At 39.1% G+C, this 72,089-nt stretch overlaps 1 long non-coding RNA gene across 1 annotated transcript; it reads left to right on the top strand.

The window, feature by feature from the left end:
- Positions 1-24,159: 24,159 nt before the first annotated feature.
- Positions 24,160-46,054, top strand: LOC131273663 (uncharacterized). The gene is made up of 4 exons (XR_009180929.2): positions 24,160-24,324; positions 37,062-37,083; positions 37,812-37,907; positions 45,978-46,054. It is a non-coding gene; the product is annotated as an uncharacterized lncRNA (long non-coding RNA).
- Positions 46,055-72,089: the final 26,035 nt, after the last annotated feature.

The raw sequence follows: 72,089 nt of genomic DNA, 5'->3' as shown, positions 1-72,089 counted from the left end.
GAATGTGGTAGATTGAATTATGAACTCCAGAAAAACAAATGTTCTTAATCTTCATCCACATCTCTTGAGGATGAACCCATTTTAAAAGGCCCTCTTAAAGATGGTGTGGTGAACTGAACCAAGGTGGGTCTTAGTCCACATTGCTGGAGGCCTCATAAATAGAAGAAACCAGAAGCCAGAAGGCAGAAAGGCTCCAGGAAGAGGCCAGAAGCAGAAACCAGAAGAGCAGAGAAAGGAGAGGATATAGCCACAGCCATGTGACAGGAGGCAAAGATACAAACTGAGGAACCCCAACCATTGCTGGCAGACAGCATCAGAACACTGTGGACTGGGAGAAAGCAAGCCTTGTTCATACCTTGATTTTGGATTTCTTCTAGCATCAAAGCTGAACCACTAAATTCCTGCTCTTAAGACAAAACTAGTTTGTGGTAGCTCTGGGAAGACAGACAAGAAGCATGAACATAAAATAGTCAGGCATACAGATTTTCTTTTCTTCCTACAGCTAGTTCTGTGTTTGTTCTAGGAAAATTGCCCATTGGCTTAATTTGGTGTAGGTTTATTTTGGTTGGTTGAGGAGTTCTACAATTCAGTGTTTCCTACAGCAAGCTCTATGAAACTAGCAGTTAGAACATGACAAAAATGAGGATGGGGCATTTCTGCAGTCTGGTCATACTTGGGTGAAGGAAACCACTCTGCTGTACCGCTGAGTCTTTACTATGCTAAAGAATTTACTATGTGAATTCCAAGAGACCAATAGTTGATGTAGCATTTCCTTGCGACGGTTTGCTCGGTCGGTGGAGGTGGGGTCTGGCTGCGGACGAGGGGTCGGTCCAGCTCAGGACGAGGGGTCGGTCCCGCTTGGGACGAGGGGTCAGTCCGGCAGCAGACGAGGGGTCGGTCTCACAGGGGTTGCACGGTTCGGCTAACGGGGTCGCCCAGCGAAGCCGGCAACGAAGGGGTCGCCTGGAGAAGCAGGCGACAAACTGGGAACAAGGGAGGCCAGGCCCTTGTCGGGGGCTCTCAGGACTGGAGGGCGCACGGCAGAAGAACTACCACGGAGACAAGGTAAACACGCAAGTCCACTTTATTGAGGGAGAGGCAACAGTTTTATAGGGGCTGGGGAAGGCTGATTGGTCGAAGCCACGCCCTGTTCTGATTGGTTGTCGGAGAAAGGACAGTGGGAGGTACTGGATGGGGGAGGGGTGGTGGTTAGGGATTGGCTGTTGCTGTTGCTGGGGGAAGTGGCAGGGTTTAGTGATTGGTGGCTGCTGTTGCTGGGGGAAGTGGCAGGGTTTAGGGATTGGTGGCTGCTGTTGCTGGGGTGGAGGGCAGACTGGAGTTTCCCGCCCACACCTGGCTGTTGCTGCTGTGGGGGGGGGGGAGGGAAAAGGGCAGACTGGATTTTTCCGCCCTGTGCCTGTGCAGGGAGAAAGAAGAATAAGGGTGTTGCCTCAAAGGCATCGTGTGGTGCTATCCGGGAGGAGGGGCGGCCGCAGAAGCATGGCTGCCGAGAAGGGGAGACCCGAGGGCACTCTGCGCCCATGCCAAGCTCCCTTCGGGGGTGGCAGTGAGTCTGACCAGCCACCCTATTATGGGGGCATCGGAATTAGGCCTACCGCAGCTGCTCCCCTGCCAGGCCAGCAAACCACACTTCAGCCCGAGAGGTGACCGCATTTCCTAAACTCACTTGTCCTCCAAGCAGAGTATTTCCTTGGACTAGTGTCTCCCAGGACATAAATTGAGGCAGGATGGCTCACCCCAGATGTGTGTATGGCACCCACTCCTCCGATGTGAAGCACCAAGAGAGAGGAGTGGGAGTCTCCCATCCAGCAGCTGCCTCAGGCCGATTGATGTTGCTTTCCAGGTGACAAGAAAATGAACTGCCAGGGACTCTCTGGTACTCTTGACATTTCTAAGAAGAGATGATTCAAAAACAATCAAGATGAAAGGGACGGCTTGGCCCAGAACATACCTAGATCAGGGGCCTCATGAACTGCACAGGGGCTAGGCAGGAAGTGAAAAGCACTGGGCACAAACTTCTGTGCCTTTTTTTCAGCTGGAGGTGGAGATGGGTGGTCACCAGACAGTGGCTGGTGTTTTCTGGAGGATGACCCCTTTTTTACTCCACTCCCTTCCCCAAGGGCCTAATCCTTTCTTGGCTAAATGCTTTCCCCTGCTGGCAGAAGATATATAGAGCCACAGACTTTGCATCAAGGCAATTTTTTTTAGGAAGTATCAGATCAAAGCCAGGACCTCGAACATGCAATGCAGGTGCTCAACCATTGAGCTACACCTGCTCCCCAAGGCAAATTTGCATATTTTGCTTGGTTGTTCCATGCCATGTCAAAACATTCCTGGGGTAGTGCCCCCCTGTGGCACAGAATTGGTAAAAAGGCTGTTTGGAAATCTTTGGAAATGAGTAGAAATTGTGAAAGCACATCACAGTCTCTGTGAGCAGCAGAGCTAAGGACATGTATATTACTAGAAGGAAGCAAAAAAAGTAACATGGGACTATATAACATAGTGAAACCTTATGTGAAATATGGATATGGGTAATATTGCATATATAAAACTGTTTTTGCAAAATGTAAATTCAAAAAATCTAGAGAGACTGAAAGAGAATAACAGCTATGTATGGCAGGGAATTCTTAGATATTGAGGGGTGATGCATTTTGTTTGTTGTTTATTATTATTATTGGAATAGTCAAAATGTTCTAATATTGATTGAATTGATAAATGCTCAACTGTGGAATTATGTCAATACCATTGATTGTATACTTTGGATGGAGTTATACTTTTTTAACATGCTGCAATAAAATGGATATGTTTAAAAAAAGAAGACATTATGAAAAAGAAACAGCAGAAAGCAAGAAAGTGTAGATAAAAATCTTAACTTAAGAGAAGTGTTGGAAGATAAAACCAAATAAAACTCAAAGACTATAAATACTAAGACAAAGGAATAGAAAAAAAAATAAGAAACTTAGAGAATAAATTCAGAATGTCCAATATCCATTAATATATTTTTGAGAAAGAAGAGAGTAGATAGAGGGGGAAAGGTTATGAAATAAATAATATGAGAACATCCTGGAGCTAAAATAATAATGCTTGCATACATAGTCTGATTGAAGCACACAGGGTAAAGAAAAGATTCTAAAAGTTTCCAGAGAAAAAAATAGGCAATGAACAAATGATTAAAATTCATCCGATAAATTTTTTTCATCCGTAAACCTGACTGCTAGAAAACAATGAAGCAATAGCTTTAAAATTCTGAAAGAAAATAATTTTCAAATGTTTTGGTCAATTAAGTAGAATAAAGGCCTTTCTGGTTTGCAAATGCTCATTTCTTTTACCTTCCTTAGGTAGGTACCATGTACTGTTTCTTAGGGAATTAACTTGAGCATATAAACCAGAAAGAAAACAAGATTCAAGAAACAGAGTCCCATTCTGAGAGTGAAAGTCACAGGACAATAGTTTTGGAACAGCCCTAGAGATGAACCACTACAGACTTAACCCCAAAGATGTATTGTTTCCAGTGGGTGATCTCCAGATCAAAGGGATGAGAGCTCTGAAAATGTGAGGGTAGGAAAAGGGGTATTGATACAGTATTTAAGTAAATTAATTTGAATTTGAAGCTAAGAATATTCTCCACTAAATGGAGCAGTAGTTGTGACATTAGACCCATAGAGAAGTTGAATACTTACACACTATACATGGCTCTGCAGTAAATCATGTAGAGCTGGTCATATCAATGGGCATGCTGATTTTTGACAGGGAAGATTGAGAATAAAAAGAAGTAAAAGTAAGGGAAGAATGAATTCATTTTAATGCTTTCATCTTACAAAGTGGGAAGTTAAGAGATACTCTATATGGTTAACGGAATAACAATGGTGATTTAATTATGTTTATAAAGAACTGAGGGAAGGGTCCACCGGCAGGCGGAAATATGGCTGGCGCAAGTAGCTGAAACCAGGGTCTGAGGTTGTTACGCGCCTCCCCTGCAGGCATCAAGTATGAGGCAGATAATCCGCCTCCTTGAAAGCCCGCTGCAAAGTGCCAGCCATGTTGCCGGTACCGGGCCCTTCGCTTCAGTCTCTCATTAACCCTGCTAGCCGCCCATTGAAAAAAAACCGTCCCCGTAAATTTCACCTTTCCCTAGCAACCGCCCAGGGTAGCCAATCAGAGGCCTCCGGTGGCTGGGCCAATGAGCTGCTTACACGTCACCCGGTACCCTATAAAAGTGCGTGCGCTTCTGCAATAAAGCAGACCTGCGCCATCAGCCAGTCTCCATGAGTATCCCTCCATCGGTCCTACCTGCTGCGAGGCCCTGCCGGCAGCGAGGCCCGCCGGCTCTCACCTTCAAAGAACCAAAGGTAACCTGTAGGGAGACAGGATGTTGACATGATTATTTATATGTGGATAAAAGGGGAAGGGGAGGTGAAGGGTTATATAAATGAATTCAGTCCTAATCTAGCACAGCAAAAATTAATAGACAATGTCTAAATGTAATATATCAAAAAATCTTGGTATACATTTAATTTTTAGAAATAGAGATAACTACCAGAAGAAATAGAACAGAAACCATGAAAAGTAGGTCATCTACATGTGTAGGGAGGAGTGAGGCTGGGAATTGTGATTTTTCTATGATAAATTCTTCTGATTTTATCTTTTTTAACCATATGAATTTATTACTTCATTAAAACTTAATGTTGTCAATGTAAATAATAATAAACAGGTAGAAATAATTTTAGTAACTTACACTTAACCTCAACATATTAAAATACTAACATTTCTACACATGGTATTAGCCACGTTTCAAGGGTTCAACAGTCACTAGTGGCTATATTATAGGACAACACAAGTCTACAGCATGACCTAAGTGATAAAATGTAGCTAAAACTGAGGTGGTTCTAATCTATTTTTCTGAAATGAGAAACTGAGCTGAACTTGGAGCAGAGAAATTTTAGATGCCAGAATGCAATTAATATTTAACGGAGAGCCTTTGGAACAGTTTTCCAGAGATCTTTATAGGTTAGGGGCAGGGTGTACGGCTTCCTTCCCGTGGAACTTCAGCATCGTTGGGTTCATGTTTGGTGTATTTCTCAGTGGGGTTCCAGTTCATTGTCCTTGGAAACTAGTTTCCCCAACTGGCTTTTTGTTTCGATGTTATTCTGAGAGACAAGAGGGCAGAACAAGCCCAACAAACCATCCTCATTAGGCTCCTTCTTCTGAATTGATGCAATGCAGGCAGCACAATTATCAGAATTTCAGGTACATTGATTTTCCTACATAATCCAGTCAAATAGGACATGTACTTAATAATTTAAAGCATTGAGGAATGCTACTGTTAGGGGGAGAATATGCATGATGTGGAGTTCTCATAAACGCAATGACTTGGAACACTTTCATCTTTAATGTAGGGTTGGCATGTACCTCCCATATGCAATCACTAGCACTAGAAATGAAGATAAACATAAATAAAAATATAAAACAGTCATGGCCCTGACCTTCTGATATTTGAAAAATAGTTGGAATGAAGGCCCTTGGAATGAAGGAAATTATGAAACTGTAAATGGCCTGTTCAGTGGTAGTCACCATCCATATTTGGTGACTAATCACAGGAAATGTAGTTTATCTGAATTGAACTGCACAGTGAGTGTAAAATACACCCTGGATTTCAAAGACCTAATAAGAGGGGAAAAAAGTACATAAGTTATTTTGTCATAACTTTTAAAACATTGATAACATTTGATACAATGTTTCATGTATTGAAATAATTATTTTCCTTTTATTTTAATGTGTATAGTAGAAAATTTATAAGTGCATGTGTGGTCACATTATATATTTATTGGTTAGCATGATCTAAATTCATGGGCCCTCCAACTTGACCAGCTTGTCCAACCTGTCTTTATCCAAATCCATAGTAAAAGATAAGTGGTTGAATAAATCAATGGGAAATTTTCATTTCACCATCTTGGAGGGTTGGCCAAGTTAGGATATGAGTAAGGCAAATGAATAAATATGCCATTTCTTCATCTAGGTATTGAAAGTATAAATTCTGACCACTGCTCCTAAACCATGGGCCCAGTGCTCCTAAGTTGAAACACTGAGCCTAGAAATGAGTTGAACTAATAAATTTTTCCATTACCTGGACCTTGCTTCCTCAAATTTTTAGATGGAAAATGTGTTTATTAAAATGTCTTCATGTAAGCAACTCTGAAAATTCTAATATACTAATTGAGCTAGTTTTCTATTAACCTAACTTTAGAAGTTTACTCTGTACTTAGTTCCCTGAAGGATCTCAACCAGACCTTCTCAGTTTTGCTTACAGGAATAAGATAATGTCTCAAAGCAAAACCACACACAATGGTGTCAATCTGTAGCTTTTCTCAGAGACAATAAGCTTGATATCCTTGAGTGACTGGCTGAGAAAGAGCCATGAAGGCCTTGCACCTGCACAACAATATCTAAACTGTGTTTTTTAGCCACTGAAACCAAGAAAAGTTGAATGTGCTTGAGACAAAGCAGGCCTGACAAATTGCACCTACCCACCTTATAAGACCCCTGGCATCATGCGCTTTTCTTCTACCCTTTCCCTCCGATTTGCCTATAAAAACTGTAGTCCCCATTCTCAATTTGCACTGGTTTTGGGAAGATTCCTCCAGGCCCTTGCTTGTTCACTTGCAATAAATCACCTCAGTCAACTTCTCACTGAAACATATTTCTCCTTTGTCATGCTGGATCAGGCAGGCCCTTCTATTGGAAATGTGCCATGCTGATGGTACAAAATCTGCCTTTTGTGGAAATATGAGATTAAATGGAAATTACATAAAAGTGGACTCACCTCTAGTCCACTAGAATCTCCTCTGACCTCCAGGTGCTTGCAAAGTTAGCTTAGGTCTGGAGTGAGGCTGACTGATAAGGGGTTTTTATATAAAGGGTTCCTTTATATAAAAAATCAGATTTTTAAAAAAAGGTTAGATTTTATTTACTTACTTAATTTATTTATCCCCCCCTTTGCAGCTTGCTTGCTGTCTGCTCTCTGTGTCCATTCACTGCATGCTCTTCAGTGTCTGATTGACTCCCTTTGTTGTGTTATCTTGCTGTGCCTGCTCTCCGCGGGTGCGGTCAGTCGGCTCTCCCAGGCGCAGGCCAGCTTGCCTTCACAAGGAATTCTTATGGTAGATGGGAGCCCAATCGATTGAGCCACAGCCGCTTCCCTCCAATCAGATTTTGATATTAATATAGCAGAAATAAGATCCCCCCTCAGATGGCTCCCTCATCTATCTGCTCTTTTTTTTCTTGTTGCTGGTGCTCATTGTGTGCTCATTGTTTTTGCTCATTGTCTTTTTTTTTTTTTGCTCACCTGTTTTGTTTTTTTTTCTTTAGGAAGCACTGGAAACAAAATCCAGGACCTCCAATATGGGAGGTGGGCCCTCAACTGCTTGAGCCATATTTGCTCCCTGCTCATTTCTTGATTTGCTCATGTCTGCTCATTGTTTGCTCATTGTCTTGCTCATTGTCTGCTTGGTGTCTGCTTGTTGTTTCTTTGCCTTCTTTAGGAGGCACTGGCAGCTGAACCCAGGACCTACCATGGGAGAGGTGGGTGCTCAACTGCTCGAGCCACTTCTCACAAATAAGATTTTTTCCTGAAGGCATGAATAGGTAACTACACACATTTTGCCCTACATGGAAAAACAAATTGAATATGAAGAACATTTTTAGATGTTTTTCACTTGACTGTTTACAAAAACAACATTGTTTATGGTTAATGTTCATAAATGTTCTTTTTTCTCTTGGCTTTTGGACAAAATTAAGCCTATATATTTTTTCATGCTCTATTATTTTATTTAACATGAAAACTTTATTTTATTTAACATAAATTGAGTCCAACTTTTTTCCCCAGTGGTGATTTTTAAAATTTTTCATTCTTCCTTTATTTGTATTTATGTTTTATTTTTATTTTATAATTGGCTTTTTGTTTTTTAAAGATACATAGATCACAAAAAATGTTACATTAAAAATATGAGGCTTCCATATACCCCACTCACCACCCCTCAACTTCTCCCACATCAACAACCTCTTTCGTCACTGTGGCACATTCATTGCATTTGGTGAATACGTTTTGGAGCACTGCTGCCCCACATGAATTATAGTTTACCCTGTAGTTCACACTCTCTCCCAGTACATTCTGTGGGTTATGGCAGGATATATAATGTCCAGCATCTGTCCCTGCAGTATCGTATTCCATTGCTAGTATATCATATATATTCATAAATATTTTTAGCTTCATCTGTAAAAAAATACAATGAAAGTTAGTACACACATTTTTTGCAACTGGGATTTCTTCATAAGATCTAAAACTTTGATTTTTATTAATTATCTTGTTCTCACAGGAAAATTTGTACACACTTCTAATAGAACCTAGTGCTATAGAGTTGTGTGTTCAATTTTCCATAATAAGATGATCACTCAAGAGCTGGGACTGTGGCCATGAATTTTATTTTTTATTTTTAAAGAAGCTTTAGATTACATAAATATTACATAAAAAATATATGAGTTTCCCATATGCATCCCCTTCCCTCCCACATTTTCCCACAGTAACATCCTTCATTAGTGTTGTACATATGTTACAATTGATGAACACATTTTGAAGCATTGCTACTAACAGTGGACTATTGCTTACATTATAGTTTACACTCTCCTCCACACAATTTTATAGGTTATGACAAAATATGTAATGGCTTGTATCTGTTATTGGAAGATCATGCAGAACAAATCTAATGTCCTGAAAATATCCTATATCCTTCCCTCCTTCTCCCCTTGGAACATATGGTAACCACTAAGTTTCAATTTTTGAAGAATGAGATTTATAGTTACTTGCAATAATATTGAGGGCTTGACATACTGGTCTGTTTTCTTTTACTAGGCACTGCCTATGTTCTTGAGAAATTCTTATTCCTCAAAGTGAGAAGAGAGCAGCACTCCCCATGATGGGAGTTTAATATTTTCTTGTTTATTGTCTGGGTCTCCACCCACTGAGATAAGAAATATGACAAGATGAACACCTGCATATTCATAGAGGCATGTCTCAGGTGTGCTCTGTCCTGCATATGCCCCACACCTGATGACCTACACCAGTGACATTCCTGTGCCATATTTGCCAAAGAAACATTGCCATCATTGTAGTTTTAACCACAGACCTGCAAATCCCTAGAGTTCATCAGCTCCTTCCTCCAACCCACCCCCCAGTTCCATGGATAGTCCATCCCATACCCCAACTTACTTCTCCCTCACTGATATGACCTAAACAAATTGAGCAGACTCACAGAGCTAGGGCTGGAAGACAGATTAACAGGGAACAAAAAGGGAGTAGAGGGTGGTGAGCTAATGCCCATATGGGCAAAAATAAGGTGGAACGGCGTGGTTGAGTAGTGGATGGGCATGAGCATGGTAGAGTGATGTGATTGGGTTGAGTGGTGCTGGTCTGTGGCCTTAAGTTTGACCATTAAGTATAAAGAGTATCCAGCCAATCACTACATTGAAATGAAGTAAATTAAAATTCAATTTCATGAATTTTATTTTAATTTAAACTCAATCACTTAACCTTAATTAAATTTAAATGATAAAGTCAACCTGGTCTCTTCTGCTTTCTCTTGGCTTTTCATTATCCCAACCCAATCCCTGGCAAACTATTGGACAAATAAAACATATCATAACGAACTAGATAAAAATTGTTTTTAAAATCATTTATAAAGCACTAGAAATTCTTCTGAGTCTTAATAACTTGTGGGGAAAAGGAAATGTCAGGACTACATGCAAATTATTTTTGTTACATATATCTAATGTACACGTTAAAATTCATGAGAGGAAGAAAGAGTTTCTAAGAAGAAGAGATCCAGGGATGGCACTAACTGAAGACAGTACAATGTTATTGAATGATGCTCAAAGTGTTTTTGAATGAGAACTTCAACTTTATAATGACAGAACCTTATTTCACCCTGGATTGAATCTCATTTTTCCATAAATTGTCCGTTGTCATTGAGTTTATTTACTTTTTAATATCTCATTTTTCCATTTATACAAATTATAGCTGTGCATTTGCAAAAACCTCTAAACTTAAGATGATCAATTAAAGGAAATTATAAAACACATAAATATAATGTCATCAGACAGGATGAAAATCTATTTGTCTTTAATGTTTATTATTCTAATCCATTATAAGTGCAAGCATATTTGCAATTATGTAAAGTGAAAAATAGAATGAACTAGCCCATCGTGTTTCTGGATTATAAGAAAAGTGACATCCTTATAAAATATTTCCTATTAACATGTGCTGAAAATGATTTCTGAAATAAACAATTTATATACTATTAGCATTAGGCTTCATTACAAAACACATTATTTATTAGAAATTTAAATATTTTTATTTTCATTGCTAATTCTCACCAAAATGTTTTTTTAAGTTTTATCTTCAGTGTACAAATCATCTGAAACATTTTCTAGTTTTTAACAAACATTTGAAAATAAATCTCTGCAATTATGGAGAAACATATATTTGAAGATATAATTCTGTCCAGTGGGTAAACTTTTAGAGAATTCTTCCTAAGCTTTATTAATTTTCTTTTACTAAATATGGGAAAGCATTTTATTCCTTTGTTTAGGAACTATAGATAAATATTTGTTTCAATCTGGTTACTACATAATTTCCAGCTTTTACCCAAGAGACATGCCAATAGCCATTGTCTGAATAATATTAAGATTCTCTCAGGTAGAAAAATTCTATTCTGTGAGAGAATGAAATCAAAATAATACTGGTTAAAGAATTGAAAGCAGGGACTAGAAGACTTACTTGCACACCAATGCCCATAACGGCATTATTCACAATTGCTAAAATGTGGAAGCAGCCCAAGTGACCATCAACATGAACGCAAAAGCAAAACGTGGTATAAGCTAATATTGGACTATTATTCATCTGTGAAGGAATAAAGTTCTGATGCATGTGACAACATGGAAGAAACTTCAAGTTATGTTGTATGAAATCATGAGCCAGATACAACAGGATGAGTATTGTATGAAATCGCTTATATGAAATAAGCAGAATATGCAATTTCATAAATTCAGAAACTAGAATACAGGTTGCCAGGGCTCTTGGTGGTTGTGGTGATTGGGAGTTAATATTCAATTGGAATGGATAGTCTGTTACAGGTGACCAAAAAGATTCAGTAATATATGGTGGTGCTTGAGGCACAACTTTGTAACTGTAATTAACACTACAGAATTGTGTGTGTGTGTGTGTATATATATAATATACTTTAAAATTTTTTTAAAGATACCTAGATTACATAAATGTTACATTAAAATACAGGGCATTCCCATATGCTCTGCTCCCTACCCTCCCACAATTTCCCACATTAACAACATCCTTCATGAGTGTGGTACATTTGTTACAATTGATGAATACATTTGGAGTAATTGCCACTGAGTGTGGATTATAGTTTACATTGTAGTTTACACTCTTCTGGACCATTTTGTTAGTTATGACAAGATATATAATGGCCTGTAACCATCATTGCAGTGTCATTCAGGACAATTTCCAAGTCCCAAAAATTCCTATAACATTGGGAATGTTTTTTTGGCAAAGATGGCAGGGGAGGCTTAAACTGCTTTAGAGTGTTGGATGTGGGGGGCGTGCTGGACAGGGCATACCTGGGACAGGCTTCCAGGGAGAGTGTGAGTATTCCTCTTGTCATAGTGTGTTGTATCATTGGGTTAAGACTCACACAATGAGCAAGACTTGTATATTTGAAAGTGGATAAAATGGGAAATTTTAGGTTGTATGTAAGTTACCAGAGAAAGCCTATAGGAAAGTGCAATGCAAACAGTGACCTCTAATGTAAACTATAGATGATAGTTTAGTTACAATAATATTGTATAATTATAAGAAAATTGTTTCATCCATTAAAGCAAAGAGAACACACTAATGCAAACTATTAATAGGAAAAACTGTGTGTGAGGGTATATATGGGAACTCTGTTCTTTCTGCATGATTTTTCTCTAAACCTTCAACTGCTTTTTTAACATATATATATGCATATATATATACATATATATATGTATATATATATATGTTAAAGAGGGGTGGTAGAGTGTGAGTAAAGAGGAAAGAGAAAAAACATACCAACAAAAGCCTACATCTGGCCAAAACTGATCTCCCTTCATAATATCAGTGAAATGGAGGGAATCCACAGAGGGAAGATGAATATCCAAAATCAAATAATTGTCTCAAACATTACTCAGAATTCTTAAAAGGGCACTGGAGATAGCAAGAGAAGAATCTAGTCATTCATTGAGCCATTCCTGGCCAATTATCAGCTCTGCCAAGAACTATATACATAATTTGGCTACAAGACTCTCACTTTTAGGAGTCATAGACATAGATTTGATTATTAATACCCAGTTTGAAGTAATTATTTATATATCACATTATAATACAGGATACACTTTAGCAGGGATTAGCAAACTTTTTCCATGAAGGCTCAGATAGAAAAATTTTCAGGCCTTGTGATTTTATGTTCTCTTTCACAAATGCTCAGCCCTGCTATTATAGTTGAAAGTAATTATAGACAATATGGAAAAGAATGGGTAAGGATATGTTCCAAAAAGCATTTATTTACAAAAACAGGGAGCAGGTGGATTTGGCCCATGGGCCTAGTTTGCTCACCTCTGCTCCAGAATCAAGGTATACAATAGGAGTTTCTGCAATGGAAAGGTTATATAGCTGTGCTGTTTAAGGTGACCTCAGACCACCAGCCATATGTAGCTCCTAAGTACCTGAAATGTGAGTAATGCCACACTAGAAATAATACTTTGGATATATTGGATGATATATAGTACATAATTAAAATTAACGTTACCCATTTTTCTCTTTTTAAATTTTTTATTTGTCTAACACAAAATTTAAAACCTAATATGTGCTTGTATTATATCTCTATTGGAAAGTGCTATAAGTCATGTGTAAAATTTTGTGCTTCCTTTGAATCCTTAAGTTTCCCAGTGCTTCCCTGGGTTAATTGCTCAGCTTATCAGTGAAATATGGAGACCAAATGAATTGAGATCTTCTTGTATCTCATGTCAAAGTCCAATGATAATTCAAGTATTTCATTCTAAGTCCCATTAGATATTAATACATCTCTAAATTTCAATTATGTGGCCTTTGTACTTGTGTGCTCATTGCTCAGGAACAGAAATAACATGTGTGACAGTTTGAATTTGGCAAATCCCAAAAAGAGATTATGTCCTTGAACTAATCCAGTCCTGTGGGTTTGCCCCCCCCCTTTTTAAAAATACATTTTTAAATATTTTATTTAAAGGATACTTACTTCACATAAAATGTTACATTAAAAAAATATAAGGGATTCCCATATGCCCCACTCCCCATACCTCCAATTTTTCCCCACATTAACAACTTCTTTCATTAGTGTGGTACATTCATTACAATTGTTGAACACATTTTGGAGCATTCCCATGAAGCATGGATTATAGTTTACATGGTGGTTTACACTCTCTTCCACTCAATTCTGTAGATCATGGCAGGATATATAATGGCCTGTATCTGTCACTGCAATTTTTTTTTCTTTGTTTTTTTAATCTTACATTAAAAAAATATGAGGTCCCCATATAGCCCCACCCCCTCACCCCACTCCTCCCCCCATAACAACAACCCCCTCCATCATCATGAGACAATTATTGCATTTGGTGAATACTTCTCTGAGAACCGCTGCACCTCATGGTCAATGGTCCACACCATAGCCCACAATCTCCCACAGTCCACTGTGGGCCATGGGAGGATATACAATGTTCAGTAACTGTCCCTGCAGCACCACCCAGGTCAAATCCAACCCCCAAAAAGGCCCCCACATCACATCTCTTCCTCCCACTCCCTACCCCCGGCAGCCACCATGGACACTTTCTCCACACCAATGCCACAATTTCTTAGATTACTAATCACAATACTTCATGAATAGAATATCAGTCAGTCCACTCTAATCCATACTCTATTCCTCCATCCTGTGGACCTTAGAATGGTTGTGTCCAATCCACATCTATATCAAGAGGGGGCTTGGATTCCACATGGATGCTGGATGCAATTCTCCTGCTTTCAGTTGTAGGCACTCTTGGCTCCCTGGTGTGGTGGTTGACCTTCTTCACCTCCATGTTAGCTGAGTGTAGGAGTTGCAAGTCTGTTGAGGCTCAGGGCCTGGCTATCACATGGTCAGTCCAGAGATTCAGGTCCCCTGGGTATACATTAAAACTAGCACCAACTACAGACCCCTTAAAACTAACAGGAGAGGCTTGTGGACAAAGTTAACCTCGGAGTCCAGCTCCTCACACAGAAACCCAAACTCCAAAGTAGGGCCAACTGACATGGCACTGAACTCCATCTGCCATGACCATAGAACCTGTGGGTCTCTGTAGCCCTCAGAAGATCCAATACCCGGGGTTGTATCTACTTTATCTGTCTCTGGGACTCTGCTGAGGTGTGCATAAGGGCAACCCCTCTGAAAACCTCCTGGCTCTTTTTGGAGACTCATAGCCATATGAACTCATTTATCCTTTCCATTTCCCCCTTTTGTTCAGGTCAAATAGCATTTTTAACTCCTGGTATTATATGTAGACTGCTGGTCCGGGTTGACCCTTTTATTCAAGGTCATTTTCTAGTTAAAACATCAGCTGGTACTTGGTAGTAATCCCTTGGCATTTTCTAGTTAAAACATCAAGGTCATTTTCTAGTTAAAACATCAGCTGGTACTTGGTAGTAATCCCTTGTCAGGCTCATCCCTGGGAGTCATGTCCCATGCTGGGGAGAAGGCAACACATTTACATGTTGAGTTTGTCTTCAAGACTGGCCACATTTGAGCAACATGGAGGCTCTCAGGAGGTAACTCTTAGGCACCCTGCAGCTCTAGGCCTTGTTCTTATTTCAGGTGCACCAGCTCACAAGCATAGTCATTAGTAGCAAGGGTTCATTGTTGGACCTTCCTTCTTTTTTGGTCTTTGCCATTGCACATGGGGGATTGTTGCTGTTCCTTTAGGGACTGTGATAGAGCACCACTGGCTAGGAACTCAGCACTCCCTCAGTTGTTGTTTTTAATTGTTTTTAATTTAATTGGATATGAAAATATCCAAATATTTTTTATGTACCCTGGATATATGCCCTGGAGAACTCCCTGCCAACCATGTGTCCCTTGTCAATAACATCCCCCACCAGTTTTCCTTCCCTGCCATTGTTGAACCTCTCTGTGATCCAAAACTTCTTAAAAAATGAGGCCCAATATATTGCCAGGTTCCATTAATAGTAAAATGGAATATAGTGATGAGTTTAATGGTTAGATATGGAATACATATTAATTTGGAAAAATTAAGGTAAAAATAAATTGGGGTATCAAAAAATTTAAAAATGCAAAAGCTTTGTTTTTGATGTTTTGTCTTCCATCACTGCAATAAGTGTTGCCCTGTATGCAAATTGGCAAGGCAACTTCTTCCATCTTTTCCTCAGTGTCTATGTCCTTTCTTTTACTTTTTTCTTTTCCTAATTATTAAGCTTATCTTCACAAAAGTTTTAGCTCACAGTAATTCATATATACATTATACAGTACTCCCACACATCCAACATAAACCCTTTTCCCTTCCATAGCAATAATCTTTATACATATTCATACTATATTTACTGAAACTGATGTACAGATATTGAGACAATAACTTTCAAACAAGGTAACATTTGGGTTTACATTGTGGTTTATATTTTAGACTATACAATTTTCTAAATTTTTAGTTATCTTTTGTTTTACATTATGATTTACATTTTAACCTATCAGCCCCAATATATTTTTGGTGTAATTTTATATGTCTTATATCCATCCTTGTGTAATCTTGTGGAACACTTCTATTGCCCACACAGTTACACTGATTCCATCTATTCAATACCTCTTTCCCCCTCTCCTTAGGGCCCACAGTGACAGTCAATCTTCATTGCTTGAAGGGCCATGTTCAGAGCTACTTGTAACAATGTTGAGGGCTTGACATGCTCAACTGCCCTAATAGCCTGGGAGCCACCATTTCTCTCAAGAGATACAATTTCCTCTATTTGAGAACATTAGTCCTCTCCAGGATGTGGGTATACCTTTACTCTCATTATACAGGTCTCTATCCAATGATACAACCCAATATGACAAAATGAGCACTCAAACACTCCCTAGGAGCCTGTCCTGTGTCAGATTATCTCCTTTCAGCATCTTAAACAGGTTACCTTCCTTATTCTATTTTTGAAAATGTTTTCTCAGCATTATACTCTCAACCAAATACCTGACAATCTCCTATGTTCGTATGTTGCCCCACCCTCCCCCAATTTCTTGGACAATATTACCCATCCTTCCATCCCTAGCCACCCTCTAGCCTGCAAAGCCCCACCCAAAGGTAACCCTATGCCTGCGTTTTATCCATTCCTTGTACAAATACTTACCTCCAGCTTATCATAGATTTTACCCATGTAGGTGTCAGTTTACATTCTTCCTCTACCCCCCGATTTCCTGTAAGCCTATCTTCCAGTCTGTAGCTCTCTGAGGCAGCTTGCTTATTTCATATCATTGAGGTCATATAGTATTTGTCCATCAATGCCTGGGTTGCTTCACTCAACAGAAGGTTCTGAAGGTTCATCCATGTTATCACGTGAGTTTGTAGTGTATTTGTTCTTAAAGCTGAGTAGTATTCCATTGTATGTATATACCACATTTTATTGATCCATTCATCTATCAATGGGCATTTGGGTTGATTTCAACATTTGGCAATAGTGAACAATGCTGCTATGAACATTGGTGTGCATATATCGGTTTGTGTCCTTGTTTTCAGTTCTTCTGCATTCCCACCAGCAGTGGATGAGTGTTCCCATTCCTCCACATCCTCTCCAGCACTTGTAGTCTTCTGTTTTTTTCATAGCTGCCAATCTTATTGGAGTAAGATGATTTCTCATTGTAGTTTTGATCTGCATTTCCTTAATAGCTAGAGATTTGGAGCATTTTTTCATGTGCTTTTTAGCCATTTCTATTTCTTCTTTGGAGAAGTGTCTGCTTAAATCTTTTTCCCATTTTTTAAATGGGTTGTCTTTTTATTTTTGAGATATAGGAGTTCTTTATATATGCAGGTTATAAGTCTCCTATCAGATATATGTTTACCAAATATTTTCTCCCATTGTGTAGGCTCTCTTTTCACTTTCCTGACAAACTCCCTTGAGGTGCAGAAGGCTTTAATTTTGAGGAAGTCCCAGTTATCTATTTGTTCTTTTGCTGCACATGCTTTAGTGTGAAGTTCATGAAGCCATATCCTATTACAAGGTCCTGTAGATGCTTCCCTACACTGCTTTCCAAAGTCTTTATGGTCTTGGCTCTTATATTTAGGTCTTTGATCCATCTTGAGTTGATTTTTGTATAAGGTGTGAGTTGGTTATCCTCTTTCATTCTCTTACATATGGATATCCAGTTCTCAAGGCACCAATTCTTGAATAAGCCATTCTCTCCCAGTTGAGAGGGTTTGGTGGCTTTATTGAATATTATATGACTATATATATGAGGATCTATATCAGAACTCTCAATTCAGTTCCATGGGTCTGTGTGTCTCATCTTGTGCCAATACCATGCTGTTTTCACTACTATAGCTTTGTAGTATGTTTTGAAGTCAGGTACTGTGATTCCTGTATTCATTTTTCTTTTTCAATATGTCTTTGGCTATTCAGGGTCTCTTTTCCTTCCAAATAAATCTCACACTTTTTCCAGTTTATTAATGCTGTGTTGATTTTTATTTGGATTGAATTAAATCTGTATCAGTTTTTGTTGGACAGACATCCTAATGATATTTAGTCTCCTATCCATGAACAGTGGATTTTCTTCTATTTATTTGAGTCTTCTTTGACTTCCTTTAAAAGTGTTGTGTAATTTTCTGTATGTAAGTCTTTTACATCTTTACTTAAATTTATTCCTAGGTATTTGATACTTTAATTTACTAGTGTAATATGTATATATATTAATGTAATTTTTTTTCTTGATTTCTTCCACAGATTGCTCTTTAATACTGTACAGAAATGCTACTGATTGACCTTATAACCTGTGACTTTACTGAACTCCTTTAAAAGTTCTAGAAGCTTTGTTGTAGATTACTCAGGGCTTTCCATGTAGAGGATCATATCATCTGCAAATAGTGAAATTTTGACTTCTTCATTTCCAATTTGCATGCCTTTTCTGTCTTTTTCTTCCCTCAGTGCTTGAGCAAGTATTTCTAACACAATGTTAAATAGGAGTGCTGATAGTGGGCATCCTTTTCTCATTCCTGATCTTAGAGGGATGGATTTTAGAATTTCACCATTGTAAATGATGTTAGCTGTGTGTTTTTCATACATACCCTTGATAGTGTTCAGAGAGTTTTGTTCTGTTCCTATGTTTTGCAGTGTTTTCATCTGGAAAGAGTGCTGTATTTTATCAAAAGCACTTTCTTTGTCTATAGATATGATCATGTGATTTTTTTTCTTTGGATCTGTTTATGTGGTGTATTACATTGATTTTCTTTTGTTGAACCACCCTTGCATACTAGGGATGAACCCCAATTGGTCATGGGGCATAATTCATTTGTTTTGTTGTTGAATATGATTAGCAAGTATTTTGTTGAGGATTTTAGCATCTGGGTTCATTAGAGAGATTTGTAATTTTCCTTCCTTATATCATCTTTGTTTGGCTTTGGTATTAGGGTAATTTTGGCATCATAGGATGAGTTAGGCAATGTTCCTTCTATTTAGATTTTTTGGAAGAGTTCAAGCAAGATTGGTGTTTGTTTTTACCAGATTGTTTCATAGAATTCACCAATGAATCTGTCCAGCCCAGGGGTCCTCTTACCTGGGAAGCTTTTAATGACTGCTTCTGTCTCTTTATTTGTGATTGGTTTCTTGAGACTATCAATTTCTTCTTTCATCAATGTAGGCTGCTTATGTATTTCTAGGAATTTGTCTATTTCATCTAAATTGTCCTTCCTGTTAGCATATAGTTTTTCAAAGTATCCTCTTAAGATAGTTTTTTTTTTTTTTTCCTGTGGGGTCAGTGGTGATAACCACTTTCTGATTTCTTATTTTGTGTATTTGCATCTTCTCTCTTTTTTCTTTATTAGTCTAGTTAAGGGTTTGTCAATTTTATTGATCTTCTCCAAGAATGGGCTCTTTGTTTTGCTTATTTTTTCTAGTGCTTTCTTTTTTCTATGTCATTTAATTCTGCTCTGATCTTTGTTCCTTCTTTCTTTCTTCTGTCTTTGGGGTTAGTTTTTGTTTTGTTTTGTTTTGTTTTGTTTTGTTTTTGACTAATTTCTCAAAGTGTGCAGTTAGGTCTTCTATTTTAGCTCTTCTTTTTTGATGTATGAATTTATGGCTATGAACTTCCCTCTCAGTACAATTTTTTTCTACATCGCATAAGTTTGGAAAAGTTGTGTTGTCATTTTCATTAGTTTCAAGGTAGTTAGTGATTTCTGTTGAGATTTCCTCCTTGACCCACTGTTTCTTTAAGAGTGTATTGCTTAACTTCCATATCTTGGTGCCTAATCTTGGACTCTGGCCCTTGCAGATTTCCAGCTTCATTCCACTATGGTCAGAGAAATTATTTTGTATGATTTCAATCTTTCCGAATTCACTGAGAAATTCTCTGTGGCCTAGCATGTGGTCTATCTTGGAGAATGATCCATGTGCTCTTAAGAAGAATGTATATCCTGCTGTATTTGGGTGTAATGTTCTGTATATGTCTATACGGTCCAGATCCCCTAATATACTACTCAAAGACTTTATTTCTTTTTCTTTTTTTTTTAAAGATTTATTTATTTATTTAATTCCTCCCCCTCCCCCGATTGTCTGTTCTCTGTGTCTATTTGCTGCGTCTTGTTTCTTTCTCCGCTTCTGTTGTCATCAGCGGCACAGGAAGTGTGGGCGGCGCCATTCCTGGGCAGGCTGCACTTTCTTTTGCGCTGGGCGGCTCTCCTTATGGGCGCACTCCTTGCGTGTGGGGCTCCCCTATGTGGGGGACACCCCTGCGTGGCACAGCACTCCTTGTACACATCAGCACTGCACGGGGGCCAGCTCCACATGGGTCAAGGAGGCCCGGGGCTTGAACCGTGGACCTCCCATGTGGTAGATGGACACCCTAACCACTGGGTCAAGTCCATTTCCCAAGACTTCATTTCTTTATTGATTCTCTGTTGAGATGTTCTGTCTAATGGTGATAATGGTGTGTTCAATTCCCCCAATATAATTATAGAGGCATCTATTTCTCACATAGTTTTTCCAGTGTTTGCCTCATGTATTTTCAGGTGCAATGATTAGATGCATAAATGTTTGATTGTTCCTACTTCCTGAAATATTATTCTTTTTACTAATATGTAGTGTTCATCTTTGCCCCTCAAAAATGGTCTTATATTTAAAGTCTATTTTGTTCAATATTAGTACAGTTACTCCTGCTCTGTTTTTGGTTATTGTTTGCTTGTAAGATTGTTTTCCAGCTGTTCACTTTCAACCTCCTTGAATTCCTGGGTCTAATATGGGCTTCTTGTAGACAGCATATAGATGGATCATATTTCCTTTTCCCTTCTGCCAATCTTTGTCTCTCAACAGGGGAGTTTATTCCATTAACATTCAGTGTTATTACTCTCAAGGAGTTACTTACATTAGCCATATTTTCTTTTGAATTGTGTATGTCATATGTTGTTTTTATTTCTCTTTTTGTCTTTTTATTTGTTCCTACATTCTCTACCAACTTTGTCTCTCCTATTTATTTCTTTTCTCATGCAGAACTTCCTTTAATATTTCTTGAAGGCCAAGATTCTTATTGCCATACTCTTAGTTTCTGTTTATCAGTGAATATTTTGAATCTCTGTCATTTCTGAATGACAGCTTTCCTGGATAGAGTATTCTTGGCCAGAAATTTCTTTTCTTTTAGTACGTTGACTATGTCATACCACTGCCTTCTTCCTCCATGGTTTCAGATGAGAAATAAGCACTTAATCTTATTGAGCTGTCCTTGTATGTCATGGTTCTCTCTTCTCTTGCTGCCTTCAGTATTTTCTCTTTGTCTTAAGCTTTGGATAATCTGACAAGTATATGTCTTGGGGTAGACCAGTTGGGATTTATACTGTTTTAGGTGTGTTGTTGTTCCTGGACATGTATTTTCATCTCTTTCAATAGCTTTGGGAAGTTTTCAGCTATCATTTCCTCCAACACCCCTTCTGTCCTCTTTTTCTTCTCTTCTCCTTCTGGGATACCTATAATGCATATAATTGTGCATTTTGTATTGTCGTTCAATTGCCTAAGTCCCTCCTGTATTTTTTATATCTTTTTCTCTATCAATTTTACAATCAGTTTGATTTCAGATGTACTGTCTTACACATCACTAATTCTTTCCTCTACTTCTTCTAATCTGCTGTCATTTGCTGAGAGTGTACTTTTGATTTCTTGAATGGTGTCCTTCATCACCATCATATCCGTTATTTTTTTGCATATGTTTACAATTTCTTCTGAATCCTCTCCAAGTGTTTTCTTAATATCCTTAATCTCTTCCTTCACTTCATTATGTTGGTCTGTCATATTTGATTGAAAAGCTTTGATTAGTTTTTCAATGTTCTGTTCCTCTTCCTGGTTTTTATTTTGTTCACTGGACTGGGCCTGGTCTTCCTGATTATTAGTTTGGTTTGTACTTGTGTTCTGGTCATCATTTTATCTTGGTGGTTTCATCTAGTCGATTAGCTTCTCCTTCTAGTGCTGGGTTTTTTTAGGTGTTTTTTTTGTGTGTTAATTTTTCTCTTTGATACTTTGTTCTTCTTATTCTATTACCTTGTTGTTGTATAAGTTACCCTGAAGGAAAAAGATTATGGCCAGGGAAAGCAAAAGAGGTAAGAAAAGAAAAAGTATAATTGTAGTATTTATAGTAAATGTTAGCAGAAGAATCTTATTAAGACTTAGGAGAATAAATATCAAACTCATTTAAGCAGTGTATATTTATAGGAATAAGAAAGAGGACTACCTACAATGAAATGGGAAACAAATATGGAGAAGAATATACTAAGAATTAAAATGTTAGCATGATCAGGGCAGCGGACTTGGCCCAGTCATTAGGGCATCCATCTATAACATGGGAGGTCTGCAGTTCAAACCCTGGGCCTCCCTGACTTGTGTGGAGCTGGCCCGTGCACAGTGCTGATGCGCACAAGGAGTGCTGTGCCACGCAGGGGTATCTACCACATAGGAGAGCCCCACACACAAGGAGTGCACCCCATAAGGAAAGCCGACCAGTGTGAAAGAAAGTGCAGCCTTCCCAGGAATGGTGAAGCACACAAGAAGAGCTGACACAACAAGATGATGCAACAAAAAGAAACATAGATTCCTGTGCTGCTGACAACAACAGAGGCGGATAAAGAAGATGCAGCAAATAGACACAGAGAACAGACAATCGGAGTGGTGTGGGGAGTGGAGAGAAATAAAAAAATAAATCTTTATTAAAAAAAGGTTAGCATGATCAGGCAAAAGGGAAAGAGAAAATAAAGAACAACAAGATAAAGAGTCAATAAAAAATTGAACACAAAGTAAAAGAGTTAGAAATAAGAAGCAGAAAAACTGGGGGCTAAAAAAAGGGAGGGAATATAAGAGCAACAACCAAAGTTTGGAATGTAGAAAGATGTAGGAGGGAAAAGAGATAGTGTTGGTAGCCAAAATCAGCACAGAAAAGAGAACATTGAGGATGAGGAAGCACAGCAAATAATAAACAAGCTGGCAGCACCTAACCGAAAAAAGTGGGAAAAAATGAAAAGAAAAAAGAGAGACAGAAAGAAAAAAGGATGGGGGGATTAAGAGGAAGGAAAGACAAAATAACAAGAAAAAAAAAAAACACAAGCCCTCAAGCAAGGAGTCAACCAAAGAAATTAAAAAACCAGACTTCCCTCTTAAGCTCTTATCTGGGCAAAATAAAAGACCCAAGGGAAGCTAATACAAGGATATTATCTATATTTCCCCTGTCTCAAAATATCTGCTAATATCCCAGTGGGTCACTACTCTAAGAGGAGCTGTGAACTGAACCCGAGATCTTGCACATTAAAGGCTGAAACTCCTCCACTGAGCCAAACCCAGGGCTGAAACCCGCACTTTTACCTTGAGCTGTCACCCTTCTTGTTGCACTTTCTCTGGATCCATGATCAGCAGTCTCCTGCTTTGTGGGTTCCCAAAACAGCTCACTCAGGCAGGATTTCGTCCCCACTCATCCTTTTTTTTTTTTGTAGGAGTGATGATACAGGTGCTCTTACTGTGATGCCATCTTGCCCTGCCCCACTAATGTACGTTCTTGATTTCTTTTTATATTTCCAATTATACGTGGGTTCATAGGTTAATAGGTCTAACTCTATTTTCTGAAAGCTTTGAATTTTTTTGTTAACAAATGAAAAACTCTTACATTCTTTATAGTTGTTTTTCTATTGCTTTATTGATCTACAAGTGATGTATATTAAAATACACCGGTGTGGATTTGTTTAGTTTTACATATATCTAAATCCATAAAGACATTTCAGCAAGTAAGATACTAACCATACCAAAGATCCCCACATCTTTCGTTCAGAGCCTTAATAGTCCATCCTGCCATTCACCACACATCCCCTGCCAAGTCCCTGGACAACCGTCAATCTGAGATCTGTCATTATAGGCTAAAATTTATTTTGTAGAATTTTATATAAATGGAATGTGGAGTAGATAGTGTTTTGTTTTGCTTGCCTGGGCTCTTACAATCATTTTTAAATCTATCCATGATTTGTGTATTGATAGTTTGTTACTGCTATTGCTGAGTTTTATTCCATTTATGGATATAACAATCTGTTAATGCATTCACTTGTAAAAGGCATGGAAAGAGAGTATTCTACTCAATGGTGCCAAATTCACAGTTTCCAACAAGAAAATCAACCAAGCATAAAACATGAAGTAATCAATTTTCCATCTTCCTTGAAGCAGTGGAATCCACTAGAGGTTTTTGGGGGACATGGTTATCTCTTAGAGACTGATTAAAATTCCAGTGAATGTTTCTTGTTGCCTCTTTCATTGTACAGTTTCTGAGGTTCTCATTATATCAAGTATTGCTGTTCCAGCTAGTTGACATTCTACCAGAAAATTTCCTATCTGGACCTCGTTTTCATGGATTTCCATGGAAGACTGTCACCACTGCTGTCTTCTTGGGAATTATTTTCATTGCCATATTCTTATGGATGAACATTGCAGAGGTGAGTAGATTAACCTGTAGGTATACTGTGAGTCATGAAAAAAGTAGATGTATTTAGTCATGGGCCTTTTGTTTCATTTTAGATTACCAATATGAATGCAAATTAATACTTGAATTTGAAACTAACCTGGTGATATAGTGCGGCGGCTTGCTCGGTCGGTAGAGGTGGGGTCTGGCTGCGGACGAGGGGTCGGTCCAGCTCTGGATGAGGGGTCGGTCCCGCTTGGGACGAGGGGTCGGTCCCACTTGGGACGAGGGGTCGGTCCGGCAGCAGATGAGGGATCGGTCTCACAAGGGGTTGCGCGGTTCGGCTGACGGGTTCGCCTGGCGAAGCCGGCGACAAAGGGGTCGCCCGGAGAAGCAGGCGACGAACTGGGGACAAGGGAGGCCAGGCCCTTGTCGGGGGCTCTCAGGACTGGAGGGCGCACGGCAGAAGAACTACCGCGGAGACAAGGTAAACACGCAAGTCCACTTTATTGAGGGAGAGGCAACAGTTTTATAGGGGCTGGGGAAGGCTGATTGGTCGAAGCCACGCCCTGTTCTGATTGGTTGCCGGCGAAAGGTCAGTGGGCGGTACTGGACGGGGGAGGGGTGGTGGTTAGGGATTGGCTGTCACTGTTGCTGGGGGAAGGGGCAGGGTTTAGGGATTGGTGGCTGCTGTTGCTGGGGTGGAGGGCAGACTTGAGTTTCCCGCCCACGCCTGGCTGTTGCTGCTGTCGGGGGAGGGGAAAAGGGCAGACTGGATTTTTCCGCCCACGCCTGGCTGTTGCTGCTGTCGGGGGAGGGGAAAAGGGCAGACTGGAATTTTCCGCCCTGCGCCTGTGCAGGGAGAAGGAAGAAGAAGGGTACTGCCCCACAGGCATCGTGTGGCGCCACCCGGGAGGAGGGGCGGCCGCGGAAGCATGGCTGCCGAGAAGGGGAGACCCTTCTCCCCTTCTGCGCCCATGCCGAGCTCCCTTCAGGGGTGGCGGTGAGTCCGACCAGCCACCCTATTATGGGGGCAGCGGCTTGGCCTGCCACGGCCGCTCCCCCACCAGGCCAGCAAACCACACTTCAGCCCGAGGGGTGACCGCATTTCCCCCTTCTTTTCAAATAAGAACCAGGATGGCAGCAGCAACAAGTAGCTGAGGCCCAAGAGGCAGTAAGCAATGAGGGAAGCAGGGCTGAAGAGGGAGGTGAGTATGACGGGGATATAAATGTAAAATTTAGGGGGTGGTATCTTGCCGTTGCAAGCAAGGGTGGCCAATGTCCAATTCTTGTTGATCTCGGCGGCTATAAGATCCATCTGTTGTTAAAAGTCCAGGATGACAGCGCGTTGCAGGTACTTGATCTCTCTTTGGCAGCGAAGACATTGTAGGAGAGGATTACTTTTTCCTGCCAGAGGCTTACTGTCCAATTAAAAGGCTGATGGCTGGGGTTGGTGAGTGCAATGGGGAGTGTGAGGAAAAGTTTAAATATAGTTTAAATTTTTGAGGTAAAATTTTGAGGTAAACAACTCAGTGAATATGACAACTGTATAATTTCAAAGTGAACACTTCAATTTAAAAATACTTCCTATTGAAAGTGAAATATTAGTTATTAGGGAGGCACTTTCATTTATTGTTAATAGAACTCTGATCTCATAACCATCCTAGAAAGAAATTTCATGTTATATAATGTAATGTCTTAAAAAATGTTTATATCCTTTTATTCAGTATGAAATTTACTTTACTTTCTTATTTTAATTGCAGTTTTGAGAGTCCTTATAAATTGTGAGATAATCATAAATGTTTCCCTCTAGTCATATAAAAGGATCTGTTTTTGATCCCCAGAAGAAGAATTCATTTTATTTATTTATTTATTTTCAATTTAATTTTTTTAATTCATTTTTTAAAAAATATTACATTCAAAAAATATGAGTCCCCCATTCACCCCCCACCACCCCCACCCCACCACTCCCCCTAAAGCAACACTCTCCCCCATCATCATGACACATCCATTGTATTTGGTGAATACATCTCTGGGCATCGCTGCACCTAATGGTCAATGGTCCACATCATTGACCACACTCTCCCACGTTCCATCCAGTGGGCCATGGGAGGATCTACAATGTCTGGTAATTGCCCCTGCAGCACCACCCAGAACAACTCCAAGTCGCAAAAATGCCTCCACATCTCATCTCTTCCTCCCATTCCCCACACCCAGCAGCCACCATGGCCACTTTTTCCAAACTAATGCCACATTTTCTCGATTACTAACCACAATAGTTCATGAATAGAATATCAGTAAGTCCACTCTAATCCTTACTGTATTCCTCCATCCTGTGGACCCTGGATTGGTTTTGTCCATTCCACATCTGTGTCAAGAGGGGGCTTAGAATCCACATGGATACTGGATGCAACCTTCCTGCTTTCAGTAGTAGGCACTCTTGGCTCCATGGTGTGGTGGTTGACATTCTTCAACTCCATGTTAGCTGAGTGGGATAAGTCCAATAAACCAGAGTGTAGGAGCTGAAGTCTGTTGAGGCTCAGGGCCTGGCTATCATATGGCCAGTTCATAGAGTCAGATCCCCTAGATATATCTTAAACCCCAGCACCAACTACAATTCTGGTAAAGTAACAGGAAAGGCTTGTGAAAAGAGATCACATCTGCGTTCAGCTCCATCACGCAGAAACAACATCTCCAAAGAAGGGCCAACTGACATGGCAGTGAACTCCATCTGCCATGACCATAAAACCTGTGGATCTCTTTAGCCCTCAGAAGAACCAATACCTGGGGTTGTATCTACTTTATCTGTCTCTGAGACTCTGCTCAGGTGTGCATAAGGGCAATCCTTCTGATAACCTCCAGACTCTTTTTTAGAGACTCATAGCCATATAAAATCATTTATCCTTTCCATTTCCCCCTTGATTTAGGTCAAAAAGCATTTTTAACTCCTGTTATTACATGTAGACAGGGATATTCTGCTGGTCCATGTTGAAACTTTTATTCAAGGTCATTTTCTAGTTCCATCATCAGCTGGTACTTGGTAGTGATCCCTCGGCACCAGGGAGGCTCATCCCCGGGTATCATGTCCCATGCTGGGGGGAAGGCAGTGCATTTACATGCTGAGTTTGACTTCAAGACTAGCCATATTTGAGTAACATGGAGGCTCTCAGGAGGGAACTCTTAGGCACAGTGCTGCTCTAGGCCTTGTTCTTATTTCAGGTGTATAGGCTCACAAGCATAGTCATTAGTATCAGGGGCTCACAATTGGACCCTCATTCCTTCCTGGTCCTTGCTGTTGCACCAGGGGGACTGCTGCTGCTCCCCTAGGGACCATGACAGAGCCCCCCCAGCCAAGAACCCAGCACCCCCCCCAGCTGTTGTTTTTAATTGTTTCCACTATGAGTATATCCAAACATTTCCATGCACCCCAGACACATGCCCTGTATAACTCCCTGTCAACCATATGTCCCCTGTCAATAACATCCCATACCAGTATTCCTCCGCTGCCATTGTTGAACCACTCTGTGATCCAAAACTTACTGAAAAGTGAAACCCACTATAATGCCAGGTTCCCTTAATAGTAAAATGGAATATAGCGATGAGTTTAAAGGTTAGGTATAGAATACATATTAATTTGGAGAAATTCTACATCCTATCATTTTCTTTTCTTTTTTCCTAATTATTAAGCTTATCTTCACAAGAGTTTTAGATCACAGTAATTCATATATACAATATTCAGTACTCCCACAGATCCAATATAAAACCTTTTCCCTTCCACAGCAATAATCTTTTAACATAATTCATACCATATTTACTGAAACTGATGTACAGATATTGAGACAATAGCTTTCAAACAAGGTAACTTTTGGGTTTACATTTTGGTTTATACTTTAGGCTATACAATTTTCTAAATTTTTAGTTATCCTATGTTTTACATTATGATTTACATTATTAGTCTGTCAGCCCCTATATGTTTTTGGTCTAATGTTACATGTTTTATATCCATCCCTGCATACTCTTGTGAAACACTTCTATTGGCCTCACAGTTACATTGGTTCCATCTATTCAATATCTATTTCCCCCTCCCCTTAGGGCCCACAGTGACAGTCCATCTTCATTTCTTGAAGGGTCATGTTCAGAGATACTTGCAACAGTGTTGAGGGCTTGACATGTTCAACTGCCCTCTCCTGGGAGCCCCCATTTCTCTTGAGAGATACAGTTCCCTCTATTTGATGGCATTAGTCCTCCCCAGGATGTGGGTATACCTTCACTCTCATTATATGGGTCTATACCCAGTAATATAACCCACTCTGGCAAAATGAGCATTCACATATTCCCTAGGAGTCTGTCCTACATCAGATTATCCCCTTTGAGTATCTTAAACAGGTAACTTTCTTAATTATATTTTGAAAAGGTTTTTTCAGCATTATACTCTCAACCAACACCTGACAATCTCCTATGTTCGTATGTTGCCCCACCCTCCCCCCAATTTCTTGGGCAATATTACCCATCCGCCCAACCCTAGCCCCCCTCAAGCCCAAAAAGCCCCACCCAAAGTTAACCTTCTGCCCCCATTTTATCCCTTCCTTGTACACATACTTACCTCCAGCTTATCATAGATTTCACCCATGTAGATGACAGCTAACATCCTTCCTCTACCACCCGATTTCCTGTAAGCCTATCATCCAGTCTCTAGCTCTCTGAGGCAGCTTGGTTTACTTATTTCATATCATTGAGGTCATGTAGTATTTGTCCTTCCATGCCTGGGTTGCCTTACTCAACATAAGGTTCTCAAGATTCATCCATGTTATCACGTGTGTTTGTAGTGTATTTGTTCTTAAAGCTGAGTAGTATTGAGTAGGATTCCATTGTATTTATATACCACATTTTATTTATCCATTCATCTGTTGATGGGCATTTGGGTTGATTCCAACTTTTGGCGATAGTGAACAATGCTGCTATGAACATTGGTGTGCATATATTGGTTTGTGTCCTTGTTTTCAGTTCTACTGGGTCAGTTCTACTGGGACCCAGCAGTGGAATTGCTGGGTCATATGGCAAATCTATGGTTAGTTTTTTGAGAAACCGCCAAACTGTCCTCCAGAATGGTTGGATCCTTCTGCATTCCCACCAGCAGTGGATGAGTGTTCCCATTTCTCCACATCCCCTCCAGCATTTGTATTCTTCTGTTTTTTTTCATAACTGCCAATCTTATGGGAGTAAGATGGTATCTCATTGTAGTTTTGATTTGCATTTCCCTAATAGCTAGAGATTCGGAGCATTTTTTCATGTGCTTTTTAGCCATTTGTATTTCTTCTTTGGAGAAATGTCTGTTTAAATCTTTTTTTCCATTTTTTAAATGGGTTGCTTATCTTTTTATTTTCAAGATATAGGAGTTCTTTATATATGCAGATTAGAAGTCTCTTATCCAATATATGGTTGCCAAATATTTTCTCCCTTTGCATAGGCTCCCTTTTTACTTTCTTGACAAACACCTTTGAGGTGCAGAAGGCTTTAATTTTGAGGAAGTCCCATTTATCTATTTGTTCTTTTGCTGCTTGTGCTTTTGGTGTGATGTTCATGAAGCCATTTCCTATAACAAGGTCTTGAAGATGTTTCCCTACACTGCTTTCCAAAGTCCTTATGGTCTTGGTGCTTATATTTAGGTCTTTGATCCATCTTGAGTTGATCTTTGTATAAGGTGTGAGATGGTAATCCTCTTTCATTCTTTTACATATGGATATCCAGTTCTCCAGGCACCAGTTGTTGAATAGGCCATTTTCTCTCAGTTGAGAGGGTTTGGTGGCTTTATCGAATATTATATGGCTATATATATGAGGTTCTATATTAGAACTTTCAATTCGATTCCATTGGTCTGTGTGTCTCTCCTTATCCCAATACCTTGCTGTTTTCACTACTGTAGCTTTGTAGTATGTTTTGAAGTCAGGTTGTGTGATTCTTCCCATTTCATTTTCCTTTTTCAATATGTCTTTGACTATTTGGGGTCTCTTTCCTTTCCAAACAAATTTCATAGTTAGTTTTTCTAGTTCCTTAAAGAATGCTGTGTTGATTTTTATTGGGATTGCATTGAATGTGTAGATCAGTTTTGATAGGATAGACATCTTAATAATATTTAGTCTTCCTATCCATGAACAGGGAATATTTATTCTTCCATTTATTTAGGTCTTCTTTGATTTCCTTGAACAGTCTTGTGTAGTTCTCTGTGTATAAGTTCTTTACCTCTTTAGTTAAATTTATTCCTAAATATTTGATTTTTTAATTTACTATTGTAAATGGTATTTGTTTCTTGATTTCCTCCTGAGCTTGCTCATTATTGGTGTACAGAAATGCTACTGATTTTTGTGCATTGATCTTATAACCTGCTACTTTACTAAATTCATTTGTGAGTTCTAGAAGCTTTGTTGTAGACCTCTCAGGGTTTTCTATGTATGGGATCATGTCATCTGCAAATAATGAAATTTTGACTTATTTCCAATTTGAATGCCTTTTATATCTGGTTCTTACCTCAGTGCTCAAGCAAGTACTTCTAAGACAATGTTAAATAGAAGGGTAGAGAGTGGACATCCTTGTCTTGTTCCTGAATTTAGAGGGAAGGACTTTAGGATTTCCCCAATTGTAAATGATGTTGGCTGTGGGTTTTTCATATATACTCTTTCTCGTGTTCAAAAAATTTCCTTGTATTTTGATCTTTTGGAGTGTTTTTATCAAGAAAGTGTGCTGTATTTTGTCAAATGCTTTTTCCGCATCTATAGATATAAGCATGTGATTTTTTTCCTTTAGTCTGTTTATATGGTGTATTACATTGATTGATTTTCTTATGTTGTACCATCCTTGCATACCTGGAATGAATTCCACTTGTTCGTCATGTGTAATTCATTTAATGTGGTGTTGAATACGATTAGCAAGTATTTTGTTAAGTATTTTTGCATCTAGGTTCATTAGAGAAATTGGTCTGTAATTTTCCTTTCTTGTGGTGTCTTTGTTTGGTTTTGTTACTAGGGTAATGTTGGCATCATAGAATGTGTTAGGCAATGTTCCTTCTGTTTCAGTTTTTTGGAAAAGTTTCAGCAGGATTGGTGTTAATTCTTTCCAGAATGTTTTGTAGGTGTGTGAAGCCGTCTGGCCCTGGGTTCTTCTTAGTTGGGAGGTTTTCAATGACTGATTCTATCTCTTTACTTGTGATTGGTTTCTTGATATCATCAATTTCTTCTTTCATCAATGTAGGCTGCTTATGTGTTTCTAGGAATTTGTCCATTTCCTCTGAATTGTCATTTTTGTTGGAATATAGTTTTTTAAAGTATCGTCTTATGATAGTCTTTATTTCTGTGCAGTCAGTGGTGATATCTCCTTTCTCATTTCTTATTTTGTGTATTTGCATCTTCTCCCTTTTTTTCTTTGTTAGTCTTGCTAAGGGTTTGTCAATTTTATTTATCTTCTCATAAAACCAGCTCTTGGTCTTGTTTATCTTTTCAAGTTCTTTCTTATTTTCTATTTCATTTAGTTCTGCTCTTATATTTATTATTTCTTTCTTTCTTCTTCCTGTGTGATTACTTTGTTGTTTTTTACTAATTCCTCCAAATGTGCAGTTAATTCTTAAATTTTTGCTCTTTCCTCTTTTTTGATGTATTAATTTATGGCTATAAATTTCCCTCTCAGTACTGCTTTTGCTGCATCCCATAAGATTAATTATATTGTGTTATCAATATCATTGTTTCAAGGTATAATTGATTTCTTTTGAGATTTCCTCTTTGACCCACTGTTTTTCTAAGAGTGTGCTATTTAATTTCCATATCTTGGTGTGAAATCTGGGCCTCTGGCCCTTGCAGATTTCCAGCTTCATTCCACTGTGGTCAGAGATATTATTTTTTAAGATTTCAGTCTTTCTGAATTCATTAAGCCTTTCTTTGTGGCCTAGCATATGGTCTATCTTGGAAAATGATCCATGTGCAATTGAGAAAAATGTATATCCTGCTGTGTTTGGGTGTAATGATCTGTATATGTCTATTAGGTCCAGCTCCTATAATATACTGTTCAAATACTTTGTTTCTTTAGTGATTCTCTTCTAAGATGTTCTGTCCAGAGTTGACAGTGGTGTATTAAAATCTCCCACTATAATTATAGATGTATCTATTCTTTCACTTAGTTTTCCCAGTGTTTGCCTCACATATTTGGAGGCGCCCTTGTTAGGAGCATAAATATTTATGTTTGTTCTTCTTGAGAGATTGTCCCTTTCACTAATATGTAGTATCCTTCTTTATCTCTCACAATTGTTTCGCGTTTAAAGTCTATTTTGTATGATATTAAAATAGGTACTCCTGCCTTTTTTTTGGTTATTGTTTGCTTGTAAGATTTTTTCCAACCATTCACTTTCAGCCTCCATGAATCTCTGGGTCTAAGATGTGTTTCTTGTAGATGGCATATAGATGGGCCATATTTCCTTATCCAGTGTCCCAGTCTGAATCTTTTGACAGGTGAGTGTAATCCGTTGACATTCAGTGTTATTACTTTCAAGGAATTATTTATGTTAGCCATATTTTGATTGGACTTGTGTTTGTCATATTTTGTTTGTATTTTCTTCTCTTTTTGTCTTTTTTGTTGCTCTTACACTCTCCTCCAACTCTGCCTGTCCTGTTTTTTCCTTTCTTCCTGCAGAACTTCAGTATTTCTTGAAGGGGAGGTTTTTTGTTGGCATATTCTTTCAATTTCTGTTTATCTGTGAATATTTTGAACTCTCCATCATTTTTGAATGCTAGTTTCACTGGATAGAGTATTCTTGGATGGAAATTTTTTTCTTTTATTACCTTGACTATATTGTGCCACTGTCTTCTTGCCTCCATGGTTTCAGATGAGAAATCAGCACTTAATCTTATGGAGCCTCCCTTGTATGTGATGGTTTTCTTTTCTCTTGCTGCTTTTAGAATTTTCTCTTTGTCTTCAGCTTTGGATAATTTGAAAAGCATATGTCTTCGGGTAGGCCTGTTGGGGTTTATGATGTTTGGGGTGCATTGTGCTTCCTGGATATGTACATCTATCTCTCTCAGTAGATTTGGGAAGTTTTCAGCCATTATTTCCTGCAACACCCCTTCTGACCCCTTTCCCTCCTCTTCTCCTTCTGGGATGCCTACAATATGTATGTTTGTGTATCTTGCATTGTCTTTCAGTTCCCTAAGTCCTAGCTGGATTTTTTCTATCTTTTTATCAATCAATTCTACTGTTTTATTTCTGATGTACTGTCTTCCATGTCACTAATTCTCTCCTCTGCCTCTTCTAATCTGCTGCTATTTCCTGTGAGTGTATTTTTGACTTCTTGAACTGTGATCTTCATTCCCTTCATATCTGTTATCTTTTTGCATATGTCTGCAATTTCCTCTCCAAGTGTTTTCTTCATATTGTTAAATTCTTCCTTTACTTCATTAAGTTTGTCTCTAATACATGTTCTGAGATCTTTAATTACTTGTCTGAAGTTCTGCTCCCCTTCCTGGTTTTTAGTTTGTTCATTGGATTCAGTCATGTTTTCCTGATTACTGGTTTGGTTTGTAGTTTTTTGTTGCTCTCTGGTCATCATTTTATCTTGATGGGTTTAATCAGTTCCTTAGCTTCTTTGTCTACTCTTGGGGATTAATTAGTTGTTTTCATGTAAGTGTTATATCTTCTCCTTGTCACTTTGTTCTTCTTATTCTAATTTTTTGTTGCTGGCTGAGTTCACTTTGAAGAAAAATATTAGGGCCAGGGAAAGGCAATTGTGTGAAAAAGGAAAATGTGTAAAGTAGTATTGGTAATAAATGTTAACAGAGCAACAAAAGGAGATCTCGGAGAATGGATATTAGATTCATGTAAGTTGTGTAGAGTTATAGCAGTAAGTAGAGTACCTATAATGAGATAGTTGACTGAATATGGGAGGAATATAGTATGAATTTAAAAGACAGTGTTTTCATGAGAGAGGGAAAGAGAAAAGAAAGACAGTAGTATCAAGAGTGGAAAAAAGACAGAAAACAAAACAAAGGTATTAGAATTTAAAAGTTAGACAATTTTGAGACCAAAGAAAGAGAGGTGGAACATAGGAGAGACAGTAGATAATGGAGGATATCAAGATGTGGGGGAAAGGGCATAGTGTAGGTGGCCAAAATATATTCACACAGAAACGAGGAAATGGAGGATGAGGAAACCCAGCAAATGTGAGGTGTTCCCTGAAGCACCTATTGTATAATTAAGATAAAATAAGAAGAAAAAGAGGGAAAAGAAAAAAAGAGAAGAAAAAAAGGGGGGTGGGCAAAGAAAAGGCAGGGAAACAAGCAAGAAAAAGAAAAGAAAAAATGAAAAAAAAACCCTAAATAAATGAATAAAAGAACTTGGGGGATACAATGGGAGAAAAGACTAGGAGATAATGCAATATTAGCAACCAAAACAGTAAAAAAAGAAAAAAAAGAAAAAAAGAAAAAAGAGAAAAAGGAAAGAAAAGAAAAGAAAAGAAAAAAAAACGCAAATGCCGAGGGCTAGGACAATCAAGGACCTCAGATGGCCCTCAGGGCATGGTGGATTCAGGGATGGGAAGTCTGTGAGTCTCTTGGGTGTGGGCCAGCAAGGTTTAGGGGACACAGACCTGGGAACCTCGAATCTGGTTAACAGGGAGCCTGGGAGCACCACAGTGCAACACAGCCTTCAGGGATCCCCGCAGCTGGGTGCCAGCCCTATTGGGGGGGGGGGTTGGCCACATCCACAAACTCTGACCTCTGTGTCAGAAACCCAAAATTCCCCCTCTCACAACAGTCTCTTCTGTTGCTGTCTCACCAAGTCGACTTCAGGACATCTCCTGCCCTGCAAGCCCCTGAAACAGCCTGCTGGGGGTGCCTCTGAATTGCAAACAATTTAAGGACTGCTGCAGATAGGCAGCCAGCCCTAGCAGGTGGGTCTCTAGCCAGAAGCTCTGATCTCCATGTCAGAAACCCAAAATTCCACGCCTTGCAAAAATCTCCTCTGTCACTGTTTCACCAAATCAGCTTCCAGACACCTCCCGCCCTGCAAGCCCCTGAAACAGCCTGCTGATGATGCCTCTATATTGCAAATAATTTAAGGACCACCACAGATCGGCAGCCAGCCCTAGGGAGCAGGGCCATAGCCGGAAGTGCTGATCTCTGTGTCAGAAACCCAAAATTCCACATCTCGCAAAAAATTCCTCTGTCGCTGTCTCACCAAAGCGGTTTCCAAACACCTCCTGCCCTGAAAGCCCCCAGATAGCCTGCTCAGGGCTTAGGAATTCCCCAGCACAGCAGAGCCTCCAGGAATCGCCACTGCCTTGCTGCCCACCCCAGGGGGAAGCATCCTGCGTGCAGCCCCTATCTCCATGAAAGAGACCCTAATTTCTACCTTTTACACGAATCTTCTCTGTAACCATCCACCAAATCGCTGTCCAGACACCTCCTGCCCTGCAAAACCCCGAAACAGGCTGGTCCTGAAAAATTTCCAATGCTGCCCTACCGCTTCTTTGCAGGAGAGACTATAAGGTGCACTCACTCAGACACCATCTTGCCCAGCCTTCCAAGAATTAGTTTTATATACCAAAACATTTGTAACATTATTTCACAAATACAACAGGATGAAACCTGAAGTTCTGCTTCATCTGAGATCAACACTTAGGCACATTTAATTGATATTCATAGTTCCCGCTTAGGTAGTAAAGTGATTTCTGATTCTAGGCCAAAGAAATATCTTCTTTCCACCTGCTTTTTGTACATGTCCTAATCTCCCCCTTACTTCCCCTGGGGAATTCTTCACATGAAGAATTCATGATTTTCCAAGTTGGACATCTCTGGATGCATTTTTCATTAACATTCTCATGTTTCCATGCTACAATAAGATTCCATTATTACAAGTTTTTGGGGATGGCCTTAGCACCTAATTATCACTTATAATATTGGAATGGGGAAATATGTTGTAGGTGATAAAAAGCAGCTACAACACCTAGTATTTCAATAGGTTCCTGCCTGGATTTTATTATACTATAATTCAGTGATGTCATGTGGAAATGAGTGGGGTTTTGAAAGAACATTCTGCCCTCTGCAGCAGATGTTAGCAGGTGTTTCTGTTGATGCTTGTGCATTTTCTCCAGCAGTCCCCACTCTCTTCCTGATTTGACCCTTGCTGAATTTGTCTGGGACAATCATCTGACCCGGCTTATTGCAATTGTCAATTCTACCAAATATCCAACTCTTAGTAAGTTATCTTAGATGTTTTTTAAGAGGTGTTTCTCAGTCCAAAGATTTTGCCTCTAATTTTGTTTGCTCATGGGCTTTTAAAACAATTTCTGATTCTGAAACTTGTGTTTCCATTTAGGGATTGACAAATAAGTAATTTGAGGATAAGGATATCATATTTATTATAAAAGTGTCTGTCATTCCCATTATTAAAAACAAGTAGATTTGTACATGTTTAAGAAAGGTGTAGACAGACTTTAATTCCAAAATAAGGTATTTTATGTATTTTATTTGCCTTAGTGCTTGTACCAGAAACTAATATTAAAGTATTGCCACTTAAATTAAAAGTCATTTTTTTAAAAGCTTATCTATTTTTTCACAGGTATCTCCAGATAGTTATTTCCTTAGAGAATACTGACTAATACAGGATTCATTATTCTAAACCAATCCAATATTAAAATATCTCTTGGTTATGATTTTGAAGGCTTATCAGGATTTAGAAAATTTTTATCAATAAAATGTTTTGACATTCAATTTAATTTTGTTTACTTTCTTTTAGGTGGAGCATAGATTTTATGCAGGTAATATTTTAGTTTATATTGTCAATGTAGTGTTCTCTCAATGTTGGTGCTTGATGTGGGTTCTAATTCTGAAGCTGAAGATTCAGTGATTTCTGATGCCTGGTGTCCTTATAACTTGGAAAAATTTAGAATTAATGGCTGGTCAGCCTGAATGAAGGAGTAGATACTGATACTACCAGCTAAGAAAGGAGACCGAGAGGAGGAACAGACAGTGGGATTAGGGAGAAGGGGAGTTCAATTTACTATAGAAATTTTTAGAGAGCATTGATGATACTCTGAGGTTTGGGGTCAGTGATATCTGGCACAACATGGCTCTACAGAAAAACTGAAAATGGGGCACTGTTGGTGTGTATCCAGAAACGTAAGGCTTAGAGAAGACTCCAAATATTGATGGGCAAATTAAGTGCCTAATAGGCATGTAAGCCAGATGTTGTGAAGGTTTAGTGGAAGGAGCCATTAATTCCAGAGGAGAATGAGTAGAAATAAGTGTGTTGTAAAATGGGGAGAATGAATTCCATACTTGCATCTTAGGTGGGGTAATTAAGAAATTGTCTCTTGAGATCCATGGTCTCAATACATTATATATTAGGGTTGGATGAGAAAATTCAGTACCAGTCAGGGAAGTCTGAAATCCTATGGAATGTTGTAGATACCAGATCATGTGCCTTTGCTGCTAATTATTAGGGTAGTTCTATTTTATTCATTTCTCCTTATTTTCTTATGGGCAGGTCCATGTCAAGAAGACAAAATAGCTGCGACTTTGAAGTATTGCATGGAGGAAAACAAAATACTCATTTAAAGAAGTATCAGAGCATAAAGAGAAGGTATGAATAATTTTTAATTTTTCCAGGTTTCATCTTGAGTTCTTTCCATGTGTCTTCTGATTCCATTATTATTGTATAATTTCTTTCATTGGAGTGTGTTAGATCACAATTTTCTATAAACAGTCTAAATCTGAAGCTAGTATCATATGTGTATATGTTCCTTAGTTTTGTTGGGGCTTAGCCACTTGGATCTAGGTTTGAATAACACTGTAATTTATATTTTGAACTCTGAAATCCTTATAACATTTTTGTGTGGCTCAATGAAGTAAAGAACCATGTTGAAGAAGTCAACAAACTAAATAAGACTCTCTCAGATAAAGTGAATAAGTTTAAGGGAAAAATGTCATTTCTATCCTGGATGACATCTTAAAAATAGAAGTAAAACTAATGATTGATCATTACTGACCTCAATATGCTTTGTGTAGGATAGCAATAAAACACTCAGCAGAATGAACAAAATCCTGATATATATAATTCAAAGTATATAAGTTCCACTGGAATTGGAGGAAGGTCAGGATAGCAGGGATTAATACTAGGTAAAGGTTTTGTTTCTAACTGTTGCCATGATTTGGCTTTTGACTTCTTTTTTACATTGGGTACATTATTTCTCTTTTTCAATTTTTAGGCAAATCCTGAATTATCAACATTACAATGTGAACTGAGTGGCCCAGTGCCCAATAATTATGACCTGGAAGTAGGTTGTTTTTTGTTTTTTTTTTAAGATTTAAAGTTTTTCTTGTGTTGTCTTCTCTCCTCTAAGATTCACCAGGATTTGATCCTGGAGACCTCTAATGTGGAAAGAAGTTCCCTGTCAATTGCACCACCTCAGTTCCTGGTTTATGCTGGGCTTCACCTTGACTCTCCCCTTGTCTCTGTTTTGATGCATCATCGTCTTGCTGCATGACTCACTTGCACAGGGCACTGGCTCACCATGAAGGCCCTCGCACAGACACTAGCTTGCTGAGTGGGCATGCTTTCTCTTCTTCTTTTTCACCAGTAGGCCCCAGGGATCAAACCCAGTCCTCCCATATGGTAGGTGGAAGCTCTATTACGTAAGCTACATCCAATTTCCTCGGTTGCTTTTTGAGAAGAAATTCTCACTTAATAAAAATGCTCTGACATTGGAAAGTAAACAGTGGATTCCTGGTTTCTGGATTCAGGCCCCACTCCTCACCCTCCCAACCAAGTTCCCAAGTCCATTTCCACACATGTAGCACACAAATGTTCTATCCTCTACAGAATCTATAAAAGAACTGCAAAATGACTGTGTTTCATTGTAGTCTGGGAAAGGTGGGCTGGACAGGAAAATAAAATGCTGAGATGAAAACAGAAGAGCTCTAGGAAATGTATGACAGAAAAAGATGGATATGCAAATGGAAGATACTCCTGAGTTCACTGCTTCAAACAGTGCTGTATGAATGAACGTGTGGACCAGGGTAGAGAACTGTGTCATTTTTGAGGAAAAGTAATGCCATATATTTCCATAGTTACACAATGAAATTGTCTGTCTTTCATCCTTGATTCTATAATTTATACTTTTCTTTCCATCCTAACTACTTTCATGGATTCTTGTCTATGATTTATTTTGAGGAACAGTGTTCAGGTACCATGAATTTCTGTTGCTCACTGCCTCTGTCATTTTGGTAATGCATAGTCTTTCTATGCTCCACCAAACTAATTCACCTTGCTTTCTCTATGACCAAGTTACTGTAGCAGTTTGATATTATTGATGAATCCCAAAAAGAAATGTTGGATTATGTTTGTAAACTGCTCTTTTCCTCTGAGCATATTAGATTATATTGGATTCATAGGTTTATTTGATTAAGTAATTTTATAAACCTCTTGTCCCAGTAGGGCATTGAGTCCCCACCCACTGAAGGGTGGGGATTCACAGATAAAAGGCATGGTAAAGGACAGAGTTAAGGGTTCTTAAGGTTAGAGTTTAGATGTTGGCATTTGATGCTGAAGTTGGAGCCCTAGGAAGTGATGAACACTGAACGCAGACAGAAGCAAGACCCTGGAAGAGAGGAACCTAGGAAGTGTGAACCTTCAAAGCCATTAGCAGCCATCTTGCACCAACACATGAAAATAAACTTTGGTGAGGGAAGCACACATGCTTTACCACCTGGTATCTGTAAGCTCGTACCCCAAATAAATGCCTTTTATAAAAACCAAACAATTTCTGGCATGTTGCATCAGCACCTCTTTGGCTGACTAATCCAGTCACCTAATTGAGATTTATCTTCCCCTTGCTGTACTGGCTGTCAACAAACTTGAGGTACTATAGCTTGTGCATGAATTCAAAGAACACTTACCCAAGTGTGCCTAGTTCTAGAAAGCCAATTAAATAATATAGGCCCTATAGGCTTTCAATATTCAGAAAGGATGTAGACTGAATGTGTATTCAAAGTTACATCCAGACTGAATGTGGGCGATATGTTAATTCAAGCTTACCTGGAATGTGGGGGATATGTTAATTCAATACCTATCTGGTACTCAAACAAACACTTGAAACTCTAGGAAACTAACAAAGAAAAGTCCTTTTTGCATAAAAGCACCATTTGAATCCTTGTTCCTACATCCTCTGCATAAAAGGGACCCAGAAATCCTATTCAGGGCTCAGGTTTTTGGAAGGAATCTACCGGGCCTGGAGGTCATAATAAATCTTCCTTCTCAGAATATTCCTGAGTCTTAGCCTTCAATACACAATCATTGAATCCTTTCTGTTCCCACAACAAAGTGACTGATGTGAGATGCTTCTAGTAGAATAAAATCTTCAAAACACTGTAAAGAATCTTTTTAGCTATTGGAGGTGCCATGTGTTTCAGACTTAGTAGATGGCAAATACAGAACAAACATTACATAATGTCAAAGGTGAGACAGCAGGAGTTATAAACATACAAAGACATCTTGGCAGAGTATATTAGGTAATTCACAGTGTTGTGCTACCATCACCACCATACCTCATTCCAAATAGGAACCCTGTACATGTGATGTCTTAACTTTCCATTCCTTACCCCACCCAGTCCCCTGGTAACCTGACCCTATGAGTCTGTGCATTCTAATTGTTTCTGCACATAAACTGTTGTAGAATTTGAGAGAGGTTTAATTATTTGTGTACAGAGAGGCTAGGACTCATGAAAGATTTTGTGAAGGAAAAATGGTTTATTGATGGCTGGCTGGACTCGGGAGCTTCCTGTTGCAAACCCAAGCCCTGAACAAGACTTTTGAGTTTTTTTTAATACAGAAAGGAAAGGTTAAATGTTCTTTTGTTTCAGGTTTCAATAGGCTTGAATTAATATATATATTTTTCACATTTTAGGTAAGCTTTTAGCATGGACTTCAGACATTTTAGATAAGCTTTTAGCATATTTGGTTTGCATTTTTCCTGAATACTTAAAGTTTATAGACTTTGCATTGTTAAATTGTTTCTTGGGACCGGAGTCGTTGCCATGGTTACCAAGGGCAGGACTGCAGCCTCTTATCGTTTCACACTCACAAATCACAGACAGCTTAGCTTATCCCTGAAGAGACAAAGAGCTTCCCACTCATAGCCCACATCATTTCTCCCCTTTGCCAAAGTTTAACTTGCTAAGTTTTGGCCTAATTATTGTTGGAGCTATGAGGTAGATAGCTGTTTGTTGTTTTGATTGATTATTTATCAATTTTTTTAGTGTAGCATCCAGGACTGTGTTTTTAGAAGTTTAGAAGTTTTTATTCTGGACAACAGAATCCTGGGGCGGGGGCCCCCCTGCAGTCATCCTGGGGCCACCAGTGCTCACATGGATTTCCAGTCAGGTTCCAGATCCATCTATTAATTTTGTTTTACCCTTAAAGAGTTTACACCTTTAATCTTAAAGGGGTGCTCAAGGGAGATGATTTCTTTTCTGTAACTGCTTCCTGCTGGCCATGGGCTGTAATCATTGCCTAACAAGGTGTAAAACTCTTATTTTATTTTAACTGGAGGAAGATGGATCTGGCCTTCTGTACAAAGTTGGTTGAGGTTTTCATATGGTTAATAAGATGTTCACTCTGAAAGAAACAAACTTAATTAAAAATTTGAAATACTTGGTTTTAAAAGAGGCCATTGGATCACACATGTAGACAAGGTTAGGTGCTTATAAAGATTGCACTCCTTCTTAAAAGCTGGTGGGAACAGTATATATATATAAAGTTATTTATTTTTAGAGAGAAATAGCAATAGATACTTAGCTTTGTTTGAAGACACATTTCAAGCTGTTTAATGATTGGCACTCATGTGCTCTGTCAGATGCTCCTGGTGAACTGGCACCCTTTGGGTAATTGGTTTCATTCAGGATTAGTACACCAGGTTGGAAATTTTTTTAGTTTTTAGCTTTGGGAGTGATTAGAACTACAGAATAAAGGTGTTTTTTTTTTATATTTTGGTTTTAATTGTACAATTTTTGGTAATTTTGACTTGTTCAATAGGTGACTTATTATTAGCAAGCAAGCCTCATTTTTGCTACAGAGTAGAGTACAGTAGAATAGTAAGTTGACCGAGTTTGGCTGAGACTGCCACCTTATTCTATATATGTGTTTATTAACTGTTTAGAAAATGAATTTACTAGGAATCTAACATGTTTAATATACTTTTGCACTTGATTCAAAATAGAAACAATAACGTTATAATTATTAGGCATATATTTAGTACAGGATAAAAGTACAGCACTTAATATTAACTAATGTATTACTTAATGCATAAAGATTCAGAGTTGTAATTATTAGTTTTAAGTTTCAGGTTTGTAATACTTAACATGTTATCTCTGCATGAGAGCAGGCCATAATACCAATTGTGTTTAAGTTTTACTTAGAATATCCTGGCATCATGGTTCCACTTAGCATGTTCTTCACGCAGTGATCAAGTCGCAGCATCATTGATCCTAGAGAGATTTTCCAGTATTCTACTAGCCTGGTGCATAGTGCTCTCTGGCATTATGGAATATTGCCAGTTTGGAGGCGATATCCATTGTACACTTGGCTTTACCGAGTTATCATTGGCTGCTGCAGGGGCTTGAAATTGCAACGTGGTTTCCATCAACTTCAGGAGCAGAACCAGAGGCTGATATAGCAAATATTTTTAATTGAGGGGTCAGTGACCAGCCTAGTCAGTAACTCACATGGAGAGGCAATTTGTATTCTATTCAAGGCCTGGTTTGAATGCACAAAAGAGTTTGACAATGTTAAAGTTTGTTCTTTGTTTTTATATATATTTTAAACAATTTAATGCAACACATCATATATCAAAAGACTGTTTACTTACACAATTTTACCATGAAGAAAACAGTAGGTACTTTACTTTAGTAATAGAGGGAAAAAACCCTATTTTCCATTGTTAAAATGAAAACAGAAGATTCCCAATAGAATTAAGATAACTTTTTATTACCATTTACTTAAATATGCACCTTGCAGTGGCCTTCAGATGGGTTTTATTATCACAAAGTTATTTTTTTGCAATTAATACCAATCTAAGTTTTTAGTTAACAATGACTTTTAGAACTAGAATTATTTAAATATTTTCAGTTTGGAAGATGTTTTACAAAGTTTTTATAGTCGACTACAACCACATCGACTAGTTACCTTATATTTAAATAAACTTAGTAAATTATAATTACTAACTAAAGTAATTTACTTTATTTCTTTACGAGAGAATATCTACAATCTTTTTTTAGCTTAATTTTATTAATGTGAACTTAAATTTTCATTAATCTAAAGATTTTGTATATAATATTAATTTAGTTTATAAGTTAACTATGGGAGATTACACTCAAGCTAAATAAAATTGAAACTATTATAGTTTATGCAAGGAATGTTCTCTTTTTATCTTTACAGGAAGTTAAAAATTTTCTTTTGCTTAAGTTATAAAAATGAATAATTTTTAAAAGCATGCTGACTACCAGGTTTCAAAACACATTACACAATTACTTAATTTGTTTACTCATAGTCCAGGAAAGACCTCTCCATGGTTTTTATGGACTTTTTTTTTTACTTACTGAAATTTGTGAACAGATTCACTAATTACCTTTATTTTTGTTGGAAAGAAATTTTCTTCTGGAAGAAAATAAGGCTCACCCGATTGAGGAGAAGAAAAGAATTTATTCTCAATTTGCAAGAACGGGCACAGAACCAGAAAATATCCTGGCACCCTGAACAAAGAAAAATGACACAATTTATGCTCCTAAGCCTAGCACACAAGCTCTTCCTCTGTTTCTCCATAGATTGGATACTTCAGAAGTTACAGCTTATCTGAGAAGATCTAACTTTCCCACGCAAAAGTTTGTGATTTAACTGATTCCTCCATCACATTCCAACCATTTTAGTTTTTACCTGCTCCCCTTTGTCAAATAAGGAATGGAATTTAGTGCTGAATTGGTATTGACATAGCTCATTCTTGGGCATCTTTTATTGCCTATAGGACTGGCTTAAGCTGGTTTCCTTTTTTGCTGTTTAACCTGGGAGTGGGAGACTGAGGCAGCAGGCTACCAGGGTACATTAATCAATATTTTCTTCCTTTACGTGAAAACAAAACTAATCTTTTTTTTTTTTTTTTTATGGCTGACAAAAGGTTTGAATTGGGAAATTATAGGGCAACCGGATTCTTAATTCCTTAGCCTAGTAGATAGGTTTAATGTGCCACACTTATTTGCCTTCAAAGCTCTTGCAAAGAGGAGGCCCTTTCCCAATAGTTTTTATAATCAGATTTTTATATGACTTTTTCATTCTGCTTAGTCTAATTTGGGCTCCAAGAATATTTATTCTTATATATAACTATATTTAATTGTTAACAATTTGAATAAAGGTTTTTTTTAAGAATTCTCACTTGTTAATTTGATACTATCATCCTGATATATGAAGACATACACTGAGCGAACGGTAGACACAAAATAGAGTTAGACACAGAAACACAACTCATTGATGTTACTTATAATTTGCATTATTTTATATACTGTTTAGCTTAATTTGGTGTCCAGAAATATATATTACTTATATAACTGCGTATTTAACCTCAATAATTTGAGCAAATAGGCAGACATGAATAGTTTGACACAAAAACATAACTTTAGTTACTTAAAACTTCCATTTTTACAAAATAAGTGTGACTGCAAAACATTTAAAAGACTCCTGAAACTTTTCTTAATTTGCACTTATGACTGTGCAGTTTTACACTATGACCATGAAGTTTTCCACAAGAATTTTGTTTCTTAACTAATGGCTTGTAACTAAAATGTTCCCAGTGCTTTAGCACCTTTTTTTTTTTTGGTTAAGACTTTATATTTTACCTTGAATTTAGCAGAATTTTGATAAGCAACAAGACTAATTCTATGTATATTCACTGAGGCGATTGGAAGTCTCAGGGAGACAAACTGGATTCTCTCATAAATTGCCACTCCAAGGAACACTGACAGTCAAGGCAGGAGACTCCCTTTATTCTCTCCAGTCCTTGGAGATAATAAACTCCAGTGGTCCTTTAACCCAAAGGCTAAGAATTCCACCAGGCAGCAATCCAGTCCACACTTAGATTCATGAGAGGAAGCAGGGTTACTAATACCAGTAGGACAGGAGCTGTTATGAAACAACCACAGCAAAGGCAAGGGGTGAGGCTAGGCTCGAGGCAACCATAAACAAAGGTAAGGTTAGTTTAGAATTTACACTTAAATAATAGTTTCAGGCTAAATTCACCCAGCTATAATTTCAGTTATTATCTTTCCACTGTTTCATAATATAAATGCATTTATAAATGATCTTAACTCAGTTACAGTTTTTATTAATTTTTTTAACCTTAAGGTGAATTGGATACCTTTATTAATTAAGCTACAAGAATTTTATTAATAAAAATTATTTGAAGTTCTGCCTTTTCTTAGGAATGGAACAAATTCTCATCTGCAAGTTATGCATTTAATTCACCAGCAAGAGATCATTGGCATTTAAAGATTCATTTTAAACTACCATTTTACCTTTTTACCATGAATTCTTAGGCGCCAGCAACTGACAAAAGCCAAACATAGATTTTAAAATGGCATTTCATTCTTTTTTTCTCTTTTCCCTCTGTAGTTTCACAACACTGAAGTACCCAGCCAGACCATTGAAAAAGCTGTCAAGTGATTAGCAGTCTATTGTTTCAAGCCTCCTTTCTTCAGACGATTTTACAGTTTTAAAACATTCCAAAGTATTTCTACAGTCTTACAGAGAGAGAGATTTTGGCCTTGACATCCTAGGGAGGGAACTTTACTGCACTTATTTTGATTCTGCTTTTCAATCCCTTCACTTCTGCCCTTCCAGGCAGTTGGGTGCACAACAATCAAATAGGAATGCAGCTTATGAATAGAAGGTGTGGACTCACTGGAAAGGGGCAAGCCGATCCCCCCTTTCCAGCTTCCTGCCAAAATGAGCAGACAGACCCTACTCAAATTTGGCACCACTCCCAGGGACCCAACCACACTGACTGGGGCAGCCCCAACAAACTTGGGTGTGTGGTGTGGACACAGATGGCCTCCAAGGCTCGGCAAAGGGGCAGACCAGAGAGAAGACAGCAGAGCATGCACAAACATCTAGACTCTGCAAACATCCAGACTCCTCAGTTTTGCCCTATAATCATTTCACCTGCTTGCCAATGGCAAGGGAGAGTTCCAGCTCAACTAAATTCTACTTTACATAACCACACAATTCCAAGACTAGCATTGAACTGACACAGACAGAAGCACAAAGGTCACTAATCTGGCCCACAATTTCTATGTATATATTTTCAGTATGACTGCCCCTGCAGCCATCACAAACCTTAGAGAGAACACTTAACATTAACACTTGCTATAAAGTGAATTCATTCACAATTCAGCACCATAACAAAAGATTCCAGCTAGACCTTTTTCACTGTTTAACTTTACACCCAGACCAAGCTTCACTAGAAAAGCTGATCCATTTTCCTGTAATCAAGTTTTTTAAAAATCCAGACCAATTTCCAGGACTTTAGCACTCGAACCTATAAACATCCCTTCCTATTATAATCAAGCCTCCACTCCTTCAGTGGATATAAGACCAGTATCAGATTCTAACATGCAGTTAGACAAACCCAAAACACCAGGCTTTTTCCCAGTTTTTCTCATTTTCCCAGACCTAGAGAGAATGGCTTCCCCCCAATTTTGGGGGGGCTACTAGGGTTCTCTCAGGAAGTGATCAGCCTCCCCTTCCTAGCAATTAGAGCTAGGGCTTTCCAGACTGTGCTCTCAGGGAGTCTACCTTCTTCCATGTTCAGAGTTCTTTTTTGTTCCCAGAATTTTTCTCTTCAGACCTTCCATTGCCCTTGATTTTCATCAGGAAGTTTCCAGTGGAGCCCACATCTTTTCTGGATTAAATTTAATCCAGGGGTGCCCAGATTTGGGGTTCACCTGAGTCCTCCCAGCTTCCTCAGGGAATTGGAAGGGGTGGCAAAATGCTACCATCTCTGGCCTTCACTTGCAATCCTGGGAGAGCCTCCAAAAATGTTGTAGAATTTGAGAGAGGTTCAATTATTTGCATATAGAGAGGCCAGGACTCAGGAATGATTTTGAAAAGGAAAAATGGTTTATTGATGGCCTGCCAGACTTGGGAGCTTCCTGTTGCAAACCTGAGCCCCAAACAAGACTTTCAAGTTTCTTTTATACAGAGAGGAAAGGTTAAATGATCCTTTAGTTTCAGTTCTCAATAGGCTTGAATTAGCATATATATCTTCCACATCTTAGGTAAGCTTTTAGCATGGACTTCAGACATTCTAGATAAGCTTTTAGCATATTTTGTTTGCATTTCCCCTGAATACTTAAAGTTTATAGACTTTGCATTGTTAAACTGTTTCCTGGAACTGGAGTTGTTGCCATGGTCACCAAGTGCAGGACTGCAGCCTCTTACCATCTCACACCCAAAAGTCACAGACAGCTTAGGTTATCTCTGAAGAGACAAAGAGCCTCCCACCCATAGTCCACATCAAAACTACGAGCCATTTCCCCTAAGTGTATGGGAGACCCTGCCTCACCATTGAGTTTCAGATTGAGTTGAGCCCTGACCTGTCCTCAGGTGGTTGGTTGACTTGTTAGGAAAGACCTGGTTTTGCAAGCAGAGCTCTGCAATGCCTTCCTCAGGGGTCAAGGGCAGGCCTCTCTTGGTCCTCAGGGGTCCACTGGAACCCATGCCTCTGGTGAGAGGCCTGAGTGTGTTAAAGAGTCTAAGATGGTGGAGGAAGGGGTGGAGGGCAATCAGTCTACTGCACAGAATATGCAAGTTGAAGTCAACCTCAGCCAGGCCTCCTGCTTTCTCTGATGCAGGACCTGGCACAGCACCCATGAGGAACATCAGCTCTGGAAGACCACTCCCTACAGAGTCCATGGAGGAGGGTAGGGCAATTGCTGTGGGATTTTGAACAGTAACTGTCTCAAGAAACCTTTATCAATTCTGTAATACCCTGTCCTGGACTCGCCTCTTCTTCTGCGATATCTTAACTGTCTCATCAATTGTCAAAAGCAACAAGCATGGCTTCTCATGGCCGAGCTTCTCACCTTTGGGGGCTTCCTGAGCCATAAGTGCTTGTAGGCTAGGGAGGGCTGAAGGGCTTTGCTGTATTTCTGGGAAGAACACGAGGACAACGCTTAACTCAGCTGCTGTAAATTTCATGATATAGTTGATTCCACAATTTCCTTTACCTTGGAAGTCTGCCAGGCTCCTGATGTGGTTTTTGCTGGTGCTTCTGCTGCTGCTATTTTTACCCCTTTCCTGTTTGGAGTTAGGTATAATCTAGGCAACTTGAAAACATGAGAAATCAACCCAACTTTATCTTGTGTGCCTCATTCAACTGTGAATTTGCCTACTCAGGGTGGATTCCTTGTAAATAGTATAATTCACCTGGTTTCATCTCTGTTCAGAAATACGCTGTTGAAGAATCCCTCCATTTGTACAATAGGTAGAAATATTTTGAATTATCAGAAATTATGTATTGGTAACAGAAAAGCTATACTAGAGTGAAACACTAAAGACTGAAAGTCAGTCATTACCTGCAGGGCTAATTCCCAGCCAAGGCCTTAGCTTGAATTATGTTCACATCAACATGTTTTCTTGATGCCACTGCAGGTGCAGTAACAGGTAAGATCTGTGATCATACCTCATGGCACTTTTATACCTTGAAATAAAAATACATTTATTTAAATTCTGCTATTTAGAATTCCTAACTTATTTTCCCATAGGTCAAAATTAATCTGCATCTCATAGTATATTCAAAAAACAGTATCACTTATGATTTAAAATATTGTATGTGAGCCTAATTGTTTCTGTCAGAAAATACTTTTCAAGGTCCCCTGCCGGACACTGGGAACACCATCTCTCCAGAGGTCTTGGGTAGCATTTCCAGAGAGTAGAAGACAATTTTCTCAGGAAGCAGAGGGGTTGAGGGGAAGCTGGCAAGCAGAGCTGGTTTTGAACCTGGCCCCACCTTGTACAACTGTGTGGCTCTGGAGTAATGATCTAATTCAGGGGATCTTAACCTTTTGTTCCATGGACCCCTTTGCCAGTCAGGTGAAAACCACAGACCCTTCTTAGAATGTTGAGACAGAGAGTTTTATGAAACTCAACATTAGCATGTCTTTAAATTAAATTTTAGGTTTATTCAAAATTAAATGAAGCTCCCTGGCCCCCTGAAATCTGGTGAAGAACCCCTGACCTAGTTGCTCTGTGAAAAGATGGTCAGATTAGTGTGCCAAGTGGTGAGAAACAGAGATGAAACAGGAAAGGCTCTGAAAAGCAGCTATTACTGTCTCTGGGAAAGCATAGCGTTTTCGTTTCCTCTCATTCTGAATGTTCTTAACATGCAAATAGTGAGCTTCTGTGGTAGAGTGAAGGGGGTGGGGCGGGGGTCCTGGAAAAGGATGCCTTGCTCTCTGGAATAGGCTCTTTCTTCTTTGGAATCCCCAGTCCATCCCACAGAACAGCCCCCACCTGGGCTTTTCTCACCTTGTAGACACGGGCTGCGACATGTATGTGGACAGCAGTTTGCCCTGTGGTACCGCCCTGAGCTGTCGGAGGGAACGAGTGGGGCTGAGTTTTCTAGCCCTGGTGCTTGTCTTTTGACACCTGGTGGATGGGAAGTGCCAGGCATTGATGCCTGCTTTCTCGGGTTTCACCTTTGGGGTGCTGTGGTTTGGTCTGTCATAATGCAACTTAACTCCTTCTGTCTACAGGTCAGTATGGCTGCAAGAGGGCCCTCTTCTTTCCCAGGACTGCCCTTCATGAGTTGCCACATGAGAGGCCATCAGCCACTGATGCTGGGATATGGGTGACCCACTCCACCCTAGTGTCCTCTCAGGCCTCTGCTTCCTACTGGATATGCAGCTCTACCTCCACCTGGACCTACAGCTCCACTATCCCTTTTTTGACCTGCAGCTCCATTTCGATCACACATGCAGCTCCACCTCCACCTAGACCTGCAGCTCTACCTTTCCTTTTTCAACCGGGAGCTACATTTCCACCTGCACCTGCAATTACACCTCCACCTAGACCTGCAGCTCCACCTTCCCTTTTTTAACATTTAGCTCCACCTTCACTTTTTTGATCTGCAGCTCCATTTCCACCTGGACCTGCAGCTCCACCATCACCTGCACCTGCAGCTCCACCTTCCCTTTTTCGACCTGCACTTCCAACTCCACCTCCAACTCTTCCAAAGGTATGAAGACCTTTCTTTAGGTTGCTAAATGCTGCCACAAAAAATATACCAGAAATGAGTTAGCTTTTACAATAGGGATTTATACACTTATGAGCTTACAGTTCTGAGGCTGTGAAAGTCTACAGATCAAGTCCTCAGAAGCTGCTTTCTCCCCCGGCTGCAGGGGGCATTCAAGCACAGGAGGGCGTCCACTCGTCTCCCCTCTCCTCAGGGCCTCACTGATTTCAGCTTCTGGCTAAATTGGCTTCCTCTTTGCTTCTGGCTCCAAGGATCTTTTCTCTCAGCTTCTCAGTTCCTCTGTCTCTGCAGTCTTTTTCTATGTCCAAGGCTTTTTATTTCTCAGTTTATAAAGGACTCTAGTAAGAGGTTTAGGACACCCTGGGTCACATAATCCAATGAAAGGCCCTTAACTGAAGTAATTTAATCAAAAGATCCCCAGTACCATAGATTTATACACACAGAAATGGATTAGCCGTAATTGCTTGAGTTTCTGGGTTCCACAAAAATGTCAAACTGCCACAGCCTGAAACTTAGGAACTGACTTGTAAAGCATGTCCACTCTTCCCTCATCGATTCCTTATAGAATTGCCACTGTGAGAGCATCAGCCTGGCTGTGGACTCAGTAATCTTCCCCATGTTTCTAAGACCCCTGATAGGTTGCAGCATCTCCCCATACTGAGCAAGATATCAATTCTGCAGCTGTGTGTCACACATTGGCCTCATGCCAGACTCTGTTGATGACAAGGGACTAGACACACCCCTAATGCAAGGCCAGTGTGAGGTCCAGGCAGAGCTGCTGCCTGGATGTGGAAATGGCACAATAGCCGGCAAAGGAAGTGTCTACATCAGAATTTCTATGTTATTATCAAGACCTCAGCTAGTAATTGTTGACATAAGGGATACTTTTTTTCTCTTAGAATTCAGAAGTTTCTGAGTCTGTGTGAAAAAGAATGCCCTGCAGGTTTGGGAAATTTAATTCTGTTCTGATGGGATATAGCATCTGTTGGAGCTTTTTGCACCTGATGGACCTAAAGGAGAAGAGAAAATATAGTTCAGAGGGGCTGCCACCTTGGCCTTCAGCAGATTCAGACCCTTCACAAGGCCCTTCCGATTTGATCATGATTTTTGATTAGCAAGTTTGGATAGCCGGGGCCTACCTCAGAGGATGCCCATTATTCTAACCTATCCTGGACAAAGGTGGCAATATAGGTGACCTGAAGGTTGTAATCATCCTCAGGACTGTAGGGACAGTTAGTTGAAGGGATACTAACAGGTTCCTCCCCCAAGAGTCAAGAAAGCTCAGTTTTGGGCAGCCACGGAAGACGCTCTTGATGTCCCTCCTGATCCCCTACCAAGGGCACTTTGGAGCCAGGTTGTGACGACAGTGGGTCTTTGGCCCTGTTTTGACTAGAAAGACAGGCCTTGGAAAATCCTCTCCTGTAACCCCCTTCCCATAATTTGCTATGCAGACAAAGGCAGCTTGAGACAATGAAAGAAACCATAAAGGCTGAGAGCTGGGAGCAAAGTTCTGCCTGCTTTAAATACCCAGGAGAGAGAGGTCTGCCCCCTGGGAAACAGAGGGTATACTCAACTATAATTAGAAAAACTATAAAACAACTAACAGGCACAAGCTCAGGACAGGACACAGGCCAAAAAAGGTAGCAAGGACCCTTATACTTGCATTTACCTTATACAGACTTTCCTCATAGGAGGGCTGAAGCACAAAAAAACTCAGTCCTTTCAAGCTGGCTACAAAATCAAGAAACAGATTATTTCTAGGAATAAATTACAGAGGTATCCTTTAAAATATTAAAATGTACTATGTACAACAAGAGTATAAGTCAAACAAGGAAATAGGAAATGATGGCCAAGGAACAAGGATCAAAACCCAGAAAATAGCAAAGAAGAGGCTTAGAATGTGAATATACCAAATAATACTTTGAAAAAATGATCTTAGAAATGGTCAAAGAGATAAAGAAAAGTACAGAGAAAGAACTAAAGGGTATCAGGGAAACAATGAATGAGAAATATGAGAACATTAGTAAAGTGATGGAAACTTCCAAAAGGAACCAAGCAGAACTACTGGAGTTAAAGACAGCAATAACTAAATGAAAATCTCTGAGGGAGCTTTCAAGAACAGATTGGAGCTGGCATAAGAAAGAATCAGCAAACCTGAAGGCATGACAATTGAAATGAGTGAGGTTTAGGAGAAGTAAGGGAAAAGAATTATAAAAAGTGAAAACAGTCTAAGAACCCTATGGGACACCTTCAAGAGTGTAAATATATGCATCTTGTGAGTCCCAGAAGAAGAAGCAAGAGAGAATGTGGCAGAAGGAATATTCAAAGAAATAATGTCAGAAAACTTCCCTTATTTAGCAAAAGACATAGCATTCGAGAAGCCCAGAGAACACCAAACAGGATAAACGTGAACTAAAATACATCCTGTCATATTTTGACCCAACTATTGAATGCAGAGGACAAGGAGAGAGTTCTCATAGCTGCAAAAGAAAAGCAACACATTATGTACAAGTGATTCCCAATTAGAACAAGTGCTGCTATTTCATTAGAATTGATGGAGGCAAGAAGGCAGCATTGAAAGAAGACAATTATCAGTCAAGAATTTTATATCTGGTGAGACTTTCTTTCAATCATGAGGGAGAGATTAAGACAATCCCACATTAAGAAAGAAAAGGCTAAGGGAGTTCACCACTAGACATGCATTACAAGCAATGCTAAAGGGAATTCATAACACTGAAAAGAAAGTACCTGAAACAGTATTTCAAAGCAGCATAAATAAACAATGAGACTTCTCTCCCAGAAAAAAAAAAAAAAAGCTAGAGGACAGGCGGAGACTGTATGGAGGGCTGCTCTGGGGCTGAGGACACCAGCCTAAGGCAAAACACCACCCAGAAAAGAGAGGGATGAAGGAAAGGAGTCTTGCCTGGCTTGAAAGTATAAATAAATAATGAAACTTCTCTCCCAGAATAGCTAGAGGACAGTTGGAGACTGTCAGGAAGGCTTCTCTGGGGCACAGGAAAACAGCAGATTAGAAACCATGGAAGACAAAATGAACAACAAAGAGGATAGAATAGCTGAAATTAAAAAGAGAAAACAGAGAGAGAAAAGAATGAAAACAAAATTGAGCAGGGGCACAAGGAGTTGAATGATAACATGAAGTCATAAACAGACCTGCTATGGGATTTCCAGAAGGAGAAGAGAAGGGAAAAGGAACAGAAAATGTATGTGAGGAAATAATGGCCCCAAATTTCCCAGCTCTGATGAAGAACATGAATATATGTGTCCAGGAGGCAGAGCATACTCCAAGTAAAATACATCCAAATAGACCTAACCCAAGAGAAATGACACTCAGAATGCCGAATGCCAAGGAAATCAGCACGGGAAACTAGAAACATCACATACAAGGGAACTCCAATAAGAATTAGTGCAGATATCTCCTCAGAAACCTGGAAGTGAGAAGGCAACAACTAAGGTACCAAAAGAGAAAAAAACAGACAGGCATTAATTCTTATCTAGCAAAACTATCCTTCAAATATGATGGAGAATTTAAAATATTCACAGATAAACAGAACCTAAGAGAGTTTATACACAAGAATCCAGTTCTGCAAGAAACAGGAATGGGACTTCACCAGCCAGAAGAAAAAAAAGAGAAGAGAGAGATGTTTGGAAGAGAGTGTAGAAATGAAGAATATCAGAAAGGGAAACCAAATGGGTAAAAAGGTAGTCAGAAATAAGATAGAACACATGAAAGCCAAAAGATAAAATGGTCCAAGTAAGTAATGCCTTTACAGTAATAATATTGAATGCTAATGGATTCAACTTCCCAATCAAAACACACAGGCTGAAAAATGGATAAGGAAACATGAGCCACCCATATACTGTCTGCAGGAGACCCACCTTAGAACCAAGATGGAAAGAGACTGAAAATGAAAGATTGGAAAAAGATATTTCATGCAAATAGTAACTAAAAGAGAGTAGGGGTAGAACTACTGATATCAGATAAAAAACAGACTTTAAATGCAAAAAAATTATGAGATGAAGAAGGCCATTATATATTAATAAAACAGAGAACCCACCAGGAAGAAATAACTGTCATAAATACCTATGCTTCTAACCAGGGTGCCTCAAAATACATAAGGCTAACTCTCGCAAAACTGAAAGGAAAACAGACATCTTTACAATAATAGCTGGAGATTTCAACAGGCCACTCACAACAATAGGTACAACAACCAGACAGAAGATCAAAAAGGAAACAGAGAATTTGAACAATATAATAAATGAGCTAGACTTAATGGACATACACTGAACATTGCAACCCATATCAGTGTGTTATGCATTCTTCTCAAGTTTTCATGGATCCTACTCCAGGGTAGACCACATTCTATGTCACAAGGCAGGTCTCAATAAATATTTTAAAAAGATCGAAATTATAAAAAGCACATGAACAGAACATAATTGACTGAAACTGGAAATCTGTATTAGATGGGAAAGGGGAAATTTTGCAAATGTGTGGAGGCTGAAAAACACACTCCTAAACAATCAGTGGGTCACAAAAGAAATTATAAGTGAAATTAGTAAATATATTGAGATGAATGAAAATGATAACACAACTTATCAAAACTTATGAGGTAGACTGAAGGCAGTTCTGATAGGGAAATTTATAACCTTAAATGCCTATATTAAAAATGAAGAAAGAGCTAAATTCAAAGATCTAACTAAATAACAGGAGAAACTAGAAGAAAAATAGCAAAGCATTCCCAAGGCAAGCAGAAGGAAAGAAATAATAAAGATTAGAGCAGAAATAAATGAAATTGAGATGAAGTTTGTTGTTCAGTTATCTGCCCTTCTGTTTGGAGAAATAGGAGGGAGAATATAGGCTAAGAAAAGAGAAGATAAGTGAAGAGGATGCTTAGGGGTCTACACGGATGTTAAGTGTCCCTCTGGTACTTTGAGATTTCAGTGATGATTGATTTTTCAAGGCCTTTTTGATTTGTATGTAGATTTGTTTTAAATTTACCACCATAGAGCAACGATATATAAACTGAATACTGTGCTTCACAAAGACACAATCTATGTAACTGAAAATATAAAAGAACCTAGAATTTGAAGTACTCTAATATATGACACCATTATTGGAGCTAAGTGAAGAGTCTTTCTTGACCAAAAAACAAAAGGATTTGTTTGAACCAACCATGTACAGATTTGGAGATAACATCCTGTCATTTACATTGCAAACTGTCAATATTTAATTAGCTTTTGGTTAGCACTTAAAATCTCCCAATTTTGCCCCATTAGCAAATTACCCAAGGAAGGAATTTCTTCCTTGATGTGTGTGTGTGTTGTGTGTTTTGCCTGCTCAGCAGGTAATTAAACTCTACTTTTTAATGAAAAAGTAATACCGTCTTTTTTATTTTTTGTCAAGCTGTAGGATAGAGGCAAGAAGGTCTGGATTTATTTTGGTTAAATAATTACTAGGCAAAAAGTACTGGTTAAAGAGGCTGATAGGACAATATGAAATGGGGTATATTGGATTTTTTTCATAATTAAATTTAATGAATATTTAAGAAACCCTAATCATTTACCCATTTAAATCTGAAGCTTCAAAACAATAAAGCCTTTATCATGATAAGCAATAATATCACTGTAATTTTCTATGGAATCTTTCATTCAAATCTAATGTTTTAAATAAATGATCCAAATTTCACTCATCTTAAAAATCAAATTGGTCCCAGGTGCATAGTTATAAAGGGAGCTTATTAATCCTTCCATAATTTTCATAAAGGTTTGTTTGTTTTAAGGAGAATATATAATAATTATTGCTAAACAGAATCATTGGGAAACACATAATTTTACTTGATGAAAGAAAATGTCAAAGTATTTATTTCACTTAGAATGTGATGTGGAAATGACATGAAAGTTTTATATGAAATATTTTACAAATATAGAATAAAAAGTTAATCTATTGAGTTTATAGACAAACTAACAGCATAATCAGAAACTTACCAAAGTTTTCTGACAGCCATTTATCGCACTGAACTGAGTGACAGAAAACTCATTTTTTGAAAGATTTATTTATTTATTTCTCTCCCCTTTCCCCCACAGTTGTCTGCTCTTTGTGTCCATTTGCTGTGTGTTCTTCGTGTCCACTTGTATTCTTGTCAGCGGCACCCAGAATCTGTGTCTCTTCTTTGTTGTGTCATCTTGCTGCATCAGCTTTCCGTGTGTGTGGCCCCACTCCTGAGCAGACTGCACTTTTTTCATGTGGGGTGGCCCTCCTTACGGGGCACAGTCCTTGCACGTGGGGCTCCCCTAGATGGGGGATACCCCTGCATGGCCCAGCACTCCTTGCATGCATCAGCACTGCATATGGGCCAGCTTACCACACAGGACAGGAGGGCCTGGGTTGGAACCCTGGACTTCTCATGTGGTAGGCAGACGCTCTATCAGTTGAGCCAAATCTGCTTCCCATGAAGAGTCATTTTTAATCCTAAATACATATGTGTTGGGTTCAGTTCTACAGGAATTTATTAAGTACTGTGCTTTAAAAAATTATATTTAAAAGATGGTTGGGCAGGGTCTATAAGTATAAGGTATACACTGTTCTTGCCCTCTAGGAGCTCACATGGAAGTTAAACTTGGTAAAATTACCTAGGTAGAATGTTACTTCTGCCTTCCAAAAGCTCAGGGCATATGCCTATCTTCATACTCATTTTAGGAATGTGACAGATTATGGTGGTTAATTGAACAGAGCTTTAGTTTGTGTCATTACCCTGTCAGATTAAAAGGAAAGGCAGAAGGGAAAAAACGTTATCTCTTTCAAAGCTATTTCCCCAGAGTGACTGAAATTATCACATTTCCCTCATGTTTATCATGAAAATCAATTACATCTACTCTTCAAGGCACACAAAGAATACCATATTTCATTAAATATGACACCGTCAACATATTATGTTCATCATTTTATGATTTACTTAAGAAAAATGCTGCCAATTAAATGGTGATGCACCATCCAATGCATCAGCTTTATAATGTATCCTGATTTCAGAGATGGCAAAATATTTTAAAGAAAGGTCCACAGAAGACACCATGAAAAACAATATTCTTTGCAAATAGGTCAGAGACATTTAAGAGGCAGGTTTTTTAGTGGTATATACCAAGATATCTGTATTTTAGAAATATTTTTGTTTCCTTTAAACATTAATTTCATACCATACTTCAGGGATTTACTGATTTATTTGTCCACCAAGAAAAAGTAACAGAAAACTCCTGACAGTATATACTATATAACAAGTTAAAATTGTTTCCTAAAACCTTCAAATATGTAATGGTGTGCTTTCCATACATTCTAGCCTAAAGATGGCCAATTTCCTCCATGTAAAAATAAAAAGACGTTAATATCAGACTGCACGAGTGATGCTATTCCTATTTTGGACTCTCTGAGGGTTCTGCCCTAGGATCCTTTTCTTATCATCTTAGTGACTCTTCTTCATAGTACCAGGGATTTTTCAATGCAAAATTTCTGCCTACACTCTCTCAATGAAGTATCTCCATTTCAGGTCACCAATCTGAGTTCCAGAACAATGTGGTTGAATTTCTAGTAAACATCTCTAATTAGATGTGTCAGATGATGTATCACACTCTGTATCTCCAACACTGAATTCAATAACCCTGCTCTCTTCTTAAAGTTACTCCTCCCTCCAGTGTTTCCTCTCTTAGAGAATGAAATAACTGTCACCCAGTTACTCAAGGTAGAATCATAGTATTCTTATCCTCCCTTCTTTTTCTCTACAAAATATTCAAAATTATCGCTGGAATTTTTCATCTGCTTTCCATTCTCACCATTCTCCTCCTAATTGCAAAGCTATAATCATCACAGCCACAATAGCCTTTATTTCAGAATCTAAATCTTCAGAATAACTTGCAAGGCTCTATTGATGGGGTACTTGTCTACATTATATAGCTTCATTTTTCTGGTCTTTTTTCCCAATTGCTGACAACTGCTGACATTTTATTTGTTCAAATTAAACTATGTAAATATATCTAAAACAGAATCTTGGCATATACAGCATGAACTGAATCTTTAAAAGTCTCTGACCTATTTGTAAGAAATGGTCTTGACATTGTAAAGAAAACATTTACAAAAAAATAATTTAAAAGCACATGGTTTAAGGTGGTAAATATTGTTTGAAGTCTTCTCAAAATTGTTCACTGCAAAATTACTGTATGAAATGGCTGAAAGCAAAAAAAAAAAAAAACTTTAAAGAATTTTGTATCTGGTAAAATTGTCTTTCAAAATGAGGGAAGAATTAAGATATTCTCAGATAACTTACCCCACTCAGCTGATATGGAGGTGAAGAAGGTCAACCACCACACCAGGGAGCCAAGAGTGCCTACAACTGAAAGCAGGAGAAATGCATCCAGCATCCATGTGGAATCTAATCCTCCTCTTGATATAGATATGGATTGGACACAACCATTCCAGGGTCCATAGGATGGAGAAATAGAGTATGGATTAGAGTGGACTTACTGATATTCGTGAACTATTGTGATCAGTAATCGAAGAAAATCTGGCATTGGTGTGGAGAAAGTGTCCATGATGGCTGCTGGGGGTAGGGAGTGGGAGGAAGAGATGTGATGTGGGGGCATTTTGTGGGTTGGAGTTGTCCTGGGTGGTGCTGCAGGGACAGTTACCAGACATTGTATGTCCTCCCATGGCCCACTGGGTGTACTGTGGGAGAGTGTGGGCTGTGATGTGGACCATTGACCATGAGGTGCAGTGGTGCTCAGAGATGTATTCACCAAATGCAACGAATGTCTCTTATGATGAGGGAGAAGGTTGTTGTTATGGAGGGAGGAGTGGGGTGAAGGGGCGGTATATGGGACCTCATATTTTTTTTAATGTGACATTAAAAAAATAAAGAAAGAAAAAAATAAATAAAATAAAAATAAAGAGATATTCCCAGATAAACAAAACCTGAGGGTCTTTAACACCACTAGACTTCCCCTACCAGAAGTGCAAATGGGAATTGTGAAGGCTGAAAAGAAAGGACACTGGACAACTGACTGAAGCCACAGGAAGTTATAAAACTTCCCACAGCAATCATGACATGCACAAATATAAATACCACTATTATTATATTTTTGTAACTCTACTTCTCTTTTGACTCCCAAAGGAATGTAAAAGGCAAATGCATAAAAGATAATGATAAATTAATGGTTTTGACCCATAATAGAGAAATACTTCGTTAGAGAAACTACCTAAAAGTGGCAAGATGGAGCAGTGTAGGAACATAGTTTACGTATACTGTTGAGGGTGTTAAACTTGTACCGAACAAAAAAAATTTGTTAAAGATGAAGGATATTAAATTTAACCACAGTAACCACAAAAATTTCAGGGAACATACAAAGTTATAGAGACAGAAAATAGAGTACAGGATATCCAGGACGTAAGGCAGGGGCAATGGGAGATAATGCAAAATGAGTGTAGGTTTTCAGTTTGGGGTGAAGGAAAAGTTCTGGTAATGCATGTTGATAAAGGTATTGCGACATTGTGAATGTGATTAATTCCACTGAACACTATGTTTGGGGTAGGAAGATGTATACATGCTCAATATACATTTTCATAATTTGAAAAAAAAGAAAGAAGAACTAAAGAGATAATGGTAATTAAATCCAATGCATGACACTGAATGGGAACTAAGAATGGGGAAGAAAAGGCTCAAAAAGACATTATGTGATTTATAAATAAAATATGAAACAGGATGTCAGGTTTTCATCCAAGTTAAATTTCTTGAATTTGATAACAGTACTTAAGGCTGTTATAGAACTTAATATCCTCATTTGTGGAAAATATACATGGAAGTATTGTGTTCAAGGATAATGTATACAACATGTGAAAGATAGATAGATAAATGAAAGAATGAGAAAGAGAGAGAGAGAAAGGAAGGATGGAAGGAAGAAAGGGAGAAAGGGAGGGAGAGAATGATATTACAAAGATGGCAAAATGGTAAAAGTGGTGGATCTGGGTGTCTGGGGTGTGGTATTATATTTTAATTCCCAGATTGGGGTTTGTATTATTTCTGCAACTGTCTATGAGATTTTAAATTATTTCAAAGTAAAAACGCAAAATAATACAGTGGCTGAAGTGTAACATGGACGCCAGCAAAACTGTGGTCGATGCAGCCATTATGTGAATTGTCAGAAGAAAGAAACAAATGTGAATCTAGAGATCAAAGGTAGACTGCATATGCTTGAAATCTGAGGAGTAAAAATTCCAAAGTTTCTCCCTCAGTTTTTAAAGGTGAAATTAGTGAAGGGAGTTGAAACCCCAAGCAGGGCCCATCATAACCCATATCATTCTCATAAAACTCACTCAAGCTCTGTCAGACAGAAAGCCGGGAACTTATTGTCTTTGCTGATCACCAGGGGCTGCCTTAGCCTCCCAGGCCAAGGAATGAAACATTTATTGAAGAGAAAGGGAATAAGTGCCCGGCATTGGAGGTCAGCAAATCCTCTACTATGAAGCCTCCCAACAAGTGATCCAGATGGTTACAGATATTGAAAGAGATTTAACTCCATCCCTAAGGCAGCCAGGAAATACCTAGTGTGGCCAAACCCACAGGCCAGACTTACTGGTCTACAAAGCATAGACAATATATGCTTGGACGTTTGATGTGGTCACTGGTTTCTGGGGCAAGATGTGGGAAGAATGGAGGCACAGTATTTCTCCACCCCTCCCCCACCCCCACTGAGGCCTGCCTTGGTGGCCAGGCGGTGGGAGGTTCCAGGCAGGATGCTCACCCCTGGGTTCTATTCTGTGTTGTGGCAACAGGCCCCTGGCAACCTGAGGTGACTCAGCAGAGGCCTGGAGAGCCTCACAGGGTCTGCTGATAGCCACGATGCTCTGTGCATTCCTGATCGTGGTGACCTTCGGCCAGGTATTGGCAGCTTTGCCAGAGGACTTTATACCAAGCCCAGATCCCCAAGGAATGCTGTGGGAGATGGTGGCTTGTATAACTATAGTGGGGATTTTTATTATTAAATCTTATTATGATGGAAGGATACACAAACAATTGGCCACTGGCCTTTCTGCTCTTCTTGAGGGAACCCAACAACTCGGTGATAAGTTATGCCACATGGAAAAAGAATATGGAGACCTTCAGTCAACTCTAACTGAAGCCAAACGCGAAGAAAAAGTTTCAGAAATTGTCAATGTGAAGACCAGGAAGAAAGAATTGGAAATCAACGACTCTTTTCCTGGACTTAAAGGAGATGAGACTAAAACTTCATGCAAAAGAGAGATATGTCAATGTTTCCAAGAAGTTCCCCTGATGGCTGACACTGAAAGCAATACTCCAACCTTAGAAGACTCAACAAGACAAATGCAACATCAAGTAGCACCAACCAAATCATCTCTCAACATCTCTCAGGAGAAGACAGAACAGCTTCAACCAGCAATAACAATGACATTGGAGGTAATGCCCGGGCTTGAAAGAAGCATAAACCTGCCTTCAGAGGAATCTCAAAAACATAAGGGAAAACTGGGCCAATTTACTAAAGCGAGAGAAATCTCAGAAAACACTAAACTGCCTATGGAGCAAGTTCTTCCCAATAAAGTGGGTCAGATCAAGGCTCCAGGTGAGCCCTTGCTTAAGATCAATGATTCATCTGCTGCTCCTGAGGAACACAAGAAAGATCTTGGGAACATGGCATTGAAAATACTGAAGACATCAGAAAATGTAAAGCTTGTAGATGAAGAATCCAAAGAAGGGCTGATTGATGGGGTGGAGTTAAATGCTTATTTACAAAGTCTCAAAGAAAAAAGAAAACAAATGTACACAAAATTAGAAGAAGAAACCAAAATAATCAGTGAACTTGAAAATCAGGTGCATAGATTCCAAACTGAAAACGATATGCTCCAGTTAGAAATCAGCCAACTGGAAAGGGAGAGGAAAACGCTCCAGCAGAAACATCAAGTCTGGGCCAAACTTCACCCAGAAAAAAAAACAAGGTTTCATCCAATGTTCCATTTAGAGAGAATTTACCCTTTAATGATGGAGGAGGATTTTTCCAAAGCAAATAAACACAGCAGCAATGGATGTGAAAAGCTGAAAACTTATAAAATTCAAGCAGAAATTCTCTCAGGAAAAGTTGAAAGAATCACTGAGTATTACGAGAGCCTTCTTATTTCTCAGAGGTGTAAAGCTCAAGACATGGAGATAAGAGCTCGGATAGCTGAGAGAAACCTATTTGAATTGAGAAAAGAAAACATACACATGGCACAAAAACTAACTGAGGAAGAACAGAACGTTTTTGAAACTTATCATGCCATTCCTCATCTTCCAAATGGAGCATTCGGCGGAGTCCTGAACACACCACCAGGAACCCTTCAGGCCAGTTGGTCCCCAAGGAAGGCAGAGGAGCATCAGGCTGAAATGGTAAAGCCATGCCCTGAAGCAACCAGTTGCCACAACCTGGGGTTCATCCAGTCAAGCCAACCCCATCTAGAGTCAGCAGGGACCCCAGATCAAGACAGAGCTGGTCTTGGAGGTCCTTGCATGAGCAGAAGCACCTCAATAGCCTCTTCTCACTCCACCCTCTCACGTGATAGAGGAGCAGCCAGCCCAGCGGCTGGTCCTGCACATCGCCCTCCTGTTAAAAAGCAGATGTTAAGAAGGAGTCCCAGGAGGAATGTCCTGAGAGCAGGCCATCCTATGCTTCCCCCTATTCTGGAAAGTGAGGAGGAAGCTCCCCAAGAGTCTGCTTGCTAAGAGACTTCTGTGGCCCTGCAGTAATCTCCACTGGTAACAAGAATGTACCAACACCAAACTCTTGACTCCAGCTTCTGTTTATTACCTGGAAACAAATGCAGCACCTGCTGTGTGGCTCCTCCTTGCAGTGAGTCTACTTTGAAGATCCAAAACAACAGCCAAGTCTTTTAGTCTCAAATGATATATTTTATTTATTCTCTTTTAGTCTTATTGTATTAAGAGATTATAAAATAGCACAATTAGATATTTGATAAATTATAACTCTTAGTGTATTTCATACCTCTAGTTTATAAAATATGAGTTTTACAAGTTAATTTACCCTATTTATTTATTCCATTTAGGTCTCGAATCTGTTTATTTCTTGTATTTAATTTTAATGATATTTCATACCTCTAGTTTATAAAATAAAAGTCTTATAAGTTAATTTATCCTATTTATTTATTCCATTTGTTCTCTAATCTGTTTATTTCTTGTATTTAATTTTGATGATATTTCATACCTCTAGTTTATAAAATAAAAGTCTAATAAGTTAATTTATCCTATTTATTCCATTTGTTCTCGAATCTGTTTATTTCTTGAATTTAATTTTAATGATATTTCATACCTCTAGTTTATAAAATAAAAGTCTTATAAGTTAATTTGTCCTATTTATTTATTCCATTTGTTCTCTAATCTGTTTATTTCTTGTATTTAATTTTAATGATATTTCATACCTCTAGTTTATAAAATAAAAGTCTTATAAGTTAATTTATCCTATTTATTTATTCCATTTAGTGGTCTAATCTCTGTATTTCTTCTATTTAATTTTAATGATATTTATAGGTTATGTGTAGCATGTCATCTGTAACATCAATGCTAATAAAGTTTCACAAGAGAAGGTTTATTTCTATATATCAAGGTGTCAATACCCTCCTGTTACATCATTAATGTAATTTCACATAAAATTTGGAGAATTAAAATTTTCTTCACATTGCTTCTGTGTGCTGTTTTGATTAAATGTTAGAACATGGGATATGTTTATCAATAATTTACAACTTAATCCATCTTTACTCCTTAGAGTAGCCTATGTTTTCTACCAGTAATTGATCATGTGGTTTTCTTTCTTTCTTTATTATGTTTCTATATGTCTGCATTTCTTTAAAAGGACTCCAGAAGTCATACATCAAGCACATATAATATGCTCAAATACAGACTACATGTTTGAGACCACTTAGGCCTCATGATCTCATGAAACGAGACTGTCTTATTCATCCTTGTTTCTTAAGCAACAACAATACTTGCTATTTTCGATGGCTAAAAGCTCTTGGGAGCAATATAGAAGGAGTGGGGTGGATTTCATAATGGGACTCTTAGTTTAAAAGCCTACAGTTATGTGGCTCTGAAAATGTTCAAATCAAGGCATCATCAGCCATGCTGTCTCACCAAAGGTTGGCTGCTGGCGATCCTGGATTCCTGACACAGGGTAAGGCACAAGGGAGGCTCTTTCCAGGTCTCTACCTTCCCCTCCAGGCTGACTTTCTCTCCCAGCACAGCTGTGAGTGATCAGGCATATGGACTGTCTCTCCTCTCTTCCAGGACTTGCTCTCAGTGTATCAGGGCCTCTTTCATGCCTCAAAGCTCTGGTTATCCCAGCCTCCAGCTTCTGGAATCCCTCTCTCAGCCTCCTGGGGTTTCTCCATCTCTGCAGCTTTTTCCTACATGTCTCTATGTTTAGCCTGTTTATAAAGGACACTAGCAAGATGACCAAGACCCACCCTGGGTCATGCCTCTCTGAAGTAATCCACTCAAAGGCCCTCTCACCTGAATCCAGTCCAACCCAAGGGTCCCACACTCAATGGAATGGATTAGCTTTAAAAATGTGATTTTTCTTGGAGCCACAAAAAGCATCGAACTGTCACACTCCACCCTCTGGATGCCAAAAACACAGGTTCTTTCCAAATACAAAATACATTCATTCCACTTCACTAACTCAAAAAGCTTGAAGTCATTTTAGTAGCAATGCTAAGCACAAAATCTCATCAAAATCAGTTGTAGTCATGAAGTCTGTCTTGGGGCAACATTCTCCTTCCCCTGTAGCCTTCTGAAACTTGGAAAACAAGTTATCTGATTCCTACATACAAAAGCAGCACCGTTTGGTCTACACATTTGCATTACCATAAGGATAAACTGGACGAAGCAGGGATCACAGGTCAGAAACAGTCCTGAAAACCTGCAGCAGGACATGCTCTTATTTCAAGGTCTGACAGTCAGATAGAGAGAGATGGTTCATTCTCCTCAGGGCCACAGTGCTAGGGTCCCTACCCCTCCATCGGTCTTGCCAGTGACCATCTTCTTGGTTCCACCCTTATCAGGCACAAGATAGCCACTGGTGTGATGGCCACACTCTTCCCAAAATCCTAATCTCAGGGGCACAGGTGCACTGCCCAGGGAATGTGCTCCACCCTCTCTAAAGCCTGAGGCAGCAGCACTCTCCCTGACCAATGGAGGTGAAGCCCCACGCTACTCAAATGCCAGGTCAAACTGACCATTTCCTTAAACAGGGATGGGGCCCCTCTCTTGGCTCAAGAAGATGTTTTAAGTCCAGACTTCTGCTTCCACTGCTTTGACCTTGAAGTATTTTTCCTTTAACCACTCCCTTTATTTCTTTTAGTTCAGACTGACAGTAGTTTGCTTCTTACAGATCTCAAAAAATAGTTGGTGGTTTAGCTCACATGGGTCCAAACATTAGACAGGAAGGTTTTCCACAAACCTTTCTTGGATAACTGCATTTCCAATCCTCATACTGACAAGACTGCCGTGGTTCCATGTTCTGTCAAATAGTCATATCCTCACCTGAGACTTGAATGTCTGGGGACTCGTTTTCCAAAAGCTTATTTCCCAAATCATCAATTTCCGGTTTCTTTGTGCCCAGGAGTTCAGTTCTCAGCTTCTCCATTTTGCTATAGGCTGCAAGGCAGAGCCAGACTGCACTCTCAACATTTAGTTTGCAAAGCTTGTCTCTATCAATTTCTTCCTCCCATCTAACATCTGGAGTGAATTTTGCCAGTTCCTCTTCCACTTGAGAGCAAGGATCACCTTCTTTCCTGTTTGCAATGTCATATTCATGATTTTTATCAAAGGCCTCATCAAAAGTATATTTATTTATTATTTTTTAAAATTTTATTTCTCTCCTCTAACCCCCTCCCCCAGTTGTCTGCTCTCTGTGTGTTCTTTCTGTGTTTGCTTGTATTCTTGTCAGTGGCACTGGCAATCTGTGTCTCTTTTTGTTGCATCATCTTGCAGCATCAACTCTCTGTGTGGGGCACCACCAGGGGCAGGCTGCACTTTTGCTCATGCACAGCGGCTCTGTTACTGGGCTCCCTTCTTGCGCATGGGGCTCCCCTACTCAGGGGACACCCCTGCGTGGCACAACACTCCTTACACGGGTCAGCACTGTGCATGGCCCAGCTCCGCACGGGTCAGAAGGCCCAGGGTTTGAACCACGGACCTCCCATGTGGTAGGCGGATGCCCTATCTGTTGGGCCAAATCCACTTCCCAGAAGTATCTTTAGAATCCATATTTTTACCCAGAGTATCATCAAATCAATCTAGGACTTTTCTATCCAGCATATTGCAATCCTTCCAAAAACCTCTTACCCATTTATAAAACCATTCCAACATTTTTGATATTTGCACATTAGCAGCACTTCAATTTCCTGGTACGAGTTTCTGTTTTAGTTTGCTAAAGGCTGATAGGAGCAATGTACACAAAATTGGTTGGCTTTTATAATGTGAATTTATTGGGTGAAAAGCTTCCTCCACATCAAGGCATCATCAGACATGCTGTCTTACCAAACGTTACCTGCCAGTGGTCCTGGACTCCTGCCACATAGGAAGGCAAATGGGGTCTCTGCCAAGGTCTCTACCTTTTCTTCCAGGCTTACTTTCTTCCCGAGCTCAGCTGTGGGTGATAAAGCACATGGCTCATCACTTCTTTCTTCTTTGGAGACTTTTGCTCAGTCTCTCTGGGTTTCTCTGTTTCTACAGACTTTTTTCTTTCTGTCTTTATGTTTCTCCCATTTATAAAGACTCCAGCAAGATGACCAAGACCCAATAGCCAGATTATGTGTCATTTCCAGATAGAACAACTACTGTCCCATCCATGATGGAAGTGGTCCAATGTAATCATCCTGCCTCCAAGTAGCAGGCTGAACCCATTGTGGAATGGTCTCATTGGTTGCTGAATGTGGGTCTTTGCCACTGGCAGATTGGGCTTTCAGCAGTTGCTGTTTTAGCCAAGTCTGTCTTGGTGTGGGGAAGTCCATGATGCTGAGCCTATAACCTCCATGCTTACTACCATGGCCATTTTGTCCATTATCCCATTAGGCATGGACATCATGACATCACAAGAGGAGTGGCTGGAGTAAGAGGCTGAGTGCTAACCAAAGAGTGGGACATCTTATCCACTTGATTATTTAAATATCCCTCTGTTGCAATCACTCTCTGGTGAGCATTCATGTAGAACACAAATATTTTCATGTTTTTCTACCCACTCAGCAAGATCTATCCACATACCTCTTCCCCATACCTCTTTGTCACCAATTTTCTATTTATGCTCCCTCCAACTCCCTGACAACCCAGACCAATCATTGGCAACAGCCCATGAATCAGTGTACAGTCACATTTCTAGCTATTTCTCCTGCTGAGCAATATAAACAGCCAAGGGTACTTCTCAAAGTTCTGCCCACTGGGAGCCTTTTCCTTCACCACTGTCCTTCAGGGACACCCCAGAATGAGGCTGCAGTGCTGCAGTTGTCCACTTTTGGGTGGTACTTGCATGTTGTGCAGAACCATCTTTAAACCAGACCCAAGTTTTCTCTTACTCAACTTAACATAAGGAACTCCCCAAGAGGCAATAGCTGAGGGCTCAGAAAGAAATGGTAATGTGGCAGGAGCGGTGACCAGGGTCATTAAGGTCACTTCCTTATGTAATCTACAAGATCACACATTAACCTAACCAGAACAACACTTCTATTTCTTTTAAGGTTTTGATGGTAGCATTAATTCTTCCATTCCCCCCAAAATGTAGTTTTGCTTCAGATTTTTTGTCATGGTAGAAAGGAAAATTTCAGGGGCTTCTATTTAGCCATTCACGTCATAATGTACCTTATCACATGGGTCAAAGTGCAAGTGCCACTGGGTGATTCTGCTAGCATTTGTATTCAAATTAAACATGCAGGCACTGGGAATTTATCATAATGTGCATCTATGGATCGAATGTATCTGCTGTGAGTCAGACTTGCGCTTAAATCTCCTTCTATCGCCTGATCACTAGAAACCGCTACTTTGATTGCTGGTCCACAGACTTTTGCTCCTAGAAATTAGTGACAGTTCAGAGATAGTATCTAGCAATTCTCAAAATTTCTGGGTATTTTCTTATCCACAGTGCCCAGTCCATCCAGTAAATAGCCATATATTCCTTTTTGGAAGACTTGGAAAAGGAAGTAAGGTATATGCATGAAGCAATGTTGCAGAGTACTTCCTCAAGGGACACAGCCTATTCTATAATCAAAGTGCCCTTGGCTTCTGAACTGACAATTTTGGATTCTGGAAGAGAAGTCATGACCACTATGATGACTCAAGTCATGTTTCTTTGCCACAACACCTGTAGGTTTTCCAATTGTATAGACCAATTAATAGTCCAGGTACTGGTTTACCTATTTGTTCTAATGGACACTATGTTTAATATGAATAGTGGTATGTCTCTGCTTCCTTTTTTAATAAATGTGCCTACTTTGTCTTCGGTAGTAAAGTTTCGTCAATTGGCCTTGACTATTCTGGGATTCCCAAAATCACCACTGAAATCAGGATTCCATCACAAACATGGTATTCCTCATGAACTGGAGGACAAAGAATTAAAAACAGGACTTTTGAAGGATGCCGTAAAATTCTCACTAATATCTTATTAAGAAGAGTGTCTTTTGGGAGACATTGGCAGTACCTCAAGAAACCGAATATAGAACTGTCCTCTGAGCCAGTTATCCTGTTACTAAGAAAGTATTCAGAAGAACAGAAAACAGGGAAGTGAACTAACATTTGAACATCAGTGTTCTTAGCAGCATTAGCAACAATTGCTAAAATATGAAACCGACAAAGTGTCCGTCATGCAGTGCATGGATAAACAAAATGTGGTACATACACACAAAGGAATACTATTCAAATATAAGAAGAAATGAAATGGGATGCATAAGACAACACAGATGAACCTAGTGCATATTATATTGAGAGAAATAAGTCAAACACAATAGGAAAATTCTCTATGGTCTAACTGACATGAACTAAACACATTGAGTAAATTCACAGAGGTAAACTCTGGAGTATAGGTTACTAAGAAATGGAATGTTGGTTGGGAATGAGGGCCAATAATTAAAGTACGTAGCATTATTACTAAGGTCAATAGTACAAGTTTGGAAATAAGAGTTGAGAGTTACATATTATAATGAGTATAACTAACACTGCTGACTTATAAATGTGATTGCAGCTGAAAGGGCTAGACTGTAGACAAATGTCATTGAAAGGAAACTAGGGAATATTTCAGGGAATATATAACAGTGTTTCAGTGGTGGGTGAAAATTGTTGTCAAAGTGTAAATACAGGAAGGCTCTTCTTTTACAAAGTGTTAATTACATGGAGACACACGGGAAAATTGTAACACAATTTATGGATGATAGTAACATTGTACTATTTTGCAGCAATGGCAAGAAAGTATTATTTCAATAGTAAGGGATAAAAATGAGGGGTATATAGGGGTGTTTCAGTTTATCAAAGGGCTGCTGATACAGAGTACCAGAAAGGTTTTGGCTTTTATAAAGGGGGTATATTTAGGGTAAATGACTGTGGTTCCAAGGCTGTGAAAAGTTCAATTCAAGGCACTACAAGAGGTGTTTTCTCACCAACGTTGACTGCCATATGTTGACATAAGTTAGTGGTCAATCTCTGCCTGGTCTTTCCTTCATCTCCGTGCTTCCACTGTCAGGATCATGTGCTCTGCTTTCATTCTGATTTTGCCTCCAAGTTGGCACAGGTCTTCTCTCTTAGGGCTTCCTCTATCAGCTCTAAATTAATTTCAGCAGGTAATCTAATCGAAGGCATCTCAACTGAATTTAATTCAAAGAATATCTCACCTGAGAAATAGATAAGTTTACAAACAATCTTTATTTGTAAGATGATATGCTTTTTTGTTTTGGTAAATGCATACATTTTAGTATACACTTATTGGTTATGTATGTTGATGTATGAATGATAAACTTCAATAAAATTTTATTTGTAAAAAACTGTCTTTTGGGCCATATCAAAGAACAAGGTCGGGGATAGATGTATAGCTATCACATGATAAACTACTCCAACTTCCCTATCCCCCACCTTCAATTCATGCCAGGAAAGCGTTGGCATCTCAAATTCATCAGAGATTGGCCACAACTGAGTACAATTTTCAAATACCAACTGAGTAAGCTGCTGGATCTATCTCAAGTTGCACCAGCTATCATATCTCAATTAAGTGCATTCGTATTAAGTGAATTCAGACTAGTTTAACACTACAGTCTGTCTTTTTTGCATAAGACACTCAGTTTCACTCTTGGAAATGTTCCCCAGAGTTAAGCATATATGTGATAGGAAAGTCGTGTATATTTTTAATGGAAGATATTTACTCCTAAGAACAGTGTGTTCCTGCCCCTTGGAGTATGATGAGATTCCTCACCCTAGCTTTATCTAGAGGTAACCATGACTGGTACAGTGGATCTCAAGGAATATGAGCAACAACTTCCAAAGCATTTGCCCCAGGGAAGGTTATGACAAAACTTTCGAGCAAAGATAGGGTAGTCTCCTCCCACACAAGAGGGCCAGATATTTTCACTGACGAAGGAGATTCAGAGTGACCTAAGGATTCAAGGCAATCAGTTTCATGTGGGTCAGATCCTAGTTCCCCATTCCAAGTTGCAGGATCCCATTCTTTCCAACCAACACCATGACAATCATGTGAGAAAAGTCTGTCAATTACAACCAAGTTCCCTGCTTGGCAAATCCCACCTAAAAAGCATCTACCCCAGGTCAGAAAACACTATAAAATCTTACCCTGACTTCCTTTTTTTGAGACTCTACTAAGACTTTGTCAAAAGCGTTCTTCCTTAATGCTTTAAGCCTAATAATCTTAGTTTACCTCAATCCCCATTTTTTTTGGTGGTATTTTGGTGTGTTGAGAGTCACCAAAGAATCCAGACTCCAATTAAGAGGCATTATACAATCCGTGCTTTAAAAAGCTAAAATGGCACTAGGGGAAATGTAAAGGGTTGTTTAATTGAAGGCAGAAATGCTTCTTTATACATTATATTTGCTTTAAGTGCTGATTTAGAGCTGTATGTTTCCAATAAAAACATATTCTTAAACTTCACCCATTGTTGTGAGCATGAACCCATTTGAAGAAGGCCTTTAGATGAGGTTACTTTAATTAAGGTGTGGCCTACCTCAATCGGGACGGGACTTAATTGTATTACTGGAGTATTTTATAAGCAGCATGAAATTCAGGCAAATCAAGAGAGAACACCACAGGAAGTGAGAAGCTGAAATTCAGTGGAACCTGTAAGACAGCTGAGAAGCCAGGAGAGGCTGGCATGCACATGGCCTTGTGACAGAGAAGCCAAGGAATCAGGAGCACCAGCAGGC

This window comes from Dasypus novemcinctus, chromosome 16 (assembly GCF_030445035.2).
Source record: "Dasypus novemcinctus isolate mDasNov1 chromosome 16, mDasNov1.1.hap2, whole genome shotgun sequence".
In the NCBI taxonomy this organism is placed as follows: domain Eukaryota; kingdom Metazoa; phylum Chordata; class Mammalia; order Cingulata; family Dasypodidae; genus Dasypus; species Dasypus novemcinctus.
Note: the sequence above shows the minus strand (reverse complement) of the source record. Positions and strands in the feature narration are given on the sequence as shown.